The sequence below is a fragment of the Centruroides vittatus genome, unplaced genomic scaffold (assembly GCF_030686945.1).
Source record: "Centruroides vittatus isolate TY-2023 unplaced genomic scaffold, ASM3068694v2 contig_591, whole genome shotgun sequence".
NCBI lineage: Eukaryota > Metazoa > Arthropoda > Arachnida > Scorpiones > Buthidae > Centruroides > Centruroides vittatus.
In genome coordinates, this window is record NW_027122356.1 from 13944 (window position 1) to 86032 (window position 72089).

The window sequence follows — 72089 nt, forward strand, 5'->3', positions numbered from 1 at the left end:
TGTTTTGTCACTAGTTACATAATATAATCTGAATAATGCATAATTTTCGGCGTATCGGTAGGTAAATTCTAAACCAAAAACAATATCGTATGTCAAGGGTATTTTGGGCACAAATTTTCTCTCTGTGCAATCTTGATGTTTGTGCACTTGTGCATCTTTGACAGATCGTCCACGTGTTGCATTGGTCTATTTCACCAATTCAATCCAAAGAATTTAGATAGAATTAGAATGAAATGGGGCCGGATAAGTCTGATCCTAGATGAAGAAGCTGAGACCGTTCTGTGAATTTAAAGACAAACACAGTGTGAGATAGACCAGTCTCGGCCTTTCTGCTTCCATGTGAATGAAAAGTCTCCATATAAAACAGACCACTGATTGATTGTACTAAGATGTATAGGAGCAGAAAATCGCAGGCGTCTGTATTTCAAATTAATTAAATGCTAATTCTTGGGTTCCGGGTCGGAAAGACTGTAATCACAGAAATTATTCGTATGTTTTAAGACCAAATGACAGGCACAATCTCTCAATACACGATCGCCCCTATTGTGGACCTGGCGGAATACTTGATAGATATGATGATAAGGTCCTCCTAGTGCTCACATGACAGAAGGAGGCAAAAATGACACTCATACATCATATTCTACGACATAGAAATGATTATAAACTGCATTCTTTGTCTAGGTGTGATGACTTTTGCATTACCCTCTATGTATATTTAATAGTATTATGTTATAAATAATATAATTAATTTTTTTTAATCTCTTTATCACGATGTAGTGGGATCAATCATACACTAGGCAGTTTTTCATTCTCTATTTATTCAATTTCAGTTAACACGCCTTCCGGGCTCACAATGCCCTTCTTCACACGATTGATCGCACTACATCGCGCCAAAGAGATAAAGAAAAAGAAGAAAAGACACGGTTTCAAATTTACAAAGAATAATTAATTTTGTTTCTTTCAGATGATTAGTTACTTTTTTACACAAGTTGTGGTTGTTGTCCAATACTCGAAGGATGCGTCAAAAATTTATATATAGTAATGTTTAATAATGTAATAATTCTATTTGTTAGAGCTTTCTTCCTTTTAAAAGATAAATTACGTCGTAAAGCACTATAAACTTAATTCATATTTTCTATAGGTAAAAAGAAGCAAAAGGATTGGTTTAAAAAAATGAAATTAAAACAAATAAATATTTAGAAACTTATATTAAGTATATCTGTATATTGTACTGCTGTGTTGTACTATGTATGTGGGTGACCGTTCCACGTGCGGACAGTTCCAGAAACGAACTATTTAAATTTCACAACATGTATTTCGTCAAGCGATTTTCCCATGTTTATTGCTAAATGAGCCATGTACGAAATTTGCGGCACGAACTTCAGCAAGAGGGCGCAACCACGTGAACATACGAAGTGTTAAATCAATTTCAGAAGTCTTCTTTAACCTTTTCAAGCAACACTTGTGAGATTCTCCGTCAGAATATTTTTCAGCATTCCAATTGAGACTAGACCATGAAGAAATACGTCTATTGGATTGCTCGTAAGTTTCTGTTACGTTACTGTTAAATCACAGATTATGTCACTTGCACTCACACAACAAAACACGCACTCTATTTTTACACCCGTATATTTCATTAGCAGACGCGACCGGTATATCGTAATTTGCTCACTGGTGGAACGGATTTTGTTTACGGTGCAACAGGCTTGCATCGGCATGATATCTCTTGAAAATGAATCACTTTAAACAGTATCATTAAGTTCTCTAGGTGGGTAGTACCTTCAAAATACTATTGCCAAAGTATTGCCGAGTAAAAGTACAGAATGAGGCGCTAATCCACCAGCAACTACCAGGGTTCATTAATTTTATCCATCATGTACTGTTAGCAATCTTTTCACATTGGTTTAACCAATGTTAGCCAATATTAAAATATTTATTATTAGCATGTGTACATTAGGCATTTAAGTGAAAACTGGATATTATGTATTCAGAATGTTTATATTGTCGATGAAAGTTTGAGTCATTTTGTAATCACTTAAAGGATAAGAGTTTTATACTTTTTAGAAAAATATACATGATATTTGAATTTATTTTCTTTGGCACGAAGTATTTATATTCGAAAGTACAGTACAACGCCCTTCGGATATAGAGTTCGAGCTGTTAATAAGTTTACTCTGTTGTTTTGGAAAACCCAATTTTGATACCGACGAAATGGCAGCTTTAAAAGTTGAGCATTGTACTGTGGCAATGTATAAGTAAATTTATTCTCTATAACCTTAATTTTCAACAAATGATTGTAAATCAAAAAGCGTCCGGACTCGAAACGGTCTTCCTTACATGTCAGGAAATTGCCTTCTGTGATTGCCTTCAACGTGAAAGATGGAACTAACTATATCGAGTCTGAATGTCGAAAAGAGATTTCTCTAAGCATGTTAAAACAGCTAACGATCGTAAATTGTTCTAAAATTAAATAATTCGGATGATAAAAGTACACAAAGTAACAACTAAAATTTCCTTATCCAATAAACTTTTTTCTTATAAAGTGCTCGATAACGTTATCACAATACCTTTAGCGTAATGTCATACGTAATGCAATCACCAACAGTCAAGTGGAGGAAAACCACTGAACACTAGTTGGTCGCGGATCGTGCCTCGCAAACGGGCTATCCAGGGAGTTTTCCGGGTTTTACACTTTCGGGCTCCGGTATCGGAATTTCCTTGACCACGTGGTGCGCTAAAGACCTGCGGAATTAGACGAAAATGTTGACACATGTCGGGAAGTCGACCGCGATGTGATCGAGAAAAATACCTCTTACTATTGAAGTCCAATGGGGCCCCATTTTTGTTCGTTTGTTCGTTAAGTTATGGAATGCAACACTTGGACGATCTGCCTAGGAGATTGCCTTCCGGGAAGACTTTTTAAGGGAAACTGGCCCCTATTTAGGCGTTACAGACGTGAAGAAAACCCGGAAAACTCCACGTGGTCAGCCCGTCCGAGCGAGGCGCTAACACACGACCAAACTCCCAGTGTTCAGGGTACGAATACCGCTTGTCCACTGGTGAGCCTGTCCCATTTTTACCTAACTTCTTAACTGTTTTTTTTACTATACAATAAGTGCTCATTGTTAATGAAAACGTGTTAAAAATTTATGATAATACTTCAATTTTTTGGATCTTGACACTTGGGAGTCTTGGACTTCAGCCCTATTAGTCCCTATGTAGATCTGCCCTGTACAGGGTGATTCTCTCTCTGGGAAACTCAAACAATCCTCAATAGTTGTTTTATTCATTTGTGGCTTTGTATTAAAATTTACCTGTACTTATCTTGCACTATGCAAAAGAAGGTTTTCATAAAACGATAGTAAAAATGGCCCCGTAGAGAACCATGAAGCATTAAAAATGTTATTAAGGAATGCTAAGATTTCCTAGCAATAGAATAATCCTGTACAAAAAATGAATTTCTTCAATATACTAACATTTTAACTTCGATTTGAATCTTTTATTTCTTTAAAATAAAGGGCGTGTTACCACGTAAAGAACCCGTAACATAGCTGAGGGACCCTCCGCAAAATCCGTAACGCTATTTGTTTAACTTTCAATTACGAACCCAACACCCATAACGCTCTATAACGTATTCGCACGTAACCACTCCTAAAATTACGTAACGCTTGTTCTCGATCGATCCAGTATATTTCACTAAGAAATATTACGCTGCACAAGGTACTGGACGTTACACTATTGTACCAATTACATGTATAACGTACAGAGCAGAAACGTAAACAGTAGTATTCGCTATGCAACACTATGGAAACAATAAACATTCTGTTACCACTGAAAACGCACTCGTCCTTTGTAACGATTATTTGCATATCCACCTACTCACGTAACTTTTGACAGATAGAACCACGAATGATAAGAATAACATTGCAAAACAAATACTATTTATGTTATTTACGTAAGCAATATTTATTCATTACATTTTTATGTTGCAATAAAAAAACATTACGAATATGACACCGATTTACACACAAACCTGGATAATAACTATTGTTTGAGTAACAAAGTAACACGCCATCTGAAAAGGAAAAAAACTGTATAATTTCAAATAATTTGTAGTGATTTTTTAACATTAAATAAACAAAATTACTATTATTAATCTAAACACTATACTGTATATGGAAAATCATTATATCCAAAATTTAATATACACATATCTGTGTTCAAGTATATGTATTCATGTATATGCATGTAAAGGACTATTGTAATTAAAGTATTCTATTCAACGCTGGCTTGTCACAAACTTAGCACTCCAAATACACCCGAATTTGGTATGGCGATGTTCATAACAAGTGGAAGTCTTGCCGTAAAATAAGTCACAACTGTAACACTTTTAGCGTTGAAAATAGTGTGATTTTTGGTGGTGAAGAAACTTAAAGAGTGTGGTCTATCGACGCCTTCTTATAAATTTGGCATCCACGAAAGATATTGTAGAGGATCAATTACTTGTTTACCGCATTCAACTGTTACACCTTCAGAATGGAGTCCACACCGAGCATATTCTACAAATAAGATGTTTATTGCAGCTCTAAATATGCCATAGCAGTAAGTTTTAGTATTAACTATTATTATCTTCTTTTACTGGAATGTATTCCGTATTATCCGAAAAATTATTTTATCTCCTCTTTAATAAATCTTCATGACTACTTTATTAACAATGCAGCATGTAAAAACTAATAATTTTTCCTAAAATTTAGCCTAAATCACGATACAGCCTGAATAAGAGAAATACAGAAATCTGAACAAAACGAAATCGTTGCCTTAAAAAAGTCTATTGTTTTTAAAGTAGCTGTCTGTACATATCAATCTTAAAATACAATTAAGCTATCGAATCAACAACTCAAATAAAGAAATGATTATGTATTTAAATAATAATCTACAAATTCCCGCCATTGTCTGTTGTCTGTCCATCTTTAATCTCGATAGATGAAAGTCGAGACCATATTTGGAAAGCGTAGAACAACAGGTCCCGATTAACTACATACAAACTTCCGGACTGGACTGGAAGTTACGTAATTTCAATTCAAATATTTTCTCCAGAATGGAGTTACATAGATAACAGGCATGACTCTATTGTTATCACGAAAAGTACTGGGGCAATATATTTTGAAATAAAAAGATTTTTTTAAATGATTAAAAATTGTGGCTCAGCGTTGTGAATATGTAACAATAATTTTTGCTCGTTCACTAGTAAATTTTCACTTTCCATTGAAACTATGCTACTAAAACAGGGTGCTTTGCAGCGCTTCTACCGGTGGCTGGTATATTTAGTTTAAAATCTAGTGTTGAGACAAAAGCAGTGCTTATTCCTTTTAGAAAATTCAATACTCACCTTTAATATCGATAATTTAGTAACGGGATATAAACCAAATATATTGAAGGATAATTTCATTACTGTGCATTCGTTCATGATGTTGTACAACTGAAAAATATTGTTTCTTTGATACAAGGTTTCAAAAATGTAAAATATAATAGAATACAAAATTTCTTTACAATAATTGTTTTCTCGCAATTTTTGGTTGTTTATGAGACCTTTATTAGATATTTAAGAAAAGGGGTGAAATAGGTTCTGTATGAAAACTTTTGTATAGAAATTTGGCATGTTTCCTCTCTTAACCTCCACGGCCACCTCTAAATCGCAGTCATTCTTTCAGGGACGTTTGTTTTTGAAATTCATACAAAATAATCTCTGAACGACGGCCACATTCGAACAATAGCCATTTTTTACGTTCCCATGAATGGCATGCCAGTGTTTAGTGATTTAAGAATTAAACAATATTAATATCTTCTTTGCGCCGTATAGTTTCAGAACCACTATGCCAATTAAATTAGAGGGTATATTGTAACAATTAAGAAACATTTGAAATTGCTTACCAAATAACCTTCGTTCATGCTATCAATATGCTCGAACAGATTATAAATTTTTACATATACTTCGTTATTCTGTAAAACAATATATATATACATATAAATTAGTATTCGAAAATTAGTATATTAAATATTATAAAAATACAGCAAATAATGCTCTACTATGGCATATGAAAGCTCAACTATGGGATAAAAAAGGGCATTGAATATGTATACTTTATAATTTTCTTTTAATGCCAATGTATAGGATAAAATATCTACGCCATACCCTGAAAAAACTTTAAAATGTTGATACACTTGTCGTTATTTGCAGGCATGAAAGTGATGATTTTACGTTTCACATGCACGACAGAAATATGCAATATAATATAATATAATATAATCGCATTACATAACGTATGTAAATACGTTACCTAATGCCATTACATTATTACAGAATGTATTTACATAGTTACCTAATGCCATTATATTATTAATATTATTTAACTTATTCCATTACATTAACATATACAAATATATTAACAGTGATTGCAGAAACGCAAAGAAATAAATGAATTATGGAGAAATGTAAATTCGATAGTTATCCAAATGTCAATGTATTGTAGTACAAGAGACGTTCATTAGAAAATCGAAAATGTCATTAAATTTCGGAGGATAAATAACAGTGTAGGCTGGTAATTTTGACACACGAAACATCCAAGTCAAAGGAAACAATAACTGCAACTGGAAACTCTGTTGATGTTTGAAAATATGACAACGGATTGATAAAATGACGATACATACTAAATATAGCATGGGTGGGCAAGCAAGAGTTCAGTGAGAGCCGAAATGTAGGTTTTGCAAAATGCATGAGAGTCGCAGTTCTGTTCTGTCGTGGCGGATAGTATGGTAAAGAGCGCGATTTTATTATATAATATAAATATAATATAAAACAAATATTGAATTTTTTAAATAAACATATCTTCACAAAATTATAAAAATAAAATTGTAAAAATAATGATAAAATACAGAAATTAACACTTTCAGCAAGAGCCGCATGTAACTCAAAAAGAGCCGCATTTGGCCATGCCTGGAATATAGTATGGATAGGGCTATTTTACACTATGACTGACTGGTCCGACAAGACCGATACTATAGTCGGACCGACTAGTAGTAATAGCATTCACATTGAGTACAATTATATGTTGGTGGCCGATTCGTAAGGACCAAGAAATCCAAACTCTGATTGGCTATAGCTTCGAAGCTCTCATTGGCTGTAACTCACCGACTGCTCTTACAAGAATAAATATTTGTTGTTGGGGTATGTGAACGTCTCTTTAATCTGAAACTATGTTAAAGTATCTCACTAGATGTTTCTAATAGTAAAGCATTACGGTTGGAGACATCTTTATTTTTTAAAGAAATTGGATTACATATGCATTTCGGGTTGGTTTACATTCCCAACCCCTCTTTAGTGCTATATAGAAAGAACAAAAATATAAGTACGGCACAACATTATTTACATATCGCGAAAAGATTATCGATTATAAACTACACCTGGTTTTTTAAAGATTATTTATATTATTATTACATTTCTTTTTATATTACCATATATATTATGTGAAGTTTTATTGGTCAAAGATGGGGCCAAAACAATGTTATTCGTTTCAAGGATTTTATTGCAATTATTAAAAATATTTTCAACATACGGAAAGGCTTTGTATTTTTTTTATCTCTTTTATATTATATTTATTTTTGCAATATTGTTCATGCCAAGTATTTATTTTGTTTTTGGTGTAATCATTAAGAATAAACTTTGTTTCTATTTCTTTTAATTTGATTTTACGATTATTATTATCAGATATTCTTATATATGTGTTCGTTAAGTCCGTAACGTATGTATTCTTTTTCATGCTATCAGGAATGTAAGAGTGGTAATTAATTGTTTTATTAACATTGCATGGATTTTTGTATTAACATTCACAATATTTTCACTGAAATGAAATGGTATTTACCCACTCTAAGTGTACGAAAATTGTAAGTTTTTAATAACTTTTACAAACATTTAGATTTTTAAAATGCAATTATGTTTTCTATGTAACTAAATATGTTAACCACCATAATTTACCAAGAATTTTTTATGTAGAACACTAGAATATTATATACGTTTACATATGATATAATTACTGTGAAAGATTTTTTATGCCTATTTATGGTATATAAAATGGTTGTCATATAAAGATTTTCTTTCCGCGATATCTGAATAATGTTGTTCCCTACTTATATTTTTGTTCTTTCTATATAGCACTGAAGAGGGGTTGGAAATGTAAACCAACCCGAAATGCATATATAATCCAATTTTTTTTAAAATAAAGATGTTTTTAACCGTAATGCTGTGAGATAGTCATATAGTTTTGGATTAAAGAGACGTTCACATACAAGAACCAATAGACAGCAACCATATTGCAGTGTAACAAATATTTAACTTTTTAAATTAGTTCGACTGGAATGACCAGTCGGTCGACCGACTGCTGTTGTCGTGGTAACACGACTTGGAGTCGGACAAGTCGGTCCAGTCAGTCATAGAGTGAAATAGCCCTTAGACTGACCTGAGTACACTATAAATAAACAATCGTATGACCGAGAGTAAAGCCCTTCAAGACCTGGCCGTACTTAATAAAAATATTGTTATATTGAGGGTTAATCAAAAAGAATTCCATGCCCTTTAAAACAACACTTGTTTATATCATGCTTTAATTAAAACCAAGTAATATGCAGCGTGATCGTAAAATCTCTCGGTAGTGGGGAGGAGGTAGTGGGTAGGAGGTAGTGGGGAGGAGGAGGAGGAGCTTCCAAGAACGAAATAGTGTCGCCACACTTTGAGTGATTTACAGTAAGTTATGGCAACCCCCATTCAGCTGAGCCGCATGGGCTTGGCCCACTGCAGACGGACTTTACGCTCGCAGTATATAAATATACAGGGTGATTTTTTTTAAAACTGACGGTACTCAGAGACATCTGTAGAGCAATCTAACAGCCAGACTGTCGCCAAATTTGGGTGAGTGACTAAGGACGACATGGGAAAGAGATTCCGCGAAGAAAAAAGTAGTACCCAAATTCGCCGGTAGGAGTGGATTTGGCGCTGTTGTAGCTAAACAGCTAAGAATTTCTTGAAGGTTCACGGACTGCACTTGTTGAACGTTCACAGGGGACCGTTACTGGTAGTTAGCAGCGCCTGGGGAGTGGCACGACAATTGGAAATGACGCCTTCGACGATATGGCAAATTCTGAGAAAAGTTCTCAAGTTCTATCTATACAAGATAAGCTACCTGCAAAAATTAAAACCAAACGACCATGCTACACGGTTGACATTTGCTCTGACATTTCTTGCTGTTTCACTGCAACAGCGCCAAATTCACCTCTACCGGCGAATTTGGGTACTACTTTTTTCTTCGCGGAATCTCTTTCCCATGTCGTCCTTAGTCACTCTCCCAAATTTGGCGATAGTCCGGCTGTTAGATTGCTCTACAGATGTCTCTGAGTACCGTCAGTTTAAAAAAACACCCTGTATATTGCATTTTTTTCTTTTATTATGGGGGTAACTGCGGTTGGTACGTAGAGTCTCACATCAAAAGCATTTACCTACAGTATGTGATTTCGCCTTAATTTCCGTTCTTAATGCCAAACCAATCGAAACCGAGCTATCTGAGGTCACGATGTCTACTACCACGTGCAATTATAAACACACATATCAGAAAATTTATAGCAAAAACTAGCAGGAATGTATGAAGCACTGGTACAGACAATTAATTAAAACAATATAAATATTAAATTAATCTCAAATATAACGTATATATTATTCTAATAATTCTATGTTACTGATGCACGATTAGATGTTATGTTTGGCCACGTGGTCTGTCTTACATTTTGATAGAAATGATTTTCACACAGGAAAACTAATGACAGCAGTCAGGTTAAGAGTCTACCATTCTGTGGATCCGAGTATGAATACGGACGGGTTTTTCCGGAAAAATTTTCGGGGGTGGTCTATTATGATACGTCAGGCCCGTCCCTCAGTGCTCAACCACCCCATTGTGGGGTTGGACAAAACCCATAATGATCATCCTAAAAAAGGTCATCTTACTGTTAGTACCCACAGGGCGAAATAGTTCTTTACAACCAGATATGTAACAAATTTCAATTTATTTCGTAACAAAACACAAAAGTTAAAATTATTCATGCGTATTTGTTGCAAAAATTTTACTGCAAATTCAAACAATTTTTTGAACTGTAAACAAATTTTGAAAAATATTACTTACATCGCAAAGTAGATAAATTAAATATTTATTATACATTTATTAATTATTACTTCTATAATATTCTTGCTTGGAAAATTAGCGTACTGATAAATTATAGCATACTGGATCAAAAGAAAGAGTAAATAATATAGAGCGAATGACAAAAACAAAATAAATTAGGGAATGTCCAGGAAACACCACCTGTACCATACATTACAAAAAACGCTGCATATTACGTCACAATATAAAGCACCAGCTTTCTTCTCTGGTTTTCATTTGTAATTTAATTATTTTTAATTGTTTTAAAAATATTGATTGACTTCATCATTAAATTCAGGTATTACATACATAGATGTACAATAGACTCTCCCTTATCCAGATTAATCAAAAATGACCAAAAATTTCAGAAAACATTGTAGTCTTACCTTTCCATAAAGCAATGTGTATATTTTAAAAAATTTTACTTTCGTAATAATAAAAAAAAATTTATATTTTTAACTAATAAAATATCATAACAGATGTTGCCGGAAAAGTTAAGCAACTCGTTGCTGGACTTTCTAATTAGAGTTACCTTGAAAGTTTGTAACAAAAACATTATGCATCAACCATTGCTGACATGTTAACGATGAGGGATTGGTGTGATGTATCAGCTTGTCAGCAAATCGACAAGAACAAAACAAATAATTTTAATTTGATTCTTTGAAAATTAATTGTAATTGTAATTATACAAAATAAGCATTTTTTATATATATACAGTAGGCGTATACGTTACAGTCTTATTAAAAATTCTCACATTCTTATCCGGATCGCTTTTACCCACATTGGTTAGGATATGGGAGTGTCTACTGTATTATATAAGTAAACAAGCTGGAAAAATTTATAAACCTGATTATATAAAAATAGATTTATGTTAAAATATTTTATTTATGATAACTTTAATATTTAAATTTAAAAGAAAGAAGAAAATAACAACACGTGTGTGTAAAAAATTTATACTAAAAAGTAAATATTGAACAACCAAGATACCAGTATCAAGAGAAGATAAATAAGAAACCAAGATATCGGTAAAAAGCATCATGTATATATGGCCATTAGGAAAAGCTCCTGGCACTGGCAAGTAAGGACATCCACAGAAGGGGGAAACGGAGCACTTGCCCTCCTCTGAGATCGAGTAAAATGTTCTACAAATTATAATCGTAAAAGTGATTGAGATACGTAATGAACACGCCAGGCTACCCCAAAAGACTTGCGGCTAAATACTTATTGGGTCCCATAGCAAAGAAATTATTGAATTAAACTAAAGTAAGCGAAGTAAACAAAAAAAAAAGAAAGAAAAAACATTGTGTGAAACACGCTAATTCCTTGTGGCTCAGGGCAATTAGCTCCTTTTGCTTATTTTGCTTACATTGCCATCAAATTTATCTCGTATGTACCAGACAATATAAGTTTTGTAAATTAATAAAAATCACCATACATTGTATTCTTTCACAATAAATTTTAAGTGTTTTCATTTATATCATGACATTACTAAAGCACAATAAAATACGAAAGAAAAACCATTCCGAGATGATTCAGATTTGATCCTTCTTGCACGTAGCAATAGGAATTTCACCTTAATTCAGTACAGGATCTATCTTTCATTCTTTAAATCTATAAAATAAATTTAATTTTAATTTCTACTTACTTTTAAGGTGATGTTCGACATATGCCACAAATAAGAAAACACCAATAACATTATTAGTGTCAATATAATTAACAGAAAAAGTTGAATTCTCTTGTCTATCGCTCTCGCAGAAAGAAAAATTTTTCCTAAAATGAACTGAAAACAGAGAACAATAGTTAAAAGGTGTAACGAATATCCTTCCTGAATAACGTTAAAAAATTTCAAACTCTCTCTGGCATTTTGTAGGCAACGATATATATCTTTCAATTTCACTTCACATTTTAGATCATCTGTCATTTCTATAATAACTGAATATTGCAGAGCTTGAAATTTGCATAACAGAAAGAGAAAAAATAAGTGAAGAAGATTACTCATTAGAAGGTTTATGTGATAATAAGTGGCTTGAAATATACAAATTGAATCTCGGAATTCCCATTTGTTGTTTGCAACTATTAAATACGACACTCCGTTTGAATACCCCGAACTTATGCTAGTGTAACCTACAAGAAATATGCATATACAAAGCAATTTCTTTTCCAATTTCAATATCTTCTGCATGTGAGCTCTGAATGGAGGGTTGTTCAAAATATCCTTTAATAATACGCGATTCTTGCGAAAGAGACTTTTATACTTTTTAGAATTCCATAAAAATAAATAATGTAAATTAAGAGCCGTTACGACTAGATTAACAAATCTAGATTTGTTCGCATTTTCTTTCAAAACTGAGAAACTGTCGCACATTTTTATTGCTAAATCTTCATTGTTAAGTGTTAGAGTCACGCAATAACTCGCAACTTTCAGGAATAATAAACATTTCGTTACGAGTTCATACGAAAAGAACCATTCACTCCGCTCTGTGACGTCAAATGATATATTGACCCCAATGAATTTCATTAATGTGAACATTGGTAAGAAAATCTTGCATGGAGAAATGCCAAGGTGAAGTCCTTCATACATTTCTAATACTGGAAATTTCTACTGTTTTAGAGGGTTGTGTATAGATTGGATTAAAGTGTTGTTCTGACTCTTGAAGAATACGATCATTTAATCGGCTAATATAATCATCCAATTAGTCTGACACGTCTTAGGAGGTTGTGTAATCTACTTCCAAGCAATAAGCAAAAATTTCCATTAAGAAAATGGATCATGCTAAACGATTATCGATTTTATTCAATTTGCTGTATTATTAATAATTTATAATGGAATTTACTTTATAAAATTATGTTATGTTTACATAATCTAAATTCTTTTCAGAACAATTCATTAACTTGGTTATAAATTAAAGCATATTCGGAATATTTTAATATATTTATAATATTAAACATAAGATTTTTGAAATTCCATTTATTCATTATTGCAGAAATAACTAAAACACTCTTTTTTTAATGATATAAACGTATAATATAATGAGAAAAGGAGAACGGTTGTGTGCTTCATATCCGTTCCTTTCATATTAAAATTTAAATCTTTATTATATTCAACCATCATGGAGATATTCAGCTCTATTTAATTCTGCTCAACATATATTTTTCATATGCAAAATATTATTTAGTATAGTTAAAATATTCTAGGAAATGACTATTGACAAGCACGCAACGATCAATAATATCTTATCGGTCACGAAAGTTGCAAGCAATATCCATTCAGAGCAACTACTCCCTTCAAACGAAACGATACAGGAAGCATTTGTATAGGTAATTTCACTCTCACAGTAAGTAATTTTGTGATTTCTTTATTGAAAGTAACAAAAAGAAGAAAATAATTCTCAAAATACTTCCCTTAAACTAAAAATTGAATGTTTATTTTTGGTGACAAAATTAATATATCGCATGAAATAGTTATTTCCTTGTATACAGAATATTCTTATATTAATGGATTTTTTCTTTTTTGTTTGAATGATACCAAACAATATAATATAGCTTTATTCTTGTGTTTCTTTCCATTATTATCTTGTGTATTACGTTATATTATGAAAGTAGAAGTCTATAATTTAAAAATAATGCAAGATCGATTTATATTGTGTTCATTTGCAAATTTTTATATTTGAATATATTTATTATCATTGGGTTTACTTTGTGAGCAGTAAGAAGGCCCGTTTATTATCATAACTAATGTATACTATGAAAAAGGGGCAGAATGAAAATAGGGCAGCCAAAGAGTATAAAATGGAGAGAGACCATCCTTCAGAAAACCCATAAAAAATAATTCGCTTCATGCTGATTAAACCTGAATACCGAAAAGTGCGACATACACATTGTTTATGTTAAAATGCACGACTTAGAAAGCAGCACGATGCTTATAGAAGGTCCTTACCGTTTCTTAATATTTTGAATACCATTGAGCTGCATTTAAACGTGAGGTTTAAATTTTAGTTTTACTTTTTTCTTATACATTTTTTCTAGTTTGACGTTAGAAGTCAACCCAAAGAATTCAAAGGGGCGACAAATACTACAAGCTTAATTTCATTTCTAACACATGCAATTATCTAGAGTCGTGTTCCAAAATAATATTTTTCTAGAAATTGATTCAGGATTTTTAATCATGTTTCACGTTGTACTATACAATTAGGTGAGTGCATTTCCTTTATATCGATTAACGGTGAGATCATCAACAACGTTTACTTTTTGTTCGGTTTCAACATAACATTTCCACAATTATTTTTTAAATTAGGATAATTTATAGTTTAATTTTCTACACAATCGATTGCCACAGACAATATCTCGCATATAATTTCCTGTCACGCAGCAAAAAACAATTAGAAAATTAAATTAATGCACACTTACCGAACAGAACTATTGACTTAACAATAAAACACATAGATTAATCTTACTGATAAAAAATAAAACATATTAATATAAGACTAGAAAATGTCTTTACCATTTCTTTCTTCGAAATTTACAACCCATCAAAATAAAGTGATTTCATGGGACAAAGCATCCAAAGATAAATTGATGGTCAATGCATCGACGGCTAAGTACTCCCATTTGCACAGAAAAAATCTTTCTACTCCTAAATCTTTAGTAAAATCATACTGACACTGAACTATTATTTTCCTTCTATCTATTTTCTATCAATAAAATTGAGATGATTTAATAAAATTTTGATAGAACATTCAGGAGCAAATTTAGCAAAACGGAACAAGATCAAATTGCACCTCCTTCTGAGGGTTTTCTAGAATAAAGTTTGGTACCTAGAATTTGTAACGCATATGATTTCTTTTCTGTGTTCCCCTGTAAAGAATATTGGTACCACTATTGAATAGTAGACCGAAGAGTCCGATTTTCTTCATTATACAACATATTTATTGTATTAATAGTTGTTTTATAACAAATAAATTTGTTTTCTTTTACAGAAATTTAATTTAACGAGTATACAGCGAACATGGAACAAAAGTATCTGAACAATCGAGCTTTTAAAGTGCATCCGAAACACGAAAAACAAGACAATCAGGAACTGGAAAGATGGAATCCTTTGCTAAAGACAATGGCTTTATTGGGTATGGGATTGAATAAGAACTCGCTCACTATCCTCAACGTTAGTATTTTTACATTGGGTATATTATACACTTTTCATTACACGTATTGCTCTGTTTGTAATTTTTTCGTAAAGCCACAAGTAAAGCTAGCTTTTGCAGCATTACAATTCCTAGCATCTGATATAATAACTCTATTCTCTTTCTATCACTTTCACGCCAACAAAGGCACAATAATTCCTCAGATGAAACGATTAATCGAAATTTCTGATGTTCAAATAAGAAATAAGAAAACAGCAATTTTCATTTACTTATCGCTAATTGTTTTGGATGCGGTGATTTATTCGTTAATATACGTATGTGTAGATACAGAGAAAATCAATATATATTGGAGATTAAATACCATTTTTGGTGTACGACTTTCCGCAGAAACATCAGAAATAATCTTATGCATTGGAGAAGCTGTCTTTTCCATAGCTTTAATGTTGCCACAGAGTTTGTTGTACCTTTTCTTTGCTACCATCTGCAAAGAGATAGAAAATGCACTTATTTCTGTATCCAGACTCGTTAATATAAGAGAAGATATATCAACCAATTTTTCGGTTATTTCGAGCAATTACTTGAAAATTATAGAAATTGTCGATATCATCGAAGACGTGTATTCATTTTTGTTATTCCTGTGGTCATTTGTTATCGCGGGTAACATTATTTTCTCAGTCTACTGTTTCGTTATAAGCATTCATTCTTTCAATTTAGTCGATTTAGTCGTATTGTTGTGCTTATCTTTTTTCCCGTTTGCTCAGTTCACCGATATATGCATGACTTCTACCAGATTAACAGAAACTGCCAGGAAAATAGGTAAAGATTTGTACATTCGGTCTGTTGACAGCGAGGAAAAATCTATTAAGGAGTTTGCATACAGAATGTCTGTAAAATGTTTACAAGATTTACCTTCATTTACGGCGTGGAATACGTTATATGTAAACACTAACTTAATTCTTACAATTATCAGTGTCGGATTGACTTATACTTTAATAATGGTTTCATAATATCCAAGTTGTAGGCTATTGTTCAGTTATTTTTGATTATAGTATTAATGCATAACCTTCTATTGTTTGAAATATTCATGTATACATATATATAAAGGGTATTTATGAAATTACATGATAAAAATAAAATAATTAAAAAAGTTGTCTTATTTATCTAACAGTTGAAATAAATCAATATTGTGAGTCGCGTGTAATTGATATAAATTATTTTGATTAATGTTCCCTTAGGTAGCGAAGATGGCGGCTCGTCTCTTTCCAGCAAGGAAACAGTGGGACGCACGTTCTAACTTAACCTAACCTATTCTAATGATTTGGTTGCTAATAATTATGGTAATTTATTAAAATAGGTTAGGTTAGGTTAGAACGTGCGTCCCACTGTTTCCTTGATGGAATTAGAGACGAGCCGCCATCTTGGCTACCTAAGGTAACATTAACCATTATTTTAAATTTCACTACTTCAATTAAATGTGTTTGAATCTACTTTTTCAACTTCAGTTATATGCTGAGAAATCATAAATCTTCATGAACATTTCTACCTCAGAAAAAATTATGAAAAAGTTGCTATTGTTTTGTATTATGAAACGCCACATACAAAATGAATAAAACACAAAAGACAGGGTGCGCCACGTACCAAAAGCCATATGCAATTTATAATATAAATTAAAGATGACCCCCTCTGTAGATACATGACCTCCTCTATCTCCTTTCCGTCTTGACCTTTCATCACCAAAATTTAACAGCATCAATGTCCCTCATATACAAGCCAGCAAGCCAAATTTCATTTCTTAATATTTACTCCATCCTATGATATTATGCAAAATAGACACCAATACACACACAAACACAGATATTCACAGAATTTTTTGCCTTTTTTTAAACTTTTTTGGATTCAGGAGGTCTGAAAACATGGAAGATTTGAAAAAACTAGAAGGGTCAAATTTGACACGATTTTTATGCTCTCCCTTGTTGTGTATATGTTACCGCTAAAGTTTGAAAGCCGTTAATGTGTACATTACCTACCTAATCTCTAGATTAAGGGTGATCCGTTAAAGTTTCGAAAATTGTTCCATTTTTCAAATTACCTAGGTAATGTGCAGATGATCTAGGTAATCTGCACATTACCTACTAGGCACTCGGTAAAGTGAAAATAAGATCTTTGCTGGAACAACAGCAACGTTTCTGTACGCTTAAATTAACATAATGTTATTTATTTAATTTTCGATACCTAATGAATCAAGTTAATACAATTAATCAACAAATTACATGATAGACTCAATCATCAATCAATCAAAAAACTGTAATGCAAAAAATCAAACGGTTTAAAATATCATTACAATTAGGGAAATGGATTTGCAAAACATATGATAAAATTGTGCTTACTTATTAGTGCAATCGGTTAATGTTATTCTAGGTATACAAAATGGCGGCTCGTCTCTGATTCCAGCAAGGAAACAGTGAAACGCACGTCTAACCTAACCTAACCTAACCTATTCTAATAAATTACCATAATTATTAGCAACCAAATTATTAGAATAGGTTAGGTTAGGTTAGGTTAGATTAGAACGTGGGTCCCACTGTTTCCTTGCTGGAATCAAAGACGAACCGCCATTTTGTATACCTAGGGTAACATTAACCGTGCAATCTAAAGATTGGTGACACTTTGAGTTACATAGCAATTGGTTTTTGTGAATAGCACACCTATTTATGGTACATTTAAATTTGCAGTCACATTTTCTGAAACCCTGCCTAGTACCAAGGTATTGTTTTATTGCTGTTTGACGTAAAGATATTTTTACATCAGGGACATCTTTCGTTAAAAATCTGTCTTTACAAACACTGAATTCAGATTTTGCATACAATTGTTTTAAAATACCCGTTTTAGTACCAAGTTTATAAAAACCGTCCTCCGTTTTACTAAGAACCACAGCTAAAATTGAGCTTGCATCAGTTTTTGCTCTGTCTTCTCCGGGAAGTAGTAGGGAAAGGAAATGAGAAAGAGAACATTTTGAACTTTAACCATACGGAAGCCGTTAATGTACACATTACCTAGGTAAAATGCGGAAAACTCTTGATTCCGGACGTTAACGGATCAATCTAGTTAATCTGAATATTGGCTAGGCAATGCACACATTAACGGCTATCGAGCTTTAGCGGTAACATCAGAGGCGTAGCGTAGTGGGGGCGGCAGGGGCAGCACGCCCCGGGCGGCACTTATAGGGAGCGGCAAAATTTCGCAATAAATAATAATATATTGTAAAATACCTAAATAAAGGAGCGGCGAAATTTTCCTTCGCCCCGGGCGGCTGACACCCACGCTACGCCACTGGGTAACATATGCATAACAATAGTTAAATAAATAATTTATTAGTAGCAGTAGTACACATTCTCACAAAAATTCAATAAATTGAACAGAAACTAAAACTTAGCGTGTCACAATCCAACATTTCCTTTACAATTTATTCAGATTCATTTCATCATTCTGCATTGTATTTTGCAAGATGAAACGATATTAAACAATACAATGTCGCTCATCTTTTGTGTTTCTGTCCATTATTATCTTGCGTTGTGATGTCACAATATGAAAATAGACGCTATTGTTTAAAATATAATGGAAAATATATTTATATTGTATTGATTTTCAAATGTTGATACTTGAATATAAATATTTTATTTAATCAATATGCCTTTGTGTCAACTTAATTTAAACTTATCTCGTCTGCTAGTACTTTATCAATTAGCAGGACTTATTATTACTGGATTTCTGGATGCAGCAATTAGGTCTTAACAGAGCAGAAATAATCCAGAAATATCATTTCTGAATTGATTCTATTAATTTTTTTTAATAACGTTTTACATATCGAGACAGAAATCGACTCGACCTTTGGCACTTATTTCACGAGGTGTGTAGGAAAAACGAAATGAAGACTCTTGCAATGTATTGTCTCGATTAAAAAGATTTCGTAGATTTTCAAAGTTTCTGTTAGGTATGTGTCGTCACGTGCCAAAAGTTTATCGCCTGAAAGGCAGGATATGATGTACGATAACACTTTTCATTCTCGTTAACCTTTCACCTTTTGGGTACTTGTTCCCTTTATGTTGTTAGTAATTTGTTGGTGAAGTTGGATAAACTGAGCCAACAAGGATATAAACGGTAGACTGACAAAATATACATGTTCATGTATGTATGTACTGTACATGTTCATTCAACGAAAAGTCGAATAAAGAAATTAGTTTTGTTTTCTTTAGTTTAGTTCGGTTTAGTTAAATTTAAAGCAAAGTAAACAAATAAATTAAACTAAAGAAAAAGTAAGAAATAAAATCAGCCAACTGCCAACATTACCAAATCATCCGCGTGAGCAAGAATCTTAACAACACAGCCTTTCAGATCGCATCCCGGTTCTTCTAAAGCGCAATTCCTAAACAAAGGTGTTAATATACAAATTGGATTGGTATTCTTTCCATTAATACATGTCTTCGAATTATTATATAACTGGATTAGACAATTAACAAATTTATAACAGACCAATCCTCCATAAATGTTGCTATAAAATATTTCTATCCAGAGCAGGGGTCATCAAACTACGGCCCGCGAGGTCAGTTCATCAGGCCTGCCGCCACACTGTGCTGTGCCACAAAATATAATTATTTATATGGAAATAATTTCTTATAGATTATAGATATACTTAATATTTCCTTTACATAGTAAGTGTACGTAAAAATACCCAAATTTGACCAATTTGATTCTGACAATAATTAAGTTTTAGAAAAATTAGTGGAATAAAACATTCGGCTACATTTTGAACTTTGGATAGCAGAGCGCATTTTGTGTAAGTACTGTACAGTACCTGCAATAAAGTTTGCACGAAAAACGATTATGAGCCTGCTGCAGCGATCGTGTTTTAACTTGCAATGTCGTGTTTAATAAACTTTTATAAAAGGATACGAACATGCGTACATGGTAAGGTAAAAGTTTTCAGGACAAGGTTATATGAAAAATTGTGCAAAGTGTGCATTGGTGTACAGAAATTTATGAAAAATGGAATTACACATAGGTTTTATGATTTGTCACAAGTAAAATGACTTCTGCCTTCATAACATGAATAGGTCTCGTGTGCATTCTTCGCAATTATTTTTTGTTTGTTTTTCAATCCTTACATCCGTGAGATTGAAATTTGATCGAATATTAATATTCAGAATTTTTATTATAATGGCTAGAAAACGACTGAATCACATAAATTAATAATTAAATAATTAAATACAAAAGCAATATTTTCTACACTTTATTTACACAAAGGAAACGGTTTAGTCATTTTTGTACTGAAAGGGAAACTTTTACTTCCTTTCCCATACCCTTATCTCAAAAGTTAAGCGTCCACTGGATGTTCACCCCCTTTACTTTTGCCTGCACATCCCGTTGACGTACCATAATTCGTTCTTCTTGATTGGTTGATTAACACAAAATATAGCAATACATTTCCTGCGATCGAGGAGTTCTCCTTCGAGAATAGACGAAAAGAGAGGTCTATTCGAGCTCCAAGACCACCCGCCGTCCTGCCGCCAAAAGAGCGCCCACCGCCCGAGAAGAAAGTAACCTCTCCAGTGTTCCCAGATAGAAGAGAAGGACTTATCTGAAAGTTCAACGAACTCTTCATCAAAGTCTAGAAGTCAAACAAACCAATTGCAGCAAATTCTTACTGAGATATCGTTATAAGAGACATATTTACATTCAGCGAGGTAATATAATATTTTGTGATCGCTCTCTCTCTCACAAGTTAGGGTATTAATAGAAATTGATTTATCTCGATATTTGTAATCTTGTTTATTTTATCGTTTAATAAATTTTAAGTTTTATTCGTTAAATACGGCCTCTTCCATGACTTAAATCCAAGTCGATGTCGGAATCAGTAATGTCCCTCCTACGTTTATCGGGTGTTGATTATAGATTTTCTTTACGCATGATAGGGCGCAAAATGCAACCCTATCTGGTGTCAGGTCCCGACAGAGACGAAGATCTTACGATTTTCTTGTCTCCAACATTAAATTTAGGCCATCCTTCGACATTGACATTGGTTAACGTCTCGTGCCGAGTAAGCGGTCAGAACAGATAAACCTCTGGCCCCCGGCTTTTCACACATCCTTTGCAGAGAACTCTCTCTTTAGTCTGAACTCTCTTTTTCGAATCAGGAAAGTCATTATCCGCGTATAACTTTACCTGTTTTTCTTGTTTCCGTTTTCATTTATATCTTTTACATCAAATCTTCAGCTTTTGACTCTACAGTATTCTCAAAAAGCGATCTTGTTATAGTTTCCAACCAATTGTGTAACCTTTCTTTCTGCGAATGATTTGATTTCTGCAGGGAAGACGTGTTGAAATCGTTTGGTCTGTAAGTAGATGATACTGCATTTATTTTTTCAGATTATGAGATACTTTATTAATCTCTCTATCTGCTGATGCAGATATTTGTGTTTCTTTATCATCGTGCAGATGTATTACTGCGCAAGGTGAAAATTTCTCACCTCTAAACACTCCAGGGTCCATAAGCAGGATCCTAAATATCTTAACAACATTAACGGGTTTATCTACTGAAGTACTTCTACAGTAGGCAGTGCTAATTAATTTTATATCTGGAATTGTGTCACGAATTTTCGTGGAATATTTACTAGGCAGTTATTGCATGCTTTTGCATAGAATGTCTTGGGCATATTAACAAAAAGCAACGGTCTAGTGTTGAACTTTGTAACTGTTTCTGCGAACTCAAAGGCTAGTCTTCATAAATCTTTGAATCCATAGACAGACGTGTCCATATCTTTACAATGGCCAGCTAAACTCTCAAACAAGTGCCACGGCAATAGAAAAAAGATAGAGTAACACTTGTATATAAAGAAATTATTCCGATGTTTTAATAAACAGTGTATAATTATATAATTATACACTGTGTATTACTATATAATTATAGACTAATAGAGCTAACCCGAGTATTCTCACAAAAATCTTTGTATTTTTAACGATATATAAATAAGTTACTAATATACGTGCTCTCATATATCAAGTTGTGTTAGTGATATAATGATTTTCACAGAAGGAAACAGATACATTGGGGAGATTTTCAACAATAATTTCCGATATTGTTATCTAAGTATTTAAATTACGATACTTGATTATATCAACAGCTGTAGTGGTACATAATGCCATGCGGTTTCAAAACTTACCATTCTAGAAAAAATACGAGGTATATAACATTTTGTACCAAATTATTCAAAAAATAGAAATTACAAAACTACATTCATTCAAAAAGTTACGAGAAAAAACTGTGATTGCACCGGGGGTAATATATGTAAATATGCATATTAATTTAAGTTGGAATGAAATAGTAGTTATCTCATATCGATTAGTATTTAATTTCCTTTTTATATATAACACAATATACTTATTACAATTATTTGTTTTCTGTTGTTTGATACATTTCAATCTCTCAATACTGTTAAAATAGTATATAATAACATAAGAATTTAATATTAATAAATAAATAATAAATAAAATATCTTGTTCTCATAGAATACAGGCGGTTTTCAAATGAATTTTCACAATACAGCAGGTTGTCTCAACAAGCTTCTACGGAGTGTCGCAATATTCTACAATAATCAATAAATTACATAAAATTTTAAATAAAATATTGAGGATAACACTAGCGCCTAGATAATCTTTCGGATATCAGTAGAAACCAAGTTAAGAAACATCTAATTTATTTGGTTATAAAATGCGTATTGGAAAAAATGAAGAACACGGATTTGAGAATTAATATAAGATTTATGCCCTTTGACCAAATGTAAGTCAATATGTAATTAAGAAAGGCGTGCTGATGAAGATATAAGGGCTGGAAGTTTCGCCCTCTAGAAATTTCCAGAACAGTCCAGAACATTCGAGAGTATTCGAGAGCATTCCACAACATTCCAGAATGTTACGGGATGTTCTGAAACGTTCGGGAACATTCCGGAACATCCCAGATCATTGTGGAACATTCCATAACATTCGAGAGTGTTCTGGAATGTTCTGGAACATTGTGGACCATTCGAAGTCTTTTTTTTATGGGTAGGAATACCCATTGGTGGGCATATATAAAGCAAGATCCGTCGTGGGTTCGAACGTCAGTTTCTTATCAGTGACGAAGGGAAGAACCGAAAAAGAAGTGAAAATTGCATAGTCTACGTTTTCCTATATTTTTATACAAAAACCCATTTTACAAATAAAATTACAAAAATACCGGCAGCTAGAACGAATTCATTGTATTTGCATTATTTTCTATGGGAAAAATTGCTTCGGTTAACGAACGGAGTCGCGGAACGGATTAAGTTCGTTAACCGAGGTTCCACTGTAATAATGATGATAATAAGCGCAGAGCCCGAACGGTTAAGAGCTGAAAGTTGAAATTTGGTACACAGTTAGGGTACATCACGAGAACGTACACTTAGAAGGGATTTTTTTTAAATTTCCTTCCGCGGGAGAGAGGTTAAAACTTCCCCCACAGGGTAAGTATTAACAATGCAAGTGTTAAGAATGGAAGTGTTATCAATGGAAGTGTTAAGAGAAAGCGACGTGCAAAATTTACAGGCGCAGATGCGGTTTTTTACATTTTTCCGGATATCGAACATATTTTTAGACCCATGTAAAATTCTCTAATTAGTCTGAAAATGGGGACCTAATTCTTGCATTCTGTGAAATCGGGTAAGATTGGGTATAATGTAATAATCTTAATCTTCGCTATCGTTACTTTTTGCCCGAGCAACGCCGGGCTTATCTGCTAGTTATAAATAAACGTAAATGGAAATCTTGATGAAAATTTTAATCTGAATAATCAATTTTATATTTAAACGTAGCTTAATTTTTTTTAAATAAATAAATTAAATTAAATTTGCCCTTATTTGGATGTTACTAACGCAAAGAAAACTCAGAAAACTTCACGTGGACAGGCATGAACTCGCGATCAGCTACTAGTTTACAGTGGTTTTATGCACTCGAATACTGATGGGCTACGAGATATAAAGAAATGGGACATCGTCTCCCAGAGTACTCAAAGTATCCAGAAATCAGAGGAATTCTGCCTGCATCCTCGACATCCGAAAGAATCAGAATCCGACGAACTTACTTCGGAGTTTGAGGACTACTCGAAACATAGAATGAGTGATGCCGAAGCTTTATACGTATCACACCAAAGTACCTCAATAATTCTACTTACACTGATCACTTTACGTCATAATCTACTAGAATAATGATGTAAATACTGACATGACGTTAATGTTAAATACGTCCGTATTAAAGAAAAACGATACTTGTTCAATCAATTAAATTAAATTTATTTATCATAAAAGTTTCTGGAGTAACTTTATTAAAGGTTTCCTTTTCATTGCGTGATACACGACAACTCAGTTTACGTAAACTAAAAGAACTTCGAACAAAAGCGATATTACAAAAAACAATATCAATTCAGCCACGAATAAAACACAGAATGATGTCTAATTAAATCATTTTTTATCTTTAAATCTATTGAATTGTTTTTTGTAGAATAGAGAAGCGTGTTTAAAATTCTAAGCGATTACTTGAGTATACTGCAGGTAAGTTTAAAAGCCACATATTACTTCGTTCTCCATTCGCATCTCCCCTATTTTCTGTTTGATATTTGCAATCATTCATCTCTTTTGCAAAGCTTTATCTATACGCTAAAGGAGCAACAATAATAAACAGATGACCACGTGATGTTTTCCCAAATTCGTCAGATGTCTAACATACATATATATAACATCTGAAACACCTTAAATCGCCAAAGCAAATTCAAGAAATATTGATCTTCGTTAATACATGGCCATTTATAATAATTGAGTATATCAAAAATTTACGAGTACATTTATCCATGGTAACATCTACTTGCACCCACAAAGTATAAATGCTCTGCTGTCTTGACATGCTCTTGTACATGGCGCAGTTATCAAGATTTTTGTAGGAATAACAAATAATGCGTGAAAAATTGACTGCAATACAATTACGAAAACGATTTTAACGAAAGTGGTGTAAACAAATATATTATGAAATGCGATAATTAATAATACTAATCCAGTTGAAATTCCCCCTTTGAATTAACGGGAAACCTACGTGGCATAAATTATCCTTTAATTTTTCTTCAGTCGTTGCTTGTGGTGAAGTAATGAAAGAATAGCATATGTGGGTGGGATAATTGACACAAAACCCGATGCAGAGAGTCAAGCTAATTAGAGACACAACGTCCAGTTTGATTGCTCATAAAGACATGAATCCGATCGTCTGCACGGTGATGGACACGACACAGAAAGAGACGATAAGAGCGCAACGCATGTTGGGAACCAAAGAAACAAAAATGCCGAAGATTAACAAGGAAGTGATCGAAAACAATTGAAACGTTATCTGTCTGATAACGATTCCTTGCTCGATCAAATGTGCTATCAATGTACAGATTACAACGGAAAATGGCGCTTCTTCCGCTATTTTCGATAAATCATTTACTAGTTTGAATTCAGTTACTCTACTTGAAACATTTTTCGCTAGGAAAAAGAAATGACTGGCGACAATATCAGTGTAATTGTGATTAAAAATAATATCATTGTTAAATTGCTTGGTTTCGATGAATTTCAAGAAGACGTTTTTAAGAGCATTCATAAAATCCTGCTTTTGAGACAGATCGTAATTCCTCAAGGAATACAATGAAATGAGATGATTTTGGAATTTCTTAAAATATTTTAACCAAGAAAACTCGTACTGGTATCCGGCTATATTTTCAATAGTATGAAATTTCTGCATGAAATCATGAACTGACTGTTGTACTCGTGGATTAGAATAATCTAAATTTTCGTTAATTACGACGTGCACCGTAAAAGGGTATTGGGTAAAATATTTATAGAAAACATGAAATCCCTGTGTAATTTCAGAACTCTCTGAATTGAGTTTGTAAACATTCAGCCCTTTTTCTAAGGACATAACATTCCATATTCCTGTCAACAATAACATAAAATATGAAGAGATGATAAGTATTTGTGATACAGGATGAAAAATAAATGTTGGAAATGAGTCTCTGAAGAACCTCATAAAACAGTCTTCATTTTCTTCCTTGTAATATTCACTTTTTTCAATAGTTTCTGTAAAATTAAATCATTTTCTATGGATGATTTAAGTTGATTTGTATGATATTTTTTAACAATAAAAAATTTTACGATTTAAAGTATTATTGACCCTATAATAATTAATAGCATAATTTTACAGAAATTTTACGAACCAATTAACATTAGCTTTTCAATATAATAGATTTATAGGTGGAAGCGCTCGGATGCCGTAACAGACTAATTCATAGTTAACTAGAGATTACAGTTTCTTTAGAATTAGAAACATAAAGGAGCTTACATTATCTTTAAAGAAAACAAGCAGTATACTTCTATACTCACAAGGAAACTGTCGGAGTGTCTTTTAATAAATTTTAATATTAAATATTAACAATTAATTATTAATTATCATTTAATATTAATAATAATTATTAATAATTATTAAATTAATGGCGATTTTGATTTGGAAACCATCATATTAGTTTTTGATACTTATTTTATTTTAATTTCTTGTTGTTTTTAGTTTTAAACGCTATATTCTCTATTAAATATGTTATTTGTATGCATTTTGGAGTTTGATTTAAAACGAATTAATTGGATTTACATTGATTCATATTGAAATAATTGTCTCGGATTTTGCCGATTATCTTCGGAAAGATTATCAACGAAAACGGAGGTATCACTGTATTACGTTTACAAAATAATATAATAAATAAACTGAAATGCATGTTATAAAAGATTAGATATATATATATATATACTACTTTAACAATGAAATATAATATAAAGAAATTAATCGAAACGTGATAAATAAATACATTTTAATTGATATATTTAACTGAAAAGTTATTTCATTCACAAATTAATAGATGGCAACTATTTACGTGATATTTTTCAACATAGCAAAATAAACAAAGAGTTTGTTGGCATCGTGCACATTTAACAAATCGAAGATTTTTTCGATTATTCTCAACACACTTTAAACTGTGTTTAAAAAAGGGGGATACTATAGATTACTAGCTATGGAATTTCAGGACTTTGAGTATATATCTGAACTGAGGGGACCGAGACGAGTTCAACGATACCCTACTTTTGGACCAGAGACAAAAAATAAGAAAGTTATCATAGTTTTTAAGTTATCATACTTTTTTAATGCTTTCATACAGACGGCACTGTAGTTGCTAGTGCTGCCATCTCGCGGTAAAGTCGTCAAACAAATTTAAAAAAACACGCTGAAAGACAAGAAATTGCACGAACAGTCGAACGCCACTTCCTTTTTTTTTTCAAGAACTACCGTAAATCATTAACTAGTGAAGTTAACCTCTTAACAGTGGAACAGTCAGACGTGGCGCTACCACTTAGTTGTGGAGAAGAAGCATGGGAAAATTTTTAAGAATTTTCCCACGCGTTTTTCTCGTTTCCGATTAGAAAAAAAAATTTAAACAGTTCTGTCTAGTAATGAAAAAATCGTTCTTTATTCTCACATAATTTTTTTTATATGTGAATTTTTTTCGCGGTAGTTTTTTGCTAAAATTTTTTTTTTCAAATTTATATTAAATTCTTTTTTGATTTTTTATCCGATACGATTTTTTCAAAAGTTTTGAATTTATTTTCAATTTTATATAATTTTTTAAAGTTTTAGGCATTTAAGTAATAACGATTTTTTCCAACTTGCGAATCAAATGCAAGAAAATGTAATTGACAGTTAACGAATTTCATCCACAACGGTCGCTGACGTAAAAGTTGTTACGTTTTATAACTACGACGCCAATTAGGAATATTGATTTTTTTAAACCAATCACATGACAGCGGGAAATTTAAATTCGATTAATGTCGATAGATGGCCGTGTAAAATTTCATATTTGTTTTAATTTTCTCTCTTTTATTGTAATTTCTCGAGAACTAAAGGATATTCCAAAACAAAGTTGGAGAACCCAACTACTCGTGAAAATTCTACGACTTCACGAAATGGTACGGGTATTTTATAAGAATATTTTAACGACTATAGTCGTCCCTCACCACTGCCACTCGATCGCCTTGGACGACTATTCTCGTCCCTCACTGTTAAGAGGTTAACCTCTTAACAGTGAGGGACGAGAAGAGGTTAACCTCTTAACAACCTCTTAACCTCTCTGAAGCGAACCCTCTCAGTGAAGCGTGTTTTAGGGAAGTTATGCTTTTTTTTCTGATGCATGCCAATGGTGAAAATCGTTTTTTAAATTAAATATCGGTCAATGACGATAACATATGTTATAAATATGAAAATGAATATAAAAATATTTCCACACTTTTCTACTGTTTTGTTGTTTCTTAAAGATTAATTTATTAAAATTTATTATATGTAAATTAAGTTTATTTACAAAATTACTAATATTTTAATTCGCTTTAATATTTCGGTGTAAATTTGAACAACGAATTTTAAAATTTTAAATAAAAGATATACTGAAATTTTCTTTTATTTACAATGATTGCGTCACTTCTACAGAATGTAGAATACGAGACAATTTTCACCCACATTTCAGTCTGAAGAAAGGCGCCAGGCGTCGTAGTTGTAAACGTAACAACCTTCACGTCATCTATTGTTGTGGATGAAATTCGTTAACTGTCAATTACAGATTCTTGAATTTGATTCGCAGGTTGGAAAAAATCGTCATTACTTAAATGCCTAAAACTTTAAAAAATTATATAAAATTGAAAATAAATTCAAAAGTTTTGAAAAAATCGTATCGGATGGAAAATCAAAAAAGAATTTAATATAAATTTGAAAAAAAAATTTTTGCAAAAAATTACCGCCAAAAAAATTCACATATAAAAAATTATGTGATAATAAAGAACGATTTTTTCTTTACTAGACGTAACTGTTTAAAATTTTTTTTCCTAAACGAAAACGAGAAAAACGCGTGGTAAAATTCTTAAAAAAATTTCCCATGCTTCTTTTCCACAACTAAGTGGTAGCGCCACGTCTGACTGTTCCACTGTTAAGAGGTTAAAGAAAATACATTTAAAATGGAATATCGTAAAATAAAAAACAGAACAAGCCAAGAGACATATACATACAGAATTAGCAGAGTTAAGAACAAAATTTCTTCTAGAAGGGCCATGGAAAAGTAAAATTAATAACCCAAAGACGGAAGATAAAGACAAGCAAAAGCCTAAAGTAAAGTAACTGCACTCCCATATATCAACTGCCTGTATGAAAAAATTAACAATGAATTAAAAGAAATAAACTTTAAATTAGCATTGAAGTATGAAAAAATCTCTACTAAATTAAAACGTCTAAATTTTCCAGAAAATCAGCAAGCAATATCTGAAACTAAAGACATCGTATATCAGATTCCTTGTACAGTCCTTGCAGTAATAAAAAATATTACATAGGCGAAACCAAGAGAAAAATGAAAGTTAGATTAAAAGAACATATTGCGGACAAATATAGAATTAACTCTGCTTTTCATGACCACTGTACGTTAAATGACTGCAACATAGATAAGAATAACGTAAAAATCCTTCATAGAAAAAAAGAAACATAATCGCAAATTTAAAAAAAGTATAGAGGTTCTTAAAAACAAAAAATGCATAAATAAAAATTTAAATATAAAAATAAATGAAAATTGGCTTGAAATATTGTAAATCAAATTTATTAAAAAAGAATTTCTAATCATTGAATTTTTAAGTCAGCAAAGTAATAATCAATCAAGAGGTGGTGTGTCCACCATGTAAAAATACGGAAATTAGTACAGTTCTGCGCAATAAAATTGAAATGTAATATAAAAAGAAAAAACAGCATTTGAAAACCCGGCATCGCTTCTCGTTTATTTCCTATTTCATATTTGCATTCATTTAACTTTTTCGCAAAGATTTATCTATTTACTAATGGAGCAACAAAAACAAACAGATGACCACGTGATCTTTTTCGGGTTTTGTCATGTCTAACACATGAATGTCGAGTTTTTTTATTATGGAATACTTGAACAATGTGCCAAGATACTCTTTGCAGATTGCTCCAGTGTTGAGTTCCTTACTCCATCAATTTAATCCAAACGTATTTTTATTGGAAACAAATTTTCAAATAATTCATAAAACGTTGCTATTATAATTCCACGTAATAGTGATTTTAATATAAAAAAACAGTTTAAATTTAATCAACTGCTTCACATTTATTTGCTCGTGATTCCTAAAAATCTTTGACAGCAAGTAATTTTTCGTCATTCCTTGCTCTACTTTCTCAATCCAGTCTGCAATATCTTATTTACACCTGTTAAAAAGCATGTACAATATTTTTAGTACGGGAGTTTTTAAGCTTTAAATAACGTTAACAAAATCGTTTCCCGCACAGGCTAATATCCACATATACCAGGTATAGAAAAACAACCGAATGCTTTTGTATTTCTCGAAGTTTCATGGTCCCCTGAGTTCAAAAGTATAAAATTCTTGGAAGGTCGTTTCATGACCTTCCACGATACCTTTCTTCTTTTTTATGTAAACACTCCGTGAAAGTAATTAATATGTATGTATCGTTAACAACTGTTTCGTGTTTGTTGTCACATTTACTCAAAAATACTAGTATATCTTACGAAATTAAGTAACTTTCACTTTTTACGTTTACAACAAGTGGATATATATAACATAAGTTATAATTAAATCACTGAAGGCATAATATTAACTATTTTTATAATTTCTAATATTCAACAAAATCCCCAGTAATTAATGCCAGTTTAATGTTGCCACAAAATTTACTGTATGTTCCCTAAGTTCAGGAAGAGATTGATCTGCAAAGACATTAGATATGCATTTATTTTCAAATTCAGGTTAGTTAATTAATACAATCCGTAGAAATTGTCGAAATTGTTCAATAAAAAAATTCATTTTTGTTAATTCTATGATAATCATTTGTTACTGCGGGTAACATTATGTTTTCATTGTACTGTTTCTTTATAGATATTGATGCTTTTTATTATATTTCAGTCTATTAGTAAGTTTATTTCTGTTTCCGTTTTCTCAGTTTATCGATAATTGCTTGGCTTCTACTACGTCAACAGAAACTGCCAAGAAAATAGGTAAAAATATGTACAGTACATTTCATCTGTTTACAACGAGAGATGATGTGTTAGATCCTATTATATTTCTTGGAAAAACTGTTGCTAAGGAAAATGTCACTACAAAATTTTATTCGACAATCGATTTCTAAATTTAATGTTAAGTCAAACAACACGAAATTTTAAAAAGTCATTCAGACGAAGAAAGAAATATAATTTGGAATAAATAAATATTTGAACCAAAAATGAATTTCTTTTCGTTTTATAAAAGAATAAACAAACAGGTGCAATATTTTAATATAAACTGCATATACTGTAGAATATTTTCAAAAACATTATACATATAATTCAGCAGTTCTTTCTGCAAGTTAAATGTGAAAAATGCTAAAAAAATGACGTCTAGTAAAAGCCAAGCTGTGCATTTTTACATGATCATGATTTATTAAACAATAAGAATTAAATTGAAAAATGCAAAATGACAAATATGAATATATTGTAGAATCAATAGTAAATGGAAGAAAATTAAAAAACAAATTAAATAGCAATGTATCTAATATTTAGAAAAATCAATAATATTGGAAAGTATATGAAACAATTAAATACTTATTCGAAAGTGTACACTATTGCTAATCTGTCCTTCAATAATTCGTCACATTCCGATTAGTCGTCTATGCTCTCCGTTTTCATGAAAATGTTAATTATATCATACATCCTGTTCTCCCTCTTTACTCGGATAACATATTTCGTGTACAGTATTGCATTTCAGCCTTTCTGCGAGAATGATCGGCACCGAAAGACGACAGATCACGTCATACATAGCGTATTCAATAATGACAATATTAGTTTTATCGTTTAAAAATTATTATTAATTACGTGACAAAAACAGAAAATTAAATTACAACACTATTTAAGAGAATTTATTTCTTTAAGGATACGCGACAATTGGGGGTTATGTTTAGGGGGATACTTCCCAAGAGGACGTTTATGGAAATCTGGTCTATATGTAAATAGTAAAAACGTGAAGAAAACACGGTAAACTCCATGTGGCCAGGCGAGAACCCACAACCATCAGTGTTTGGTGGTTTTATCCACTCGATCACTGGTGGGCACTACTTAAGAGTGATGTTAGAAAAAATAATTGTTTAGTGTTTCCAGCAAAATGTGAACATAATGGCCGTACCTGGAAGAGTCGTATTATCTCGCGTACAAAACAACACGAATATGCTGACAAAATCTTACAATCGAGTGCAGTTTGAAATTTAAATCGATGAATTTGAGTGTAATTTGTGTACTGAAGACATTTTTACTAATCAAAAACCAAAATACAGAGAATTTAGATCGTTAATAACATTAGGACGGTTTATAGTTTAATATTATATTGTTATGCACACAAAACAACCTGTCCACAAGTTATCACATCGATGAAGCGCAGTAATTGTGCAGGTTGTTTTTCTTTACGCATACGGTCGTATTTTGATTAAAACACTTCTCTTAATAATTGCTTAACGATATTGATTTGTCTCTCATTTAAACGTTACTACATTTGTCGTCACGTTCTTTCTTCACAAGTGATTTCAACAAGGTAAGAAATAATTATCGTTTTCGGACGGGTAAAACTTAATAATACATTGGTATAAATTTCTTTTTCAAGAGAAAAATTATGACATCTTTGGTGGTAAACGTACAATCAAGAGTAGTGCAACTGACGAATGGGCTAACGATTTCATGGAAATTTTTATGTTAAATATGAAAATTTTAGGTCTAAACATACAAAACAAAAGGTTATCGCTTCACAGTATCATTTTATTAATAATTCAAAAGATTTATATTGTGTGGTATTGTTATGTAACAATTATTAAATTTAACGTTAAGTATTCGGTGAGTGAATTGCTAAATATATCAGTTTATATATTATTTCTGATTATATCAATAATTGCTTTCTATTTATTTGTAATTCACAAACAAAATCTTGTGTGTAATTTGAAAGAATTGTTTCTTTTAAGAAATTCAAAACAATTAAATTTCAAAAGAGTCGTATTATTAATGGCTCTAACCTGGATCCATGCTGTAGTTTATATAGTTTTTTTCTTACTTGTTATTATTCCAACAGAAAAGGAAATAATAATTAATTCATTTCATGTAAGAACAATTTTCGGAATTACAATTACGGAAAATATTTTACTTGTAATTGTAATTGTCTTAGAGATATCTAACGCAGTGTTCTTAACAATACCACAGCATTTCTGTTTCATTTTATTCATTTCGATCTGCAAAGAATTAGAAATGGAATTTGTGGAATTGTTGCGTAAAATAGAGAATTATACACGTGAAGACTTCTGCAAAAGAATTTCTGATTTGCCTATAAAAATTTATGAAGATCAAGACAATCGTAGACAATTTTGAAGAATTTCATTCGTCCATGTTGTTAGTTTGGACAACTGTCGCGGGAGGAAATATTGTTCTGTCTGTTTGTTGGTTCATTGCCTCGTTATCTGGTTTCGAGAGAAATCACAATATTGGGATGTTAGCCATAAATTTATTTTTATTCTTCTAATTTATGAATGTGTGCTTCGCTGCTTCACGTATGTCTGAGGCTGCAAGAAAAATCAGCACTGCCGTCTACACAAAATCTCTTTTTTGTAATGCTTTCGTGCAAGATTGTGCATACAAATTTTCTATGAGATGCCTTGAAGAAATCCTTCAGTTCACGGGACGGGATATATTTGTTGTCAATCGTGCTTTGGTATTCACTATCATTGGGATAGCAATTTCTTACGCTATCATACTAACGTAAACAAAAACGTGGTAATTTTTCGGAAGTTATTTTGTATGGACGTTTGTTAAAATGAATTTGTGAAAAAGCTGAGCTCCGGATACAAGTCACAGTTAATGGCTATTTCACTGTATAATAATCGAACTTTTAAGAATAGTGAATGAAAATTAAATTATTAAATAAGAAGTGTTTCAGTTATTTTAATTTATCCCCAGAAAAATAGTTTTAATCACGGTTATTTTTAATTGAAATTATTTTATTACATAAACTACATATCCTGTTCATTATATTACTTTCCTGTATGAATGTTGCTAACAAGAATACGTAAATATATGATTTTAGAAATTTATATGAAATTTGTTATAATAAGTACTGAAATTTAATTTGTAATTTGACTAAATAAATAAAAATTTCAATTAAGAACTTTGTTATTAGTTTGCAGCAACAAATTTACATTATACATTTTAACAAAACTTTATCGATTGTTACGTCCATAGAAAGAATAAAGTCAACGTTTGTTTAACGATATTGATTTGTGTGTTCTCATTTGACACACATACATTGGAATATTGCTACATTATTTGCAAAAGTCTACTTTGAAAAATGAATTTATCGAAAGAGAAAATATTATTTTCGGACTATTAAAAATTCATAATTCACTAATAAAAATTAATTTAAAATGTCTAAGTTACAAGACATATTGTAAGATAATAATTATTTACAATATAAATTTTTATTTCCACAATATGAAAATTGTTAATAGTTTGTCATTGGTTTTTATTAATCAAAGATAAGGCTAGTACACATCCGTTTTTGTAATAACTATTCCATAGAAATATCAGTTTTTTTCTTCTGTAACATCACGGCATTTCTGTTTGGTAGGATTTGTTTCACTCTACACAGAATTACAAACGGCATGTGTTGAATTATTACAGAAAACAGAAAATTATATACGAAAATACATACTGCAATTTTCCATCTGCTGGTGAAATTTATGAAGGTTAAAACAATCGTGGGAGATTTTGAGGTTTTATTTTTTTATACTGCTAGTTTACGTAATTTTCACAAAAAATACAATTGTTTATTGGTTTTCTTCTTTATATAACATAGCGTTAAGTGACGTTAGCGGGTATATCATACTAAATGAATTTTCATTGTGTAATTTATGAACATCTGTCACCGCTTCTCGTGTATCCGTTATCTTACATTTAAAACTTTTTTAAAGAAATTTAATAACAATGAAATTCGTTCAAATAAAAATCGACGCATTTGACAAAAAAGTGATTGATATAACAAAAAGATGCTCTTACCTCTCTGGGAAATGCGGAATCGAATTGTGACAAGTTAACTCGCCATCAATATTTATGAATGTAATTCCCGGATATATTGGACGAGACTCTCACAATTAAGTAACTCCTATTGCGAGCATAGCCGAATTAATGATTTCAATAAAACATGCCCTATTACAACCGACACTATTTACAAATCATTCGACTATGTTAAGAATCATATCATTTATTATTATACGATTTAGATATATAAATTTTCCAAATGTAACTCATTTTCATACGCTGTTTAATAAATGTCTTGAGTATATATTTTGCATGTAAATCACATGCGAGAATGTAAAAAATTCAAACGAATATTGAAATTTATTTTCCACATATTTTATGTTTACCAGTCGTAATAACAATATATTTTCATGCGACTACACGCTATTGATTAGTGTTTCGGTAGCAATAATACTAGTCAATATTTCTTTAACGATATTAATTGTTTCCCATTTCTCACAAAGACTTGTCAACGTTGCTACATTTCTCTTCGCGGTTTATTTTCAAAAGGGAATCTATCGAGGTAACGAATAAGTAATTATTTTCGGAATGAAAAAATTTTATAATCTGTACAAATTTTTTTTTACAGAGCCTAAAATACAGCCATGGGATCATCTGTGATCAAAATACATCCCAGAATAGAAAATCAATTAGATCAGGTAACATTTTCGTGGAAAGTTCTTTTTGTAAATATGAAAATTTTAGGTCTAAGCATACAAAACGAAAAAGTGTCATTTTACAATGGGTTTGTATTAATTATTCAGAAAATATATATTTGTTGGTATGTCTATGCCGTAATGTGTAACTTCAATATTGAAAGTTCAGTGGGGGATTTGCTGAGTACCTTAGTTTTTATATTGTTTTTAATTATGTCACTAATTGCTTTCTACTTATTTATAATTTACAAAAAGCAGCTCCACTGCAATTTACTAAAATTATTACTTTCGAGAAGTTATTCAAAATCATTTAAAAACATTATAGTGTTAATCGGTCTAACCTGGATCTATGCTATAATTTATATGCATTTATTTATATTTGTTCTTGTTCCAAAATCGAAGGAAGATCTGATTAATGCGTATAATCTAAGAACATTTTTCGGAATTGCCATCGAGGAAAATAAGTCAATCTCAATTGTAATAATTCTTGAAATGATTTATCTGCTGTTTTTAATAATACCACAGCAATTCTCTTTTATATTATTAATTTCAATCTGCAAAGAATTAGAAATGGCGTTTACGGAATTGTTGCATAAAATAGAGAATTGTGCGTATGAAGTTTTTTGCACAGAAATTTCTCGTGTACCAATGGAATTTATGGAAATCAAGAAAATCCTGAACAGGTTTGAAGAGTTTTATTCTTCGATTCTATTACTTTGGACAATTGTCACCGGAGGTAATACGATTTCTTCCTGCAATTTGTTAGTTGTCGGTTTACATGGGATGGATTTACGAAGTTTTATTGGATATGCTATTTTAAATACTTTTCCGTTCTTTTTGTTTATGAACGTTTGTATCAATGCTTCTCGTGTATCGGATGTTGCAAGAAAAATCTCCACAGCCGTCTATACAAAGTCACTGTCTTGTGATGTGTCCGTGCAGGATTCTGCATACAAATTTTCGGTTAAGTGTCTTGACGAAATCCCTCATTTCACGGGATGGAATATATTCAATGTCGATCGTGGTTTGATATTTACTATTATAGGACTTACAATATCCTACACAATTGTAATAAACCAATTTTCTCAAAGTAAATTATAAAATTTGATCTATTCCTAATTCTCAGTACTTTAAATTTTCATTTTTTTTCATATCATGAAGTATTAATATAATTATTCAAAAGTTAAAATTCAATGAATAAATTAATTTTTCCTATTACTTTTGAGTATTGTTAGAGAATAAATGATGATCGTTAAATTTCAATCTATAATTGATATTTAACATAGAAAATATATTGTGATGGGGAAATGCAACTAGTTTTAGAATAATAATAATTTTAGCTTTATATAACCATGGCTATACTTGAATCGTACATTTGTACTACAGTATAAGTTAGTTTGTGTGACACCTACGGGATTATCGGAGTATTACCATATTTTTGCAAAATGTACTTATCCGTGATCTGAATGTTACGATGTGTTGTAATACGTATAGTGTAGTCTTCGTCTACTTTGTTTACAGATTCTCTTATGAGATAACACAGAGTATCAGTATAATGAGATCATTTCTAGACCTCAGAAGATGTATCAACGTGCATGATCACAAATCGTACCTTTGACTTTATTTCTGCACACCGAGCCCGAGCAAATTCCGATTTGCGGAGTACTGACATTTTCGGTTAATTCGCAAGCAATTGACAGGGTGTTAAATATCAATTGTCGAATGAATTAACTTATACTGTATTATCGTATAAAAATTATGTTTGTTAGAATTTAAGAATTAGTGTTAACAATATCAAAACAAATATAATCTTCAATAAAAAAATTGTTAATTCAGCACTTTCAATTCGCCGTTTATAGTAGCTTTGTAGGAAGTAAAGTTTTTCATTAGTAGTTTTTATATACCTATATTGAGATATTTTACCTGTGTTCATGTATGTTGCGTAGAATACAAAGAATTATGTCCTTGTCTCTTCAGAATTTACCTTCTGTTCTTTATGCCAATACGATTGTTCTTATTTAGCTACTATGCGAGAATGCATATCTGTAAATTACTGAAGTAAGTTTTTCTGAATACTTCTCTGTAGATATTACTAAAAATAGATGCCATTCTTCTCCAGAAAAAATATCAGAATACTTACCATAACGAATTAAAAAATATAAAACATATGTACATATAAACAGTATCAAGATCTCATAATTGTGCACAATTTTTTTTCCATATTATGTTCCAATTCGGTTATATAATGATATCTTACACTACGTAATTATAATATCAGCGTAATGTTGTGTGTTGTGTACTATCCGCACACTTTTCTGTCGCGTTTTCTAGTAGAACGGCAAGATAAATAAGCCAGTCACAGTGCAGTTTATATGAAACGGGCAATATCGTTGGTTTGCTTATCTAGTGTAATAAACTCGCTTTTCCATACACCATACCCTTTATTCATGAGCAGAGTTACCAGTTTAGTGGCAACCAACCAGATCTATTGTAAATATCTAAATTTGAATTAAACTATAAAGCAAAATGTATTGTTTGAGTACATTGTGTGAGTCATCAAAACATAATTTTGTGATATAAGTATACTCATACTAAGTTATTTTTTTTCATATAATTTTATTATAATGATTCAGTTAAAGATATCGCAAAATTACATTTTCAGCTACTATTTTGTACTTCGCGTTCGAATGAATACTTTTGTACTTTTCATAATTATTCTACTCTGTATGTACAAGTTCCCGTAACTAAAACTGGCTAGTTTTGGTTTTTTAAAATTCAAGATTTACAAATTTTTCGTATGGTAAAAGTATGAAAAATCATTTTTGAATAAATATAATTTTTATACAATACATCCAGCTATAAATTCAATAATAAAATCAATGGGATCGGTATACTTCGTAAAAAAATAATTTAAAAAAAGGATTATCCTTAGCTTTAAAACAAGTAAAACTACTTTGTTAATCCGACTTCGAGGAAACCACTACAACTTCAGACGGACGAACTAATAATGAAAGAAAGACCTCAGTATTTCGCTATTACCAGTTTTATGGATGAAATTGTGATGTTGATGATGAGTTGTGATGTTGATAAAATAAAACTGGTAATAGCGAAATACTGAGGTCTTTCTTTCATTATTAGTTCGTCCGTCTGAAGTTGTAGTGTTTTCCTCGAAGTCGGATTAACAAAGTAGTTTTACTTGTTTTAAAGCTAAGGATAATCCTTTTTTTAAAATATTTTTTTCATCCAGGTATATTATTATTCCCTCATTTCGATAATTTATATGCAATTTTCAATATCTACAACAGACTTGCATATTTCGTACCAAAGTACGTTGTGTTACGCTTTCCAATCGTTTATGCACGCTTTTTAACCACCATGGAAATGGTGAATAACACGGCTGTACTACATTGAAATTGATCAATAATTCTGTAAAACTTTATTGCACAAAATCAGCATTGGCGATGATTCGTGTGCATTCAATATTTTATTTTTCGAATGTGTACTGCCTACCATCAATACACAAAAGCTACACGTACATGGATTACTTTCGAACAATTTAGGATTATCGGGTTGCGAATTAATGAACTTCTACTGTATTTTATTATTAATTAATAGTTTTTATGGAGTCGTGACTTTATGGCCGAATGGCCTGGACGTAAGATGGCGGTTCTGGGACCTCCTAATGATCTGACCTAATTTATAAAACGCATGAAATATTAAGATTATTTCATTTGAATTCCACATTGAAACATTTACTTTCATATACCATTTTGTGTGCCACATTTGCTATGTATGAACTTTTACTCAATGTATTGTACACATATTACACTTGAATGTTACACTTTATTGTAATATAAATATCGCAACAAAAGCAATGTATTTGCTTATACTCGCGCAATGCTGAAAACATCTTGTTTCATACTGAACTGAACATATTATTGTTTTTAGTGTTTTGTGTATATACAGCCATATATTTATAATTTTACACATACACGCATATACCGAACTTTATACGGAGCACTACAGATTGTTGGGCTGCAATTTGAAAAATTGTACACCTATATATTCCCACTGTTCTTTGCCTGTCTGTCTTTCCTTAACAGATGAAAGACAAGACCAAATATAGAAAGCTTAGCTCAGGAGGCCCTGATTAACTATATCAGAACTTCCAATTAACCAGAAGTAACGTTACAGTGGAACCCCAGATAACGAACTTAATCCGTTCCGCGACTCCGTTCGTTAACAGAAGCAATTTTTTCAACAGAAATTAATGCAAATACAATTTATACGTTCTACCCTTAAAAATTTTTGTGATTTTATTTGATAAAAACGTAGAAAAACATAGTATCTATCATTACAGCAACGAACACGTAAACTTTATTTAATAAAATAGCACTGCACATACCTTCGTTTGTTGTAGTCGGTGGCAGAAAAGTAGAGATATACAGAGCTTAATGCTTAGAAGGAAAATCCCCCTTAAAAAAATAATGGGTAGCACTTCATTGGGAGATTCTTCGATTCCAGGTCTCTTTTGAAAAAAAACAAGAAATTGATCTAATGATGATTGTCTTACTCTTTTAATTAAAATTTTTTTCGATAGGGCATTGTCGTTTTCGATTGCCACTCTCACTTTTCTTTCTCTTGGATGCCATATTGATTAAATATATAAATCACAAATTTGAAAAAAAAAGTTGAGCATAAAAACTCGGAAAAGGAAAGCTTAACTCACGCATGCCTAACAGCAGCCAAAATTGGAAACAAAAAACCATTACGTTTGTTATCATAGACAAAATTTTTACAAAATAAAAGTTCGTTAACCGATTTGGTCGTTAACCAGGGTTTCACTGTATTTCAATTCAAAATATTTCTCATGTAAGATGTTAGATATATGACCGGTACGAATCTATTGTTAAACGAAAAGTATCATATACAGCTAGCAACTACTAATTTGTGGAAATAATTTGTTTTACATTAAACAATTAATACCTATAATACAATTCTTAATAAATATTTTATATATATAAATTTACGTTTTGTCATCTAACTGTCAACCAAATTTTTAATACCGTACGAGTGTATGCAATTGCAACATTTAATATTATACAAATGACACTTCGATTCACAATTTTTGCACCAGAGAAAAATGGAAACTTTCTTAACATCTAACAGAAAATTCTAAAATTAATTTTCGAAAATATCTATTTTTTCAATATTACAAACGTCTACTGTTTGTCATAAAACTGAGACAATCATATCAGAACACGGAGGAACAAATTATGAAAAAATATCTCAAACAATGACATTAGATAAAACACGAAATTGGAATCTCATATTGTTAGTCTACAGTAGGCACATGAGAAATTAGATTTGTTGATCTGTATTATCATGTAAGCACTGAAAGTTTCTGAACACTATTTTTTTAAAGGTTAGTTCGAATTTTTTCTTATTTTACATTTACAGTGGTGCCTCATGTAACGTACTTAATCCGATCCAGGTGCATGTCCGTTAAGTGGAACGTCCGTTATACGAAACGCATTTTCCCATAGAAATACATGTTAAAACATCTAATTCGTTGCGCAGCATAAGATAACCGTACTGTATCATAAAAAAAATGAACATGGGGTGCGTTCTTTTATTCCTCCGCGTAACTCTGCGCGAGCGACATCCGTTTAAAAATTCCTGCGGAAAACGTTCCTGAATTCCGGTGTGAGTGCGCGCCGTCGAACGGCAAAAACGGTAACAGTAGTTTACGGTGCCGAGTTCGAATCCCGACAGGTCGAAAAATCCCCAGGAATTTCCCGGGGGTGGTCTGTCCGGATATGTCGGGCCCCGTCCCTCACCACCCGGTCGCCCCATTGTGGGCCTGGCCGAACCTATAATGGCTTGCAAAAGAGGCCCTCTTAGTGCCCACAGGGCGGAAAGAGTTTAAAAAAAAAGTAGTTTACGGTGGAAAGCAACATGGCGTTTTCCATGGCTCAGATAGTTTCGTTTCCGGGTCCATTATGTGGTTTTATGAATGAGAATTTAGAAATTGTGAAAGCGCGAGTTAGCGCAAGCGGTGATGTAAGTGTCTTTACGAATTTTTTTTCTAGGCTATTTTGAATGCTCTTTCAACAAATAATCCATTTTATGGTTAAATTTTACAATTGGGACCCTTCTTTTGCCTTTTAAAGCTCTTATTTTAGAATTATAGATTCTTCCATGACGATACTATCGATAGTGCAGGCGCCGCCACCTTTCTTTCTTTCACAGTCGTTCCTAAATGCCTACAAACAGCAGCGCACTCCCGTAATAACGGAGACACAGAGCGACCGCTATTAAAGAACGCACCCATGGAGCAGTCACCAATTATGCCGGAAAGTCCATTGTTCGCAGCCAGTCCGTTGCTCGAGTCATTTAACAGCCAAACAGAAAGTCCGTTGTTCGCAGCGTCCGTTATTCGAGGCGTACGTTATACGAGGCACCACTGTATTATATTAGACTCGAACTGTAAAGATTACATTACTGAATGTGAGAACCGAATAAAACTGGCCAGTCTGATTTAAACTTTTATTGTTCGAATCCCCTCGGGAGATAACGATAAAAATCAGAGATAACAATCAACAGTCAAAAAATGTGCAGCCTTCCGCCGTCAAACCCGCTTCCCTCCACTCCGGATCCGACCTCTGAGTCACGGAGATCGACTCATCGTCTACCGTCATCGCAGCGGACGGGACTTGGAGTATATAAGGGGGGAAAAGCTGAGAACGGAGTCGCTAAAGGTCCGCACAAGACACCCGACCCGTAGGATCCGTCCCGAGAAGCGAGGGCCGAGACACGAAGTCACCGAAGCCCGCCGACGACGAGCCGCCCGCCCGATCCACCCGCTTCCCTCCACGACCGGAGAACAGAGACGATTAACCCTACGATTACAGCTAATTCTTCGACTAATCCTAGGAAGAGGTATGATCCCCTTCGCATTTGTGAACTCTCTCTCTCGTGGTTAGAAACGAAACGCGTTAGATCTTTTGTATCTGTTTACCGTCTAAATAAATCGTTATTTGTTTTCCTCATGGTTCCGTTACTTCGAATATCGCCTTGAACTTATCGACGAACCCACACACTTTCTCCACTCGACCTGACAAATAATTACCCGATCCCGACAAGTCGGGATATCGCGACAAATTTAGCCATCCTTGACAGTGGGGTGGGTCTCACCGACCTGAACGCCGACCAAAAGGGGGTACGACTCCGTCCTACCTCTCGGCGTTCCCACAACGACGTTCCCACATTATGGTAAGTAAATGAAATTAGAACTGAGAAATTTAATACATACAAATAATTAAAAATAACAAAAGAATTTATTTAAAAAAATCAATTTCAATGAAACACAAGTATATATTTTATTGAAATGTAGAACACAATGTACTGGTGAAATTAAATTCAAAATAAGAAGTACTGTACATAATAATGTACAAAATAAAGTAAAACAAATTGTTTCGTTTTTTATAATTTAAGTGTGTGTTAAATTTCTGTTCTAATTTCTTTTACAATTGTACAACAAGAAAATTGATATTTTTCGTTTTATTTGAAGTACTTGTTAGTACTAAAAATCCAATTTCAAAAACGATAAACTGGTTTTAACGAAACCAGTTTTCAGACTGCTTACAATTCAGTGTAAATAATGCTCCATTAATGCAGTTTTTTTAATTAACGTTAACCATAATATTTTATTTTTGACATTTTTCGACTTACTGGAAACATACAACATCCTGAATGCAAATGTAACGATAAGGTTTAACCGAGATAAATGTTTACCTTCAGAAAAACAATCTGTCAGAAGTGGGGTGTGAACCGCACGCTTTCATACAACGACCAAAACTCATATCAGTCGCCTTAGACCACTCGGCCATTCTAACGCGATGTAGCAATTTCCTAACCGCCTAACTGTCAACTCGAAAAACAATCGTTATCAATCCTGTCTACGAGTTTTCTCATTTTCATCGCACTTATTTGCTATCGGTGCAACTGTCATTCGAACTGTCATCATCGACTGGACATTTCACAACGAACTTATCACGTTTCATTGCGTGTTACTAGTCAAGAGCAACGAACCGTTCGGTTTCAGTTAATTCAAATAGTTTTACTAGAATTTCCTACTAATTAGTTATATGCTGGCAGGTAATATCAAAGTAGGAAATAACCAAAGACTCAGTACTTAATAACTATAATTTGCATACAATGTACTGTACATATTAAAAATCTTCGCACCGTTCCATAGAACGATGCTTGTCTCTGTACTGAAGCAAGTGTTCGAAATTGACTGATCTAATATTCATAATACTCCATAAAGGCAATTCTTCTGCCCGGAATGTCGCTTGGAAAACCCACGATTAATTGATTTTTTATATTAAATAATTATTTCTACTCAAACGCGAATCTGACAACTAAAAAATAGTCAGGAAAGAATTTCTTCAAAATAAATACCCCAAAAAGTGTTTTTACAGAAAAACTATATTTAAATTAAAAATAATTTGAAATAAATTCTTTATTTCAAAAATATAGCTGCATGGATTGTTGTTCTTTCATTTAATAAAGCGTGAAATTTCACAGGTGCAAGCTATATTGTTTACAAACTGGTTGATCTTGACAACAGCCGGTATCAACTTTCCTGAGTCATTCTCATGTACACCTCTGGGGAATATTGGTTTAAAGCTGGAGAAGAGCTAACTTACCGCGTCTATTCAAATATAACACAAAATTTTGGATTTTAATGCTATTAAAATATGGGGGACTGAAAAAACGTATGGAAATAAATTTTACTAAACAAAAGTCAGCCTGTGTCATAAAAAACATTTAATAGGGATTAAAACACTTTGTAGCCCTCAAATCCGTGAAACAAAAGTTTAGAACGATTTTATTGATTTGATTTAAAAAAAAACTCTCATAAAAAACAATAGCGCAATTAATTAGCGAATTAATAAATCGCCATAAAAAATTTTTGTAGAAAAAATAATTTATGAAATTTGCATAGGTGATAGATATTGATGTGTATATGCTGATTTATACAGTTTTGGAAAAGTTATAAGTCAAGGCCCTTTTTGAGGAAATTTTAAAGCTCACTCTCGAGATATCTCGGGATATAAACGAAAGGGGTTCGCCTTCTGAACATATCCCGAGAATTAAGGTTATGTAAAAACATCTTTTTTCTCGATTAATAATTTTTTTATTTCTCGATTTTATTTAAGTTTTTATTTCAATTTTTACAAGCGTTTGAATCAAAGCTTGATCCCTTGATTTAACATTTTTATGATATTTTTAACACGTGAGCTCGAGTATCGCTCAGGCTTCACATTCCTATACTTACCGAATTTATTCAAACAACAAATTCTGCGTAAAAGGATAAATCAAATTTAGATATTTACACCAGATCTAGTGGGTTTCCAATAAACAGGTAACTATTTCATAAATAAAAGGTACATTGCATGGAAAAGAAACTTTAATACACTAGACAAGCAAACCAATGACATTACCCGCTTCATATGGCAGGCACTGTGCCATTTGGTTGCTTATTCAGCCCGTTTTACTAAAAAACGCACCAAAATACTGTGAGGACATTCGCTCTATTCGAATAGCACTAATAAACCAAATGATCACAAATATTATCTGATGGTCTTAACGTGTTTATGTCTAGTAATTGATGACACTTAAATGATGTACCTTCATAATTTTACTTTTATTGTGATCATTTTACATAATAATTCAGTAGAATAATGACTAAATACAAACCTGCTGTTATTGTTAAATATGTCCTTATTAAAAAACAATACATTTTCAATCAATTAAATTGAAATTATTTATTATAAAAATTTCTGAATTTACATTATTGAAGACTTTCTTTTTTTGAGAGATACACGAAATTTGAGTTTACATAAATCGAAAGAACTTTGAACAAAACCATTATTACAAATACAATAGCAATTGAACATTAAATAAACAATAGCGAGGTTTAGGTATAAGTTTTAAACGCGAAAACCTGTATGTCGGACGTTCGGCGCCGCTTTTCTGTAAGATCAGAAGTTTGACAATGGTGTTTGAAAAGTCAGTGTAACCGTGCTCGACATTTCAAAACGCCATTGTCAAACAAATAGGCTTACAGGAAAGCGACGCTGAACGTCCGACATACAGGTTTTCACGTCTAACACTTCGGCCTAAACCTTGCTAATAAAATAACGTTTGCTCATTTTTTATCGATAAATATATTTAAATGTTTTTTATAGAACAAAAGAAACGTGTTTAAAATTCTAAGCGATTCTTTCGAATATAATTGAGGTGAGTTAACAAAACGTTTTGTAAGAAGGTTTCATACATTCCATAAAATATCAAAGAAACATTACACAGCTTCCACATTAAAATCTTTTTCGAAACGATAATTTAAAACATTAGAAATGCGTTAATTTCGCACAATATTATCTGGAAGCGCTCTAGTCGCATATGCGTCGGGAATATGGAATTTATACTGTAGCAATATGTCAGCAGTCCATAAATAGCAATAATTACTCGATTATTTATATTAAAAGCCTAATATTGGCGCGCTTCCTGCCTATTTCATGTTTAATATTTGCAATAATATATCTTTTTCATAAAAGTTTATCTATCTGCTAATAAGGCAACAAAAATATACAGATGACTATGAGAGATGTTTCGGAATTCGTCACATGTCTAACACATAAATAAAAGTCAAGTGTCCGTTATTATGCAACATTTAAGCAATCTGCCAAGATACTCTTTTCAGATCGCTCAAGTGTTATGTTTCTTATTCCATCATATTTTTATTAAAAACGAATTTTAAAATTATTCAGAAAACGTTGCCATTAAAATTTCACGTAATAGTAAGTTTATGATCTAAAAACCAAATTTAATTTAATCAACTACTTCACCTTTATTCTTCCAGATCTTGCAAACAATTTTTCGTCATTCCTCGTTGTAGTTTACTTTCTCAATCCATTGTGCAATGTATAATTTCTCCTGTTAAAAGGCATGTATACAATATTTTCAAATAACCAAGCAAACTATAACAAATAATTTTCAAACGTCTGGAATACTTGAAATCGCCAAAGCAAATTCAAGAAATATTGATCTTCGTTAATATATGCCAATTTTACAATAATTAAATAAATCGGGAAATTACGAGTACATTTATCAATGGTAACATCTATGTGCATCCAAAAAGTATGGATGCTCTGCTTTCTTCACATTTTCTTGTATATAGCGAAGTTATCGAGATTATTGTAGGAATAAGAAATAATGAGTGAAATATTGTTTGCAGTACAATTACGAAAACGATTTTGACGAATGTGGTGTACACAAATATATTATAATAGGTGAAAATTAATAATACTAAACCAGTAGACATCGCCCCTTGAATTAACGGAAAACCAACGTGGCATAAACTATCCTTTAACTTTTCTTCAGTCTTTGCTTGTGGCGAAATAATGAAAGAATAGCATATATGAGTAGGATAATTGACACAAAACCCGATACAGAGAATCAGAGACATCAGAGACACGATGTCCAGATGGATTGCCCATAAAGACATGAATCCGACCGTCTGCACGGTAATGGAAACAACGCACACAGAGACGATAAGAGCGCAACGCAAATTGGGAATTAAAGTAACGAAAATGACAAAGATTAACAAGGAAGTAATCCAGAACAGTTGAATTGTCATCTGCCTGATAACAATTCCTTGCTCGATTACAGGTGTTATTAGTGTGTGAATTACAACGGAAAATGGCGCTTCTTTGGCTATTTTCGCTAAATCATTTGCTATTTTGAATTCGGTTACTCTATTCGAAACATCTTTCGCTAAGAATAAAAAGCGACTGGCGACAATATCAGTGTAATTGTGATTAAAAATGATGTCATTGTTAAATTGCTTGGCTCCTGTGAACTTCAAAAAAACGTTTCTAAGAGCGTCCATAAAATCTTGCTTTTGAGACAGATCGTAACCGCTCAAGGAGTACTTCGAAATGGGATGATTTTGGAATTTGTTATAATATTTTAACCAAGAGAATTCGTACTCGAATCCGGCTATATTTTCAATAGTATGAAATTTCTGCATGAAATCATTAACTGAATGTTGTACCCGTGGATTAGAATAATCTAAAGTTTCGTTAATTACGACGTGCACCGTAAAAGGGTATTGGGTAAAATATTTATAGAAAACATGAAATCCCCGTGTAATTTCGAAGCTTTCTGGATGGAATTTGTGAACATTGAACCCTTCTTTTAAGGACATAACACCCCATATGCCTGTTGATAGTAATATAGAATATAATAAGATAATAAAAATTCGTGTTACAGGGTGAAAAATAAAAGCTGAAAATGTATCTCTGAAGAACTTCATATAGCAGTCTTCGTTTTCTTCATTGTAACAGTCACTTTGTCCAATTGTTTCTGTAAAATTAAATGATTTTCTATAGATGAATTAATTTCAGTTGTATGATTTTTTGATAATAATAAAGAATTTTTATAACACAAAATATCATTCAAACTATAATAAGCTAAACAGAGATGAGTTCATAAAAATCTTAAGAACGATGTAACACATTTTAAATCAAAACAACACATAGATAAAAGCGATTATAATGTACAGCAGATTAACTAACAAATTTACTGCAGATAAAAATTAAGATGAAACTACAGAAAAAACATATTTTGGAATCAGAAACAAAGAAACTTTGAGGAAAACAAGCAATAAATATCTATATATCGTTGTAAACAATAACCATAAATGTTGATACGTCAAATATTAAATTTATTAAGTGCATTCGTTATATTCACGTCTGTGAAATCAAGATTTAAGAGTATATACCTTTACACATTTTATACACTATACATTTTCAAAAATATAATTATTGTATTGAAATGAAAATTATAAATTTAGAATAATGTAAATGAGTGTAAAATAATAAAATTTGTGAAAATTTCACACGAATGTTATATATACGTCAAGCAGAAAAACTGTACGTTTGTATCCATTGTACACTGCAAAGAAAACTTCTCTGACGATTGAGGATGAGAGGAGCTCACAAACTACTGGAGGATAAAATGAAATTACTAGCAACGTAATCAAAATATGGATTTTAAGTAAGTGATAATGATAATAATCAACCTAAATTTTCTTTCAGTTCTATTCTTTAATTACACATATTAAAGATTTAATCTCAATTGCAAAAACTTAATAATTATAATTTAATATCAAGTTCTATGTCGTTTGAATAGAATTTTTGGTAGGTATTTGTCGGTATTTCTCCGCTTAAACTGGTTTTTTTTCACAGAATTGACTATATGATCTAGTTTATATTTCGAATCGGTTCAAATGTTCGTTGTATGAAGCACAACGAAAAAACGTTTAATTAATGTATATTCTATGTGGGTAATACACAATACTAATGTGGGTAATACAAATACTATACACCAATTGAAAATGTGGTATCTTAAATTTTTTCAGATATGATATTTTCTCTACCTCTAAGAATGTTACTGGTAAGAAACTATTCCATTCACAGTTGAATATCAAATGGTCATCCGACAACGATTCAAATTTTGCGAAAAACAGTCTTTTTATTTAAACCACGCACCTTCGAAAACCCCATAAATCATATTTTGTGCAAGCCGGTAATTTCTTATTTCGGATTTCGCAATTTTAATCCTATCTTAGAATAGTACTAGATCCTACCGCTGGTCCGATAGAAAGAAATGATTGTTGCAAACAGTGGCGTAGCGTGAGTCGGGGGCCGCCCGTGCCAAAAGAAAATTTCGCCGCCCCCTTATTTAGGTATCTCAATTTAAAAGACTAAAATGTACAGTAATTCTAAAGAACTTTTCAGCAAGAACAATCATCATTATTGTGTATTGCACAGGTTCAAATTTTTACAAGATATTATTATTATTTATTGTGAAATTTTGCCGCCCGCTAGAAGTGCCGCCCGGGGCGGGCAGCCCCTGCCGCCCCCACTACGCTACGCTACTGGTTGCGGAAAAGAAATGGAGTAATTCGAGCAAAACCAGTCGTTGACGTTCTCTTGGAACAGAAAATGGTCAAACACTACTAATTAATACTGGTTTATTATTATTTGAAGAGCAATCACTTTTAGACAGGTCGTGATAACTCTTCACGTGATCGAGTTGCTAATCTTAATATCCGAAAGACTTCATATGACCTGTTTAAAAAAAATTTTGTAAAACTATGGGAATAATTGTTTTTCTGTTATACCTACGCAAAAACATCTTATCTCACGGAGAATTATTTATTAACCGTAACAAACGTTTACAACCTTAAACCAATATTCTTTTATCTATTTTATTATTTTGACGAAAAGTTGTCATAAAATATATCATAAAAGAATTGGAAACATTGTGACGAAAATTCGCAGCCCGGCATTCTGACGATGTCACAATAGATAATCGCTCGTTAGAATCAATTCGGTTCATTTAGTTACTGCAACACGACACGTGAGCGACTGCTGCGGGAATGCGTCCGAAGTTATCTTTATGGAAACCTGGACCCTATTTAAATAAAAAAAACCGGGAAAACATGGCCAGCCGAGTTGCTATGCCCGAACCCACGACTAACTAACTACCAGAGTTCGGTGGTTTTATTCACTCGGCTACTGGATGGTGCTAATTAGAATTAAAAAATCACCGTTCAGAAATGAATAAACCCAAGCGGGAAATCTGTTCGAAAATGAAAAAATTAAGTACCTTTTACACAGGATAACACTTTCGATTGCACGCAGGCAAGTGCTATATGCTTCCTGTTGCAGTAATCATATAGCGCTTCTATTTCGCGCTCTATCTCTGTCGCAGTAATTAAGTGAATATAATATATATTTTTTAAAATTGTATTTTTTCTTCCAAAAAATATATTTCGTTTATTATTTTGTTAAACTTTTTTCCAATAGAAGGCGCTATGTGTAAATCGACAAATCGAATGGAGATAGAAAGCAATTGATTTACAGAAACCCAATATTTATTTTAAGGTGAGATGTCCAACATTGTCCATGTTAGCGGTTTATAAACGTAACTACTGAGTTTTGTAGCATTTTGTCGAACGGCCTAGGCATGTATGGCGAACATTCTCATTTATATATATAGATAAGTCATAATTAAAACACTTTATACATAATATTAACTACTTTTGGAATTTCCAATCTATAAGAAAGTCACCATTAATTAAAATCAGTTTAACAGAGTCTATGTTTTAAGTGAAATGCTGTATAATAAAAAGAAAGGTGTGTACCACAATACAGTTTAAATATTATCATCAAATTATTATCAGAAAATCTATGAAAAAATTTCTAATATAAGTTAAATAATTTTAAAATTTTTACCAAAAGCCGGTTTAAATGTAAAAGGATGAAGATTCTTTTCTTCCCTGTATCCACTTAAAGCCAAACATCCGCCGAAAAATAATAACTGAAAGAAATAACTGAAGAAGATGCACGTTGCAGCATACAGACAGAACGATCTTATCCCCGGAAATGGTGACGTCATGGCAATGCAATAGGAGAAGAAATTCGTTAGCGACGTTATGGTGATGGACACTGCTGCGTTGCGATACGTCTGTTCCATTCGCTTTTCTACGCTGTCACCGCAATCTGTCACCTTCCAACAAGCCAATACGACAAACGAGTCGTCCACTTCCGTAGCTTTAATATATCAAAACAGTAAAAATTAGTAAAGCAAAATGTATCAGTATTTGCAAGTATTTTCTGGTTTATCTTACCAAGAATAATAAAAGGAAGGCTGACGTTCCACTGAAGATTTTCTATTCCACAGGCGGATAATATTCCAAAACTGGTAGCGACGGATAAACCAGCGGATACGACGCTAGCTACGCCTAACCAGGGTTTGGATTTCACCCAATTGTTAGTCATGTTCGTCGAAATGCAGAAAATGGCCACAACAACCACAGCCACGCTTATCAACGATACTAATTTCTGTGAAATACGTTTTACTTGAGAAGCGGTAGAACAGAATGGGTCGGGAAATGTTTTAATATGTTCGAAGCTGTAATCCCTCAACTTCTTGTAAACTGCCTTCGTCCATTCTTCATTCCAACTTTTCTTACTTGTATCCGGTTCGTCTAGTACATACAATAAACGAACGGCTTTTGCTTGTTTTATGTATCCTTTGTCGTCTGTCCTCACTCCTCCTAAATTTAGACAAAGGGTTTTGTACGCGTATGTTACAGGATCCATATTAACGGGATACTTCATCTTTAATATATCATTAATGGCATTTTCGGAGTTAATTAGCAGATCAATAAGAGTATTTTCTAAACACTTGCCTTCTACAGTCTGGCACACGTCCGAGTAAATAATATTTTCTCCATCTACAAAAGCTGTGGTATTTTTTACAACCTTATCTACAATTTGTATTTCGTCTAAGAATTCTTTGTGCAGAATGTCGCTTTTTCTGTCATTTACTATGTAAATCATTGGAAAAAGCGGGCGTTTAGTAAGTCGTAAAAAATCGAAATTATCCGATTTCATAGGGAATGTCTTATCTATAAAGTGTTTGGTATCAAAAACTTTACCTCTGTCCGCACTTAAGAGAAAATCGATGTCGTCATTAGTTTGAATTCTGATTAGTCCGATTAATGATAAACCAGAGAGAATGACAGGAACAACGACAAAATAAAGGGGAAATCGACTAATTACCACACCAAGTCGACCAATTATACTAGATACGGTGTTTGTCAGACACAAACATTTCGTTTTCTTTGAAGTATCGTTTCTTCTAACCTTAAAGAATTAAGGAGAAATTATATTAGCATTCGCATTTCAGATGTTTAGTACAGTAAAGTAATTATTACCTGTTTATTCATTGTTATTTTGAGAAAATTCTAAATTATCCTGACAATATTCAGCGTAAGGTGCTTCATGGTGGAATGCCCTATCGGATTGAATGAAGTACCTCTCACCCTTATACAGTATTTTATAATCTATTGAAAATTCTGAGTAGAAAATCAGTGTTTCGTAAACTGTAATTATTATGCGTGACGTTATATCATCTCTCTGTTGTACGTCTGATTGGTTGATTTCGTATGAAATTATCGAATTGAAGTTAATCTTTGTAAATAGTTTCTGTTATTTGTCTGTCAAAAACTTTTTCATTGGTCGTTGCCCATTTATATTAAAATAAAATTTATCAAAATATCATCTGCTATTCGACTGTATAAAAAACGTACTAAATAAGCGGCCTCAAAATGTTGTTCTTGAACGAATATGCATACAAAATGAGTTAAAAAAAACCAGAAATTTTAATATTTTTTTCGTGTCCGCTTTTTACAGGTTTTTCGGTATCTAATGTGAATAACAAGAAACATACTGGAACGAAATAAACGATGGCTTTAATTCTTTAAACGGTGAATCTTATTTGCTGTATGAGTACTTTTCTTTTCAGTTTGGTCTTTTAAGGTTCATTTACATACAACAGTGAGGTGGCCGTGCAAGTTACCGCTCAGTGCAGTGATTTTTTTTTGCCAGTGGGACATCGTTGACCTAGTTTTAAACCGCGCTGTCCAGATTAGCTAGACAGGACTACGGTCTAAGTGGAGAAGCGCTTCGATCCATCTATAAGATGAGTGTAGAGCGTGTTATCTGCTATGCCTGTGGGGTATGGTGGAAAGATTCCGCCAACGTCAAACAGAGCAGGACACTGCTAACAATGCAGAGACCCGTTGCCCTGCGGATCACTAGGGCGTACAGAACTGTGCCAACGGAGGCGGCCCTGGTCTTGGCCGGGCTGCTCCCATTGCCCTTGGTTGTAAGCCAAGAGGCAGCCTTCTACAAGACAACTGTGGAGGGCGTTGAGGCGAAGCATTGTGATCAGATGTACCCGGTCAGACTTAGACGTCAGACAGACGTACTAAAGATCCATCTGACCTATCGGATTGGACTTGACTGGGATGTCGGTGAATCGACACATAACAGCGTTAAAATATATACCGATGGCTCGAAAGACGGTAGCTTAGTAGGAGCTGCGTACTGCGTCTTCTCTGACAGAGTAAAAGTGCACTGTCAGTCGGTCAGACTGAACGAGGAAGCGTCCGTGTTCCAGGCGGAACTGGTGGCTCTGGCGGGAGCGTCCCAGTGGGTCTGAGAACATCCAGGCCCAGAGCCGGTCACGGTTTACTCAGATAGCCAGTCCTTGCTTCAGGCTTTAAGCGATGGATACCACAGAGACGAGTTGGTACAGGAGATCAGAGGCAAGGTACTGTGGGCGAGGCACGAGCGACACGTTGCTTTGAGGTGGGTCCGAGGCCACATCGGGATCCTGGGTAACGAACGTGCCGACCATCTGGCTAAGGCGGGGGCCAGAGGCCCATTTGTAACGAGGACGGTAGAACCCTCGGCAACATACATAAAAGGTACTTTTCTGCAACGATCGATGACATGCTGGCAAGAGAGCTGGACTCAAGAGTGCAGTAGGTAGGCCAACCTATGCCTTTGTGCCTGATGTTGGCCTTACTCCGGTGAGTTTGTGCTGGTGTACAACGCAAATATTGACCGGACACGGGAGGTTTCCCCATTTCAAGTCCAAATTTGGACAAGGAGATGGTAGCTGGGCCTGTAGGTGTCTTCGCGGAGACGCGAGACACTATGTGCTTGACTGTCCTCTAACTGAGGACTTTCGCCTAGGGGCCGACCAGGTCAACTGGAGTATGCCCCCTGAACAAGTGCTTAGAACGCTAGCAGCTAGTAAAAGAAACCTAAAGAAACTAAAGGAATTGATGGTAAAGGTCATGGATCTACTTGACCTTTAGAGATCAGTGGATGCACTAAGCAGGGTGCCCCACTGGGCAGGGTGCCCCTTCTTGTAGGGAGGGTACCCCGCTGTCCAATGACTAAATGTCTGAATGATACTGTTTGAACGATGATTTTTTATAAGTGAGCTAACACTTGACAGAGCAAAGCTAAAATGCAGCACAGACTGCATATATACACACAAAAGTTATGCCAAAGTTAGAGCGTTGGGCCTAAGGGAATGGATGGGAGCCCGGAAGAAGTACTTGGTGGCCCAACTAAAATAGCCTAAGACTACCTTAAGGTACGAGACCAAAGCCTATGATTAAGGCATAGTCTCTTCTAACCCTGTGGTGCCAATAGGTGGGGCAGGGCAAGAGTTTGCTTTATGAGGCTTCTCAGTCACAGTGCCGTGAGGTGCCAGTGGCGTGACCGTACCGTGAAAATAGATTTGACCGGAACGATACTTTTACTGATAGTAAATTTTGTTTTCAATGGATGACAAACTTTTAATTGGAATGGTGCATCAACACGTTGTTCTATTTGATTTATCTCATCCGAAATACATGGACATTGGATACAAAATAAATGTTTCTCTATTTCGTTCAAGAAAATGCATGTTGGGACATCCGAAAATATTTAAAAAATTTAGATTCGTCATCTATTAATTATTTATAAAGAATATGAAACTCCCTTTCTATTGACCTTCTTTTGATGGATGTACCCACGTGCTCTGCTTTCTTGATTGCATTTGGTTTTCTTTTTCATAAAAACATAACTATCGTAGCCAATTCATCCTCAGAAAAGCCAATGACCACTCATCGAGAGCACGAAACAAACACTGTACGGTCACGTCACAGTTGTGTGTAAATGGACCTTCATAAGTTACAAATACGGGATTTATTTATGCACGGAATATTTACCTATGATTTACGTTTGTAAATATTAAAGAAAAACATTTTTTTCTGGTATCCATTCTAATATCTTTTTTTAAGTTTTAATTTTAATAGAAAAGATTTTAAACTTTAACTAATTTTCCGTTCGTAGCGCGTGTCTTTTATCGATAAAGGAAGTTAATTTGGTAGCAAGCATTAGAAGAAGGAAAATGACTTCAAGTAATTTATCTTTTGTGCATTGTTTTCACGATTGAAATAAGAAAATATTATCAATAATAACGGTGATTATGAATCGTTAAAACATCATAATAAAAAAATTATTATAATCACTATTTTCCTACTCGCGACATAGGATGCTGAACATTTTTTTATTTCTTATATTTATGTTACAATCGTACAGGTGTTGTATGGGGCCGAAGTACAAAAGACCCCTTTTTCTACATGTTTTCGCCAAATAAAATATTAATTTGTAACATACGAACTACTAAAGACTGTATAAGGGCTCGTAAGTGGCCAAGAGGTTCTGATTCCTGAACACTGGTATTTTCGTCATTGGTTTGCGCCTTCCAGAAAGGTATCGACAAAACAATTAACTGGGTATTATTCAATGTCTCTTAAGCCTAAATAGAGATTAATTACCAAAGACCTCTCGAAGTCACTTTTTTCAGGTCTTCACGAATAATGTCGAATGGTTAAGCAAATAGCTTCGACTGGCTCTTCTCAGGATAAGCGACTATGCAAAATATAACCTCTATGTTAAAAAGACAAATGAGCTTTCTGTTTAGCTGAAAAAATCCGCAGCCTCCTCGACGACTCTGTTCATAGTAATGACATAAATATGCTTTTGTTAATTTAATTTCATTGAATACAGCAAGGCAACACGTCGGCGATCTGCAAAAGGAAAGAGCTCCCGAAAAGAATTTCTATGAAAACTTTCCTTATTTTGTTGTTAAACACGTGTAGAAAAGCCGGGAAATTCCAGGCTAGTGAAGCGTGAACTTCCACGGATTACGAGTGTTCAGAAATAAGTTTTGTAATATAATACGTGCAGTTAGATTTTGTACATAATGTTAATTCATTCACTTCATTTAGAAGAATTTAATAATGTATTGAGAGTATGACGTAGAATTGATTTGATTGGCAGATCTCATTCATTTATGATGCGCATCCGAAAACTTACTCATTAAATGTAAGTGCGTGTTTCTGATTATTGTAAGTTTCTTAATTACGTTTATTTTAAAATTATAATTAAAATATAAAAATAATGTTGACGAATTTATCGATATTTCAAAATTTGTCTTTCCTTTATTCATAAGGCAGCTTCGAATTATTCATTAAATTACAGCTTATTCGAGTGTGAAATGCATACAAAAGAATAACTAATGCGTGTATAATCAACGTACCTGTACGTAAGTGTATTTAAGTTTTTTGTCTGCGAGTATAAAACGAGGATTAAAATAAATCCGAATTCATATTGTTATCAGCTATAAAGCAATAATGTCTTATGAATTATGCAGGACATCTAACAAAAAAAAAAAAAACTTAATTCGAATATCAAACTTATTACAATTTTATCGATAGTTTCCTTTATTACCAGATGCGTGTTCATGAAATTTACTGAAATAAAATGATATATAATTTTCTAAGAAAAGAATTGATTGTGGAAACAATAGCTATTGAATATTACTGGAATGTCTGATATCATTGCGATAATCACGTCGCAGATCTTTATGATGACGGAAGTCAACTGGGCAAGATAAAAACCTAAAATAGTATGGATAACTGACATTTACGTTTTTATATTTTCGCATGCTGTACATAACAAGTGAAAGTATGGCGTTTGTTTAAAAACGGATCCGATAATTTTAATATTTTTACATTTTTTTTTCGAAAATTTGAAACTTCGAGAAGTGTAAAAAATTAGATGTTTTTCCTGTATGTGTGGATGTTAGTGTGAGTATAGGGGCATTTTGTTCACCCGATTTGAAGCTTAATAGCTCTTGTGGCATTTGTTAGAAATGTCTGAAATTTAGAAGGGAGATTTCGATATTAACTGGATAGATGATATTAAATTTTTGTGCTTAAAGGTCGAAGAGGTGAAAAGATGGAGAGCGGTCGCTTTCCATACCTCGACGGGTATCGAACATAATGAAGATTTTACTATTTATTAACATTTTAAATTTTTAAAAAATGTCATATTTAAAATTAAACTTTTTGCCAATTTATAATAATTAATAATACAAAAAGTTTTTAAAAATCTTATAACAGATGGCGTCGAATACAATTTTCACTTTGGCCGGAAAAGTTACACAACTGGTTGATGGATTTTTCGTGTACAACATTATAAAATAATCAAAAAATTTTATTCAACATAAGTTATTATTTGTACAATATAAGTTTTATAATATAAACGAAAGACACGCAGAATTGTGCTGAAGAATAAAAGACAAATTCATAATTTAAAGATTACTGAGGTTTGATTGGCAGCAGGTTTTCTGAAACGTTTAAATTGTCAACGTTACCAATCTAGGGAATTCCAGCAGGAACAGAATTCCAGGGAATTTTCCCCACATTTTTGAGGTGGTTTTTCTGAGAAATGTTGAGTCTTTTTTCTCACCAACGGTTGGTACCAATTCTGTATTTGGCCGAACCCAGAATGGATATAAAAAGAGGCCCTCAACGGGCATAGAGAGTCGACAAACAAGGCGAAAATAATAAATGTATAGAAAATAGTGCCTATCTTCATCTTTGCTTTTTAAGAAGCACTTTTTATCCCTTTATTATTCGATAAAGCACTTTAAACCGAATTAATATTTCAATTAGTTCCAGCTTTCAAATTTCGAATAATTTCCTCCTTTTATAAATATAACTTCCGCTTAGTATTGTTTTAAAAAGACGAGTAATTTTGCGTACAATAGTAATTTCACCTGATTTTCTTTATATATTAATCTATACACGTGGCGATTGTATAATATTTTTGCGCTTTATATTTTGAATTTAAAAATTTGTTAATTAGAATTTCTTATAATGTATAGCGTATAAGAGAAAAATTATCGAAACTACTGTATTGATGAAATTATATATAAGAAATAAATTTCCATTAAAGAAATTAATTAAAACGTTTAGTTGATTTAAGTATGAATTTTAATGCTGTGTTCCAATTAAAAATAATTGAAGATTCGACTATCGAATATTTTTTATTCGAGGTGTTATGGGCCTATTTATATTAAGTTAAATCGTACAGAAATGTACAGCAATTTTTTGGCCAGCAATGGAATTGTGAGGGCAGCCGGGGGTATAAAGTTGGTTAAACTCCTTTACCACTTAATCGGCTAACTAATCTTACGATCAGTCCTCGGTTGTCGTATGGGATGGCACTATGAATGATATAATATAAATACGTAGATTGGCGATCGTAAAATGATATCTCCTGTCAGGACATGACATCAGGTAATCAGTTTTCTAAAGCGGATTACCACGCGTACTTCTATTAATAAATTCTATGACGTCCGAATTATATATAGGAATGACTTCTATTTATTTCTATTTATAGGATCTATCGACGATTGCATTTAACATAGTAAGATTTAAAATCTATGAGTGAAGCGAGACGATAATGAATGAGGTTAATTCTTATAACAAATAACAAAATTTATTTATATCTAATAAAATGAAAATACAAATAAAGTACAAATGAAATGATTATACGGTAAATGGAATATAAAGGAAGAATTCTAAACCTATCTATCTTGATCTACTTATTTCGCGGAGAGAGAGAGAGTTTACATCAATATAATTATACTACCTTCACTTAGGTTTGATCTTCTTTAATGCGGTAGCTTTATACTTAAAGAGGATCTTAAGGAGTAAAGAATATGCGGAGGTATCTAACTTGTATGGTCAATTCTGGTATCTTCTGATCTCCCAGGAACTGCGCGAAAAGGAGCGAAAATCGTCCCTTTTTATAGAGACGACCTAGTGGCGTGTGCAAAGGCCGCTCCTCACTTACCATTAAAGTCGGCCGTAAGATATGAAATTAACTTCCTTTCAAAATTGAAAGTACTGTACATCCGTTGATTTTAAAATTTATAAAATGAATTCATTTTAGAATAATTTAAAATAATCGATCGCCTAATAAAATTAATCTTTCTAAACCGTGGATTTCACAGAATATTTGCAGAAGTATTAATGGCCCTTTATATATTTCCTTTCGTCTATAATTTGATGAACTTGCTCTCATTGCAAAATATTAAACTAGAGCAGTGCTTAGCAGCATCTGCTCATGCATAGCACACTTAGATACTTTTTAAATTCCGTAGTAGCGACAAGTAAAGATATACAAAAACTATTGAGGGTAAAAAGTGTATACGAAAAATACATACTTATTTGCTGTTTTTCACTTGTCAGGATATAAAAATACTTTAATTTATAATTTAAATATTTTCGTTTATAATCGACTTTCTTATTACTTTCTACGATTTTATTTTTTAACAATCCGTAAACAAAGCCTAGTGTAAACAGCACATGGTCGGATTTTCTATTTCGGATCATAGTTGCACACGGCAGCGATATCATCTTGTCACTTCAGATAAATTAATATGGCAACTGATACATGCCGAATTTACGCGTGTATTCTGTGAAATACGATGCTAAATTTTTAGAGGCTGTCGGGAGTAAACGCGGCATACATTCTGTGAAATATGGCTGCATAGATGTAACGTCTCAAGCTTGTAAGACTTTTTTCTGCCACAAACATCAGTGGCAGTAAACATGCAATAAGCAAATCATTTTTTTTCAATCGACATACATTACATGAATATGGCGGAATCAAAATATTAATCATATTCGTGTATACACCACAAACTCTGCACTGTTTATGCTCTTGAAGACATTGTGCCGCAGCACACATAGCCTCATCTCGTGATGTACAAGTGTACCGTGGTACAATGGTTGCGGAGCTACACTAGACCCTAGACAATTAAGTACTATCTTATCAAGTCATAAAGAAAGAGGCTAATAAAGGGATATATTTCGATCACGTGGTTTAATTTTGTTTTTTTCATGAGGATGACCGAGATCAAATGGAGCGCCTTTAATCGACTAGATCAAAACTTTCGACATTAGAAGATAGTTCAGGACTAGGTCTTGCTTAAGTTTCAATCTATAATTGATATTTAACGTGAAAAATGTATTGTGATGGGGAAATGCAATTGGTTTTAGAATAATACTAATTTTAGCTGTATATAATTCTGGTTATACTTGAATCGTATATTTGTACTACAGTATAAGTTAGTTTGTGTAACACCTACGGGATTATCAAAGGATTACCATATTTTTGCAAAATGTACTTATACGTGATCTAAATGCTACGTGTGATATCGGGGGGTGCGAATAAGTCGGAAACCCACTCGATTGTCACCAATGTGTGAGATCCCGGGGAAGGTAAGAGTTGTCGTACCTCTTTTTCCGGCGACTCACGTGTCCAGGATGGCTGTTACGTCGACGGCGCGTTACGCGTTACGCGAGTGGAGGAGGAGAAGGATGGGGTAGACGATAAGGCGAAGCCGACAGTCAAGAAAGACACCATTTTATAACAAAACAAGATTTATTAAAATCGAAACGAACAAAACTATACGTCTACTCTCATATACACAAAGGGGCCGGAGAGAGAGAGTTTACAAATATTGGCTCATACCTCTATAAATAGCGTAATAGTCGGAGTCCAGCGAAGGTCCCTTAGGTAAATATTCACTTCGAAGTGATAGAAATCTTCGAGATGACGGAGAGTCAAAATAATGGCTGCTGGCACGTAGAACCTTAAAAACTCGAGGCGGGTCAGTGGCACTGGGCAACGTAGAGACTTCGGGCTCGGTCGACGATACCGTGCGATTCGTACTGGAGAGACGATCGGAGAGCCCTTTAGGGGGGAAGGAAGCGTCTTTTATAGGTTTTGGATGGGAAAACTTGTCACGTGATCGAAAACGAATCACTATTAGGGCCATAGGTGTTCCCGGGATATTAAATAAACGACTAGTTCGGACGCTAACTATAAACCATCGTGCAAGATGATCTACCTGCTCCGAAGGAATAACGGTTTGTTGATAGTAGGGACAATCGTTGCCATTTGAGGGTCAATAATTTCCCGGGTATGGAATGTTGTTGATTAAGTTGTTTATTAACTGGAGTGAACAAATTTCAGAAATTTCTAGTTTTTTAACTTCCAGATTTCACACTTATCGATGTTTTGTAATACGTATCGCGTAGTCTTTGTCTAATTTGTTTACAGATTCTCTTATGAAATAACACAGAGTATCAGTATAATGAGATCATTTCTAGACCTCACAAGATGTATCAACGTGCATGATCACAAATCATACCTTTGACTTCATTTCTGCACACCGAGCCCGAGAAAATTCCGATTTGCGGAGTACTGACATTTTCGGTTAATTCGCAAGCACTTGACAGGGTGTTAAATATCAATTGTCGAATGAATTGACTTTTACTGTATTATCGTATAAAAATTATGTTTGTTAGAATTTAAGAATTAGTCTTAACAATATCAAACCAAATATAATCTTCAATTAAAAAATTGTTAATTTAGCACTTTCAATTCGCTGTTTACAGTAGCTTTGTAGGAAGTAAAGTTTTTCGTTGGTAGTTATTATATACTTATATTAAGATATTTTACTTGTGTTTATGTATGTTGTGTAGAATAAAAAAAATTATATCCATGTCTCTTCAGATTTTACCTTCTGTTCTTTATGCCAATACGATTGTTTTTAATTAGGTACCATGCGAGATTGTATATCTGTAAATTACTAAAGTAAGTTTTTCTGAATATTTCTCTGTAGATATTACTAAAAATAGATGCCATTCTTTTCCAGAAAAAATATCAGAATACTTACCATAACGAATAAAAAATATAAAACATATGTACATAAAAACATTATCAAAATCTAGTAACTGTGCACATTTTTTTCCATATTACATTATTCGGTTATATAATGATATGTTACCTGTGAGATACGTCAGCGTAGAGGTTGTGTCTTTGTGTACTAGTCCGCACACTTTTCTGTCGCGTTTTCTAGGTAGAACCCGACTCAGATAAAGAAACCAATGATAGCGCAGTTTATATGAAACGGGCAATATAATTGGTTTAGCTTATCTAGTGTAATAAAATCGCTCTTCCATGCAACGTAGCCTTTATTCATGAGCAGTTACCAGTTAGTGGCAACCAACCAATTTATTGTAAATATCTAAATTTGAATTAAACTATAACGCAAAATGTATTGTTTGAGTAAAATTTTGTGAGGCATCGAAACGTAAGTTTGTGACATAAGTATAATCATACTTAGTTATAATTTTTTCATATAATTTTCTTATAATGATTCAGTTAAATATATTGCAAAATTACATTTTTAGCTACTATTCTGTAGTTTGAGTTCGAATGAATTCTTTGTAATTTTCATAATTATTCCAATTTGTATGTAGAAGTTTTCATAACTAAAACTGGCCAGTTTTTCTTTTTTTTTTAAATTTAAAATTTTCAAATTTTTTCGTATCTTAACAGTATGAAAAATCATTCTTTAATAAATATAATTTTTATATCATATACATACAATCCCAGTATATTATTTAGGCGAATTTTTTTTCATTTCAATAAGTTATATGCGATTTTCAGTATCTACAACAGACTTACATATTTCGTACCAGGGTACTGTACGTTGTGTTATGCTTCCCAATCGTTTATGCACGCTTTTTAAGCACTATGAAAATAAGATCTTCCTTCGATTTTGGAACAAAAACAAATATGCACATAAATTATAGCATAGATCCAGGTTAGACCGATTAATACTATGATGTTATTAAATGATTTTGAATAACTTCTCAGAAGTAATAATTTTAGTAAATTGCAGTGAAGCTGCTTTTTGTAAATTATAAATAAGTAGAAAGCAATTAGTGACATAATTGAAAACAATATAAAAACAAAGGAACTCAGCAAATCCCCCACTGAGCTTTCAATATTAAAATTAGAGATTATGGCATAGACATACCAACAAATATATATTTTCTGAATAATTAATAAAGAGACATTGTAAAATGACAATTTTTCGTTTTGTATGCTTAACCCTAAAATTTTCATATTTACAAAAAGAACTTTCCACGAAAATGTTACCTGATCTAATTGATTTTTTGTTCGGGGATGTATTTTGATCATAGATGATCCCATGGCTATATTTTAAGCTCTGTAAAAAGTTGGTACAAATTATAAAATTTTGTCATTCCGAAAATAATTACTTATCAGTTACCTCGATAGATTCTCTTCCGATTCAAATGAAAATTAATAACTCTCATTCCGTCTGTTCGAAAATTTCTGAAAATTTTGCAGGAAGATTTTAGTATTAGGGGTATTGATGCTAGTAAATGTTGGTGATTAAATTTCGAGAAAGTGAAAAAATAGAGAAGGTCGTGTATCGTATCTCGAGTATGTAGTGTTTAAAGACGAATTTACTCGTTATTAGAATTTACAATTTTTTATGACACTCGCCTTAACTCTTAAAATTAAGTTTTTGCCACTTTATGATAATTAAAAATATAAAAAGTCTTAGAAAAATCATAACAAATCTCCCCACTCTCATTTTTAAAGGTTACCGGAAAAACTAAGCAACTCCTTGCTCAATTTTTTTCAGAATTTTCACAAAGAATCTTGCAATTTAATAATGTAATTTTTAAAAATATTAAAAACACGGCAAAGTGAGAAAGCAAAACATTTTTGCAGCCTTTACAATCTTTACATCTATCACTAATCAGTATATACTGTAGATGTAAAGAGAGAGAAGAAACGTATTCTAATGTCATGTATTTAATAGTAACGTGTTTATATAGTTGTTAGTGCCTAGAATAAAAGCAATCGGACGGATGTACCTTGCATCCAAAGAAACAACCGATAGACTATTCGGTCTGAATCCTAGGTCTTCGAATGTAAAACGATATTGCCTTTGTTGCTTTAAACAAATATCTTTACAGTGTCTACTGTACCGCGTAAAACATTTCTCTTATTATGTGCTAAAAAGCAACTTCAAAGACTAATTTAAGGAATAGTCTAAAAGCAAAAACAACGACTCACGGCACCTGGTAATAAGAAAGTTAGTGTAAATGTTCTCTTTTTTGTCCTATCAGTTTTCATTAATGTAAACCAGACGAAAAGAACAAAATAATTTGAAAATTCCAATATTGTAAAATCCATGGGAAAATCTGAGAAAACGAGTGCTTACTTGAATAAAAAAAACATCTGATCTCATTATACTGATACTCTGTGTTATCTCATAAGTAAAGAGAATTTATAAAAGAATTGGACGAAGACAGAAGTATGCGTATTACAAATCATCGTAACATTTAGATCACGTATAAGTACATTTTGCAAAAATGTGGTAATACTCCGATAATTCCGTAGATGTTACACAAACTAACTTATACTGTAGTACAAATATACGATTCAAGTATAACCAGAATTATATACAGCTAAAATTAGTATTATTCTAAAACCAATTGCATTTCCCCATCACAATACATTTTTCACGTTAAATATCAATTATAGATTGAAACTTAAGCAAGACCTAGTCCTGAACTATCTTCTAATGTCGAAAGTTTTGATCTAGTCGATTAAAGGAGGGCCATTTGATCTCGGTCATTCCTCATGAAAAAAACAAAATTAAACCACGTGATCAAAATATATCCTTTTATTAGCCTTTTTCTTTATGACTTGATAAGATAGTACTCAATTGTCTAGTGTCTAGTGTAGCTCCGCAACCATTGTACCACGGCACACTTGTACGCCGCGAGATGAGGCTATGTGTGCCGCGGCACAATGTCTTCAAGAGTGCAGAGTTTGTGGTGTATACACGAATATGATTAATATTTTGATTCCGCCATATTCATGTAATGTATGTCGATTGAAAAAAAATGATTTGCTTATTACATGTTTATTGCCACTGATGTTTGTAGCAGAAAAAAGTCTTACAAGCTTGAGACGTTATATCTATGCAGCCATATTTCACAGAATATATGCCGCATTTACTCCCGACAGCCTCTAAAAATTTAGCATCGTATTTCACAGAATACACGCGTAAATTCGGCATGTATCAGTTGCCATATTAATTTATCTGAAGTGACAAGATGATATCGCTGCCGTGTGCAACTATGATCCGAAATAGAAAATCCGACCATGTGCTGTTTACACTAGGCTTTGTTTACGGATTGTTAAAAAATAAAATCGTAGAAAGTAATAAGAAAGTCGATTATAAACGAAAATATTTAAATTATAAATTAAAGTATTTTTATATCCTGACAAGTGAAAAACAGCAAATAAGTATGTATTTTTCGTATACACTTTTTACCCTCAATAGTTTTTGTATATCTTTACTTGTAGCTACTACAGAATTTGGAAAGTATCTAGGTGTGCCATGCATGAGCAGATGCTGCTGAGCACTGCTCAAGTTTAATGTTTTCCAATGAAAGCAAGTTCACCGAATTGTATACAGGACCCGCTCTAGCGGTTACGTCGCCCCGGACAAAAAGATAAACTGCCGCCCTTAAGAATATATATATATATATATGTTACAGTAAAAACCCGTTTTTAGTGAAAACGCGTTTTAACTAGTTGAAACTAGTTTTTACTAGATGTCATTGTTATAACTTGTTTTGTCTAGTTAAAACTAGAATATACTGCTGTACATGTTTTGATTTTAGATAAAACTAAAATAAAACATCAACTTTTTAACTTTTAACATTAGTTAAAACTAATTTTAGCTACATAAATATGTTTGGGGGAAATAAATAAAGTGATGATTGGGATTAAAACATTTGTATTATTTAATACGATATTTATTGAAAATATTGGTCACGCATCTGTGTTATTATCATTAATTAATTCTTTGTCCCCGAAGGCACCGATCGATCAGTACCCTGGCTTTTTAAGCAAAACTTGGAGGGTACCGATTCATCGTTTCTTTGGAAAATATCGATTTTTGTAAAATTTATTAACAACAGATATAATCTCGTTCGATACGAAGTGAATAAAGTGTAATAATATAAGTTAATAAATAAGTATATAATAATATATTAGTTGATAGCAGTATAAAATTTCGATTTCAAACAAATGTTTGATATAATGCGCGATAATTTCGCAACGAATAAACATGCGCGCGTAAGTGTTATATCGAATTGTACAAAACAATATTCTACGTCTTTCTGGCTCAGTGTCAGCAAACAACTGTGTAACTAGACGATGTTAATTTTCACAAAATGTTACAAATTATCAAGTTTATATGTCAGTTCTGATATATATTATTTTTCTTCTTATAAATTTTTCTAATGAAATGTATTGAAAAATATCGTATTTAAAACTAAAGATATTAATAAATGTAAGTGATTTTTTTCATATACATATAATGATAATTTGATTTTTGGTGAACTTTTAAAATAATATCGCCTGACTGACCTATATTGTCTTAGGAGGGATCGCAAAATAAACGTAAACAAGATGTCAGGGGAAAAGGGTTAAAGCGATACGAAATTCGTCATACACTATAGGAACGTGTTAGCTGAATGATCTTGGTCGAAACCGTTTTTTACAAAGTCATTTTGTTAAAACCCGTTTTGTGTAGTTAAAACTAGTTTTAACTCAAATTCATTTGTGATAGCAGTAAATTCTAGTTTTAAAAATGACATCTAGTAAAAACTAGTTTCAACTAGTTAAAAAACTGGTTTTAACTAAAACTGGTTTTTACTGTAACATATACTGTAACACCTGCCAGCATATAACTAATTAGTAGGAAATTCTAGTAAAACTATTTGAATTAACTGAAACCGAACGGTTCGTTGCTCTTGACTAGTAACACGCAATGAAACGTGATAAGTCGGTTGTGAAATGTCCAGTCGATGATGACAGTTCGAATGACAGTTGCGCCGATAGCAGATAAGTGCGATGAAAATGAGAAAACTCGTAGACAGGATTGATAACGATTGTTCTTCGAGTTGATAGTTAGGCGGTTAGGAAATTGCTACATTTCGTTAGAATGGCCGAGTGGTCTAAGGCGACTGATATGAGTTCTGGTCGTCGTAAGAAAGCGTGCGGTTCGAACCCCACTTCTGACAAATTGTTTTTCTAAAGGTAAACATTTATCTCGGTTAAACCTTCTAATTACATTTGCATTCAGGATATTGTATGTTACCAGTAATTCGGAAAATGTCAAAAATAAAATATTATGGTTAATGTTAATTAAAAAAACTGCATTAACCCTCGGGTTGCCTGGTGAAGAAATTTCCGCCAAGCGCCTGAAGGGGTCCCACAGACCCAAAAATAAAACACTACATTATATGGCTTGTAAAAATAATTTCAATGTTATGTAAATATGTATATACAATAGGTTTATTAAAACATATTTAGAATAAAACAATCATTGATTTACGTAAAATATTTATTCACACGACTACATAATAAAAAACATCAAGTTTTTTTGTTGTATCAAAAATATTAACTTTGTTTCTCTAGAAATCATAATGTAATCTTATTATAATTTAAGTATTTTGGGTTCATTTTCATGGCACTTAATATAATTATCTGTTAAAGCATAAAAACTAAGCTTCTTTAGTTAAAATCTGAAATTGAGAATTCAGGCATTCTCCCCATAGGAATTTCGCATGTCCCATGCAAATAAATCTGGATCACTTTTTACAGACGCTCAGTAGCTGCTTAAACGTTTATCTACTTACAATTTAAACGTGTTATAAATCAAGCAAACACAAAAAATACGAATTTTACACAAAAAATATTACTTACACTTATGCAACGCGGAGCGCTTGGTGGGGTCTGTGAGGCCCGGCACTTATTCGACCACGTCTTGTTCGCAGAATATCGCGCGATGAACTAAAAATTTTGTCAGGATCGCAAGCGCATGCATAGAACTGAAGCTTCTAATAACCTTATGTCGCTAACGCAAATATTAAAAGAGTTATGAACTTTTGAAAATGAGTCGGGCCTCTCAGACTTACCCAGGCACCCAGAGGGTTAATGGAGCATTATTTACACTGAATTTAAAGCAGTCTCAAAACTGGTTTCGTTAAAACAAGTTTATCGTTTTCGAAATTGGATTTTCAGTACTAACAAGTACTTCAAATAAAACGAAAAATATCAATTTTCCTGTTGTACGATAGTAAAGGAAATTAGAAATTTAATACAGACTTAGAATCATAAATAACAAAACAATTTATTTTACTTTATTATGTACATGATTACGTACTTCTTATTTTGAATTTAATTTTACCAGTACATTGTGTTGTACATTTTAATAAAATATATACTTGTGTTTCATTGAAATTGATTTTTTTGAATAAATTATTTTGTTATTTCTAATTATTTGTATGTATTAAACTTCTCAGTTCTAATTTCGTTTACTTAGAGTAATGTTTAGTAATGTAATCTTTACAGTTCGAGTCTAATATAATAAATGTAAAAGAAGAGAAAATTCCAACTAACCTTTAAAAAAATAATGTTCAGAAACTTTCAGTGCTTACGTAAGAAAACAGATCAACAAATCTAATTTCTCATGTGCCTACTGTAGACTAACAATATGAAATTCCAATTTTGTGTTTTATCTGATGTAATTGTTTGAGATATTATTTCAGCATTTCTTCCTCCGTGTTCTGATATGATTGTCTCAGTTTTACGACGAACAGTAGACGTTTGTAATATTGAAAAAATAGATATTTTCGAAAATTAATTTTAGAATTTTCTGTTAGATGTTAAGAAAGTTTCCATTTTATTCTGGTGCGAAAATTGTGAATCGAAGTGTCATTTGTATAATATTAAATGTTGCAATTGCATACACTCGTACTGTGTTAATAATTTGGTTGATAGTTAGATGACGAAACGTAAATTTATATATTTAAAATATTTATTAAGAATTGTATTATAGGTATTAATTGTTTAATGTAAAACAAATCATTTCCACAAATTAATAGTTGCTAGCTGTATATGATACTTTTCGTTTAACAATAGAGTCGTACCGGTAATGTATCTAACATATTTCATGAGAAATATTTTGAATTGAAATACAGAGAAACCCTGGTTAACGACCAAATCGGTTAACGAACTTTTAATTTGAAAATTTTTTTTTCTGATAACGAACGTGATGGTTTTTTGTTTCAAATTTTGGCTGCTGTTAGGCATGCGTGAGTTAAACTTTGCTTTTCCGAGTTTTTATGCTTGACTTCTTTTTCAGTTTTGTGATTTATGTATTTAATCAATATGGCATCCAAGAAAAAGAAAAGTGAGAGTGGCAATAGAAAACGACAATGCCCTATCGCATTTCAGAAAAATTTTAATTAAGAGTAAGACTCAACTTTATACCAATTTCTTGTTCCTTTCCAAAAGAGATCTGAAATCGAAGAATTTCACAATGAAGTGCTGCCCATTATTTTTCTGGAGGGGAATTTTCCTTCTAAGCATTAAGCTCTGTATATCTGTATTTCACTGCCACCAACTACAACAAACAAAGGTATGTACAGTGCTATTTTATTAAATGAAGCTTACATGTTTGTTGCTGTAATGATAGATACTATGTTTTTCTACGTTTTCATCAAATAAAATTACAAAAATTTTCGAGGATAGAACGTGTAAATTGTATTTGCATTAATTTCTATTGGAAAAATTGCTTCGGTTAACGAACGGAGTCGCGGAACGGATTAAGTTCGTTAACCATGGTTCCACTATAACGTTACTTTTGGTTAATTGGAAATTTTGATATAGTTAATCAGGGCCTCCTGAGCTTAAGCTTTCCATATTTGGTCTTGCCTTTCATCTGTTAAAAAAAGAAGTCAGGCAGACAGGCAGAGAACAGTGGGAATACATACGTGTACAATTTTTCAATTGCAGCTTAACAATCTGTATTCCTCCACATAAAGTTCGCTATACGCGTGTATGTGTAAAATTATAAATATATGGCTGTATATACACAAAACACTAAAAACAATAATATAGACATCTTTTATAGAGTGTTCAGTTCAGTATGAAACAAGATGTTTTCAGCATTGCGCGAGTATAAGCAAATACATTGCTTTTGTTGTGATATTTATATTACAATAATGTGTAACATTTAAGTGTAATATGTGTACAATACATTGCGTAAAAGTTCATACATAGCAAATGTGGCACACAAAATGGTATATGAAAGTAAATGTTTCAATGTGTAGTTCAAATGAAATAATCTTAATATTTCATACGTTTTATAAATTAGGTCAGATCATTAGGAGGTCCCGGAACCGCCATCTTACGTCTAGGCCATTCGGTCATAAAGTCACGATTCCATAAAAACTATTAATTAGTAATAAAATACAGTAGAAGTTTATTAATTCGCAACCCGATAATCCTAAATTGTTCGAAAGTAATCCATGCCTGTGTAGCTTTTGTGAATTGATGGTAGGCAGTATATATTTGAAATATAAAAATTGAAGGCACATAAATCATCGCTAATGCTGATTTTGTGCAATAAAGTTTTACAGAATTATTGATCAATTTCAATGTAGTACAGCCGTGTTATTAAATATTTCCCATGTAAGTTGTTTTTATCAACACCTTACATGGGAAATATTTTGAATTGAAATACAGTGAAACCCTGGTTAACGACGAAATCGGTTAACGAACTTTTATTTTGTAAAAATTTTGTCTATGATAACGAATATAATGGTTTTTTGTTTCAAATTTTGGCTGCTGTTAGGCATGCATGAGTTAAGCTTTGCTTTTTCGAGTTTTTATGCTCGACTTCATTTTCAGTTTTGTGATTTATGTAATTAATCAATATGGCGTCGAAGAGAAAAAAAAGTGAGAGTGGCCATAGAAAACGACAATGTCCTATCGCATTTGACAAAAATTTTAATTAAAAGAGTAAGACAATCATCATTAGATCAATCTTTTGTTTCTTTTCAAAAGAGACCTGGACTTAAAGAATCTCCTGATGAAGTGCTACCCGTTATGTTTCTGAAGGGAGTTTTCCTTCTAAGCATTAAGCTCTGTATATCTCCACTCTTCTGCCATCA

General features: G+C 32.6%; 1 protein-coding gene across 1 annotated transcript; it reads right to left on the reverse strand.

Moving 5' to 3' along the window:
* Positions 1–47495: 47495 nt before the first annotated feature.
* LOC136979146 (patched domain-containing protein 3-like) lies at positions 47496–53177 on the reverse strand. The gene is made up of 4 exons (XM_067275074.1): positions 53166–53177; positions 52074–53094; positions 51679–51996; positions 47496–48739 (listed from the first exon to the last, which is right to left on the reverse strand). The coding sequence occupies exons 1-4, from the start codon at positions 53175–53177 to the stop codon at positions 47496–47498; spliced, it is 2595 nt and encodes an 864-aa protein (XP_067131175.1).
* Between the last annotated feature and the right edge of the window lie 18912 nt (positions 53178–72089).

Bases quoted from the DNA above. Each gene is read 5' to 3' on its own strand.
- LOC136979146 (XM_067275074.1), bottom strand. The intron at 51,997-52,073 runs GTAAGATAAACC...GATATATTAAAG, and splicing joins CCTTCCTTTTATTATTCTTG to CTACGGAAGTGGACGACTCG. The intron at 48,740-51,678 runs GTAAAAATTTTA...TTAATTTTACAG, and splicing joins TACATTTAAACCGGCTTTTG to AAACAATTGGACAAAGTGAC.